This window comes from Lytechinus pictus, chromosome 11, assembly GCF_037042905.1.
Source record: "Lytechinus pictus isolate F3 Inbred chromosome 11, Lp3.0, whole genome shotgun sequence".
NCBI classification, from domain to species: Eukaryota; Metazoa; Echinodermata; class Echinoidea; order Temnopleuroida; family Toxopneustidae; genus Lytechinus; species Lytechinus pictus.
The window spans coordinates 14,183,616-14,244,563 of record NC_087255.1 but is presented as its reverse complement, the minus strand read 5'-3'; the positions used below and the strand labels follow the sequence as shown (position 1 = coordinate 14,244,563).

Below are 60,948 nucleotides of genomic sequence, written 5' to 3'. Positions count from 1 at the left end.
TAAGTTTTACATGGATTATCATGATTGGTATATGTTTCTTTAATAGCATACACTGAAACAAAACGTAGCAAACACTTTACGACCTTCTAAATATTATGAAAGATGTCTTGCAAATAATTCCATGTGTTAAACAAATGGGGAAAATGAAATTTCACCAAAATTTATAATTAACTGGATGTAAAGCAAAGTAAGTAAATTTTACATGGATTATTATGATCAATATAAATTTCTATTATAGTATATATGATAAAACAAAACATTAAAAAACTTTATGACCCTTATAATTATGAAAGATTTAATTAATAACTTAATTAATAATAATTAATGTTATGATCACAAATAATAACTTTATTATCAGCCTTTTACCAATATTCAACCACTGTTTTATCCCAATTTACAATATCTTTGCTCCTTAATATTGAAAAATAACCCTAATTAGAATTACATAGAAATCCTATGGTGAGTCTGAATAATTAGATGATATAATTAAACATGAAATTAATTCAGTAAATTCAATTTAATTTTTGGATGTATAGTAATATAAATTAGAACTCCAAAGTGTGAAGAAACTGTTCAACTTTTTCTTAATTAGAATCTAAAAAAACATACCGTAAGTAACGGTCTATTAACCGCACCTTTTTCTTGGCGGGATAGAAGCAAAGTCGGGGGTGCGGTTTATCCACGGTGACGGGTCTGAGCCAGCCCGTCGTAACCCCTCTGCCAGTTCACAACACATCGAGTGGCCGGGCGTAGCCGCCCAGGGCAATGTCGTTTAGAGGGGTATGAGCTGCGGGTAATGAGAAGCGATTAATATAACAAACGCACCCACCTTCATGACACTAATTTCGACTTTATTCTCGGTTCAAAGCAGCGAAGTTCCCTGGCTAAGTTCAAAGAGAAGCCAAGCATACTCGGTAATATTTTGTCACAGCTGAGCAAGCGCGAGAGTTGAGTTAGCTGAGCTAGCTTGCGTTGTATATATTGTGGTTATAGTGCGACTTAAGCTGGCGCTATTCATTTTAACCCTCGATCCCCTCGAAAGTCCCGTTTCGCGCCAGCTTATTTTTTCTTTCCCGTTTGCTTTTCATAAGATACCATGTACACCACGCAACGAGAGAGACGGCACGAAGCCGTCAAAACAACTGTAAAAAAATGCAAATTTCTTTGTTTCTTGAACCCTCCTGTAATCCCGTATCCAAAATTCATGCTAAGACATCGAATGCTAGACAAATTCTGAAAGTGATTGTGAGTTTGTGATGCAAGAAATGTGAATGTTTCTTCCTCCTACGGCTGGAAAGACACAGATCATTATTTGATAAGATGTACTGGTACCGTATCGTCGTTTGCAATGTACAAGAACGGCAGTGCTGTGTACTTGTGTGTGTATACTGTGACTCTGAGGTGAGTGAGTGTGTAAGTGGCCAATATTGTCGGGACCTTTCTTTCTTGCAAACATTTGTAGATGAATTGATCAAGAACAGCAGATTTCCGCATACCGGTAATCTCTTTGGATACTTTGAAATCTTTAACTTTTTTTTTTTTTTTTGTTTCTTCGTACCTCAAATATAATGTGAGGATTTTTTTTTTTTTTTTTTTTTTTAGTCCAAAGTTGGGGGTGCGGTTAATCCAAGGGTGCGGTTTATAGTCCGTTACTTACGGTATGCTAAATTGTGACGTACGGGACACTGCCTGTTGGACACCAGATAATTAACTTAACTAATTAATTTTCAAATCATTTTTTTTCTCAAATGTTTGAATTTAGCACAAGTCCCCACAGATATATTTTCAAATATATAATTTGCAGATCAAAAAATGTGATGTCCCGTACGTCATGCTAATTAATGATTTCTCGGAATCATGACCTTGGCATTCATTAACTTTACGTTTTCAGAAGAAAAAAAATATAGGGCAAAAAACTTCAGAATATAAGCTTTAAAATGACGTACAATATGTTAGATTTAGGCAAAGATTTTATTTTGGCTTCAGAGGGGACAATACCTTGGACCTGCCCTAGAACAGGCATAATCTTCATCGATGGATCATTTTTTCAAAGGAAACCTTGATTTAAAAAGATATTCTTACAGAGACATACTGATCGGTTTCTTCGTTTATAGTGGTTCTTGATGCGGAATATAAAGCATAATAATCACCTCTTGATTTCAGATGACGAGACAAACTATCACTTTCTCAGCAAGCTGGATACTCGCTATCTTTCCGAAGCGATATGTACATCCAGCTTGCCTCATAAGTGATAGTTTGCCCATCACCTTCACCAACGGTGATTATTTCCTTTACACTAATGCAGGAAATTTTATTTTTGTCTGTTACTACCTTGTTGCATCGTTCGGCAATTTACTGTATGTTATTTGAGTTAAATTTAGCTTTGTTTGTTTCATTTTGTTTCTGTTTCTGTTTTCTAAGCCATTTTGCTGACATTGGTGCCAGTAGTGCCTAATCCATATTCATTTGTTTATTTAATATGAGATATGAAGGCATTTAAGTGATATATGCTGGAGATCGAGCTGCCAAAATAAATTTGTGTTTTTATCCAGACTCTTTGGACTAGTACTGTGCACTTTTTGTCTTTTCTCCCTGTCCTGATGTAGGCTTTGGTTGCCAATCAAGCGGCTGAGAGATTGACAGAAAGGCTCCATATCCAAATGGGTGATTTCATCCCTGAAGTTCAACAAGTTAGGTATGGCTGATGAATCATTTGTCTAAATTAGAGGTTGAACATTAGGATGTCGATTGTGATTTTTTTTTCAGCTTGTACAGTGAGAATGATCATCCAATATACCGGTAACTAGCCTTTTTTGGCCAAGGGTGCTAAATTACACTTTGTTGCTATGGTTTTGTACTGCCGCTCATATAAATTAGCATACAGCATATTTTGATCAATTGACATGCTGCAAAGCCATAGCAACAAGCATGGATTTAGTACAATTTGCAAAAGCGCCCAATAATTACTGGACCTTTCTCAGAATACACGTACCTGCTGCATTTAGTGTGACACATAAAGTTTGTATACCTTAGTTCATAGTTTAGACCCTTTTTGAGCATTATGGCCATTGGGTTTGCATTTTTTGTGTAATTAGGGGGAAGTGTAAATGTACATGTAGAAGTCAAATTTGATAACCAAATCTATACTCTTTAATTATATTAAGCCTTTAAGACAAACAAACATGGTATTATTAATAATTATATCCCTCTTATGAATATTCATGAGTATTATAGATAAACGGTTGGTCAATTCGTGATCATGTGACAAAGTATAATTTCAATAGGAAAACACATCGCTGCAATTAGCTCCGTATAGTTTTCTTGTAGCTCCGTATATTTTTCGATATACTTTCATGGGCATAACTGCGCATGCTCATGCTCGATATTTTCTCTCAACTTTGAATTGCGCATGCTCCCTGACTTGACCCATATCATATACGTACCGGTATCGATCATCCGCAAAAAGTAAATAAAGTAAAATACAAGCTCTCGCCCAAATTACCGTGCCGACAATCTGAAAAACAGTGTGGAATTGGGTCTAGATTACAATGCAGAAAATATAATTCCGACGGCCATTCATACAGGATCCTTGAATATGGAATAAACATACCTAACAAGGTGAGTCAAGATCCGATATTAATTTTTTAACGTTAGAGCATACATTTTAACTGCGCGTACCGGTATTTATTTTGAGTGCCACTCTATGGTGCCACTGCGGCAACGCAGTGCAGCGGACCTCTCATTAAGTGCAGTCGGGTAGAAGCCGCGCGCAGCCTACCCATGAACTGTCTAGCAAATTTTATAGCTCAACAGCTAGAGTAGGACTAGGTCCAGCAACGTTAGATTTGTTCGAGATTGGTTAAAAATCAGCAAGGACTGGACGGATATAAAACAAATATATCAGGCGTTTCTTTCAAAAGCATAGTGGGAATTATTAATCCTCGGTTGGACTGGCAATGTAACTATTTTTCCCTTGGGGCTTCGCCCCTCGGGAAAAATAGTAATTGCCAATCCAACCTCGGATAAATAATTCCGACTATACTTTCTCAAAGCCTGATATATTTGTATACTAACATGTATCATGTCTTTTTTAATTGATTTCTAGCTTTTTTCCTGATTTTTTTTCAGTAACCGAGGCGGTGAAATTGATATGATGATGAGGGATCGGAAGAAGGATTAGATGATGACGGATCGGATGATGAAGGAGAGGGTGATGGTGATTGAGGGCGCTTTGTTCCTACAAGAGGTATCTCTTTCAGTCAGTAGTGCTATATCAGGCAATGGAAGTAATAGAAGGCAAGTGTGCATGATAACTTCCCACTGAGTTCCCAGTGAATACTTATTCCATTATTTTGCCAAGGGATAGGATGTTGAATGTGGCTCAATGGATACATAAGCCTCTAGACCTCGAACCACAAGGTCTGGGGTTCAAATCCCACTGCGGCACCTGTGTCCTTTTGGAAAGGTGCTTGTATTTATTTGAGTTGCCACTCTCCACCCAGGTGAAGAAAATGAGTACCTGGTAGGAAGGAATTCCTTGAATGCTTGAACCTCTGATCAGGGTAGCTGTACTTAGTCCGGGTAACAGTATACATTGCTTTAATATGGTATTATAGATGTTACATATATATAAAGTATTATCATTATTAATAATTACTGTCCAAATGAATTGTGTTTGTACACATGTATATTGCAGACTGATCTAAATACTACGCTCTCACCCTTTTGGTGTTTAATAGGTTCAAGTGCTTGAAATTACGCCAGTAAACAGGTGTTGCAATTCCTTATCATAGATATTAGGGGGTATTCTGATACTTAAAGGGATGGTCCGGGCTGAAAATATTTATATCTTAATACATAGAGTAGAATTCCCTGAGCAAATGCAGAAAATTTCATTAAAATCTGGATAACAAATAATAAAGTTATTGAAGTTTAAACTTTAGCAATATTTAGTGAAATCAGTCGTCAAGAATATTCATTAGGTGGGCTGATGATGTCACATGGTAAATCTTAATTATTTCTTGAAACATTTCATTAATTATTAATCATTTATCATTATTTTATTAATTATTTCTTGAAACCATATTGACACAAAAACAAATACGTTGTTTATTTCCTTGAAGCTGTAGAGAAATGAAATTCACTGTTGAACCATATGATTAAAAAGAAGTTAACATTTTTTTCCTTTGAATCTGAGACACTAGGGCCAAAACAAAATGTATACAATTTAGAAAAATATGTACTGCCTATCATTATTAACTCATTTTGCAGTATGTTCTGCCTAACCAACCCCCATCTTTCTTACACCGTTACATGTTTCTCCCCCTTCTCCTCTCCCTCTTCCCATTCCTCTTTCTCGCGTATTTAAAAATATATTAGAACCCCCCCAAAAAAAAAGAGAGAGAGAGAAGACGAAGTTTCTCCACCAAGAATGAATAGAAAAGGGGGAATAGGTGGAGTAAATGTGATATTATTTTCTTAACATATTGTCACAATCTATCACAAAATTAGCTTTTCTTGTAGCAAGAGGGTGAAGAATTTTGTTCGCTAGCTCGCTTCAATCGCTTTCATTTTTTGGGGGGAGGGGCAGAAATTTTGCTCTATATGCGATGCTTGGCCCCTCAAAATGTTTGGCTCATCATGCCATTGACATAGCCCATTTGGATATGACAAAATTGAAGACTGTTCAAGTTTACCAAATCTTTTCAGAATATTAAGACTTGAAACATTCTTGTTGGCTAAAGAAATAATACAAGGAAAATCCTAATGGAATAGAAATCAACCTTGGTATAAACCGTTCTTTAGAGTTAGCTATGTTTAAAGTATGAAAATTGTCGAAATTGCAGTCAGATCTGTCAGAATTATTCCTGTCATCAAAGCACTATAATCTTGATCCTAATCATTATTGCTGTCATTATTATCATTAATATTGTCATTATCATCATTAGTCATGATTACAACACATTACCAATAAATAACGTTATTTTTCATCACTGCTGTTTTCTTTATTACTTATGTGATGAGAATTCTTGATAATGATTCAATAATTACAATTGATGACACTGCTAGCACACTTACTGCTGCTGCTGTTCCTGGTGACTGGTAGTGTGTCATTGAATATACAGAACAATTAAAACATTTATAATTACTTGTATAAAAACAAATGAAAGTACAAAATACAAAATGCCTTGAAAATGCCTTGAAATTTCAAGGCTCAAAATCCTCAAGGCCTTCTCAAGGCCAAGGCTTTGAAAAAATAGGCCTTAAAGGTCAAGTCCACCTCAGAAAAATGTTGATTTGAATCAATAGAGAAAAATCAGACCAGCACAATGCTGAAAATTTCATCAAAATCGGATGTAAAATAAGAACATTATGACATTTCAAAGTTTTGCTTATTTTTCACAAAATAAATGTATGAACGAGCCAGTTACATCCAAATGAGAGAGTCGATGATGTCACTCACTCACTATTTCTTATGTTTTTTATTGTTTGAATTATACAATATTTCAATTTTTACGAATTTGATGATTAGGACCTCCTTGCCTGAAGCACAAAATGTTAAAATAATGGAATTCCACCTGTTCAGGGAGGAATGAAACTTTATTTCACATGACAATGACAAGAAAATAAAATATTTCATATAATAAAATACAAAATAAAAAGTGAGTGAGTGATGTCATCAGTTCCTCATTTGCATACCGACTGAGATGTGCATATAACTGTTTTGTGAAATGAAGCGAAACTTTAAAATGCCATAACTTTCTTATTTTACATCCGATTATTTTAAATCTGCTGGGTGGGACCCTCTTCGACTTGTATTTCGTTATTATTAGTAGAATTCTAATTATACTTCATTTCATTTGCATAATTTAGGAATTCTATTACATAACATCTCATACAAGTCTTCAGAGGGATAGCATGTTCAAAGTATGACACAGAAGTTGATGTTGAGAAACGATTGAGAAACAGATAAAAAGGACATAGTCAAAAATCAGGTTGAAATATCAGTTTAGTGAAAATACAAACCAGCCATAAGGCTTTAATTGTAAACGTGGACATCAAGGTATGACACATAAGAAAAACGTGAAAGAACCAACAAAATACTCCTGTTTGGGCAAAAAGGGTCCTACAACCATTAATTTTTTTTTTTTGACATGGCGTTCAAAACAATCATTGAAAAAAAACCATACTCTCCATTTGGGAGAAGAGAGTGTATGATATATATAACGAATATCAATATTTTTCTTTCTTTTCTTTTTCAAAAATTGACATTTTGTTTGATATATTACATAATGATGAGAAATAAACTAGATTTCAGTCCTATTTCAACTTATTTCCTGTCATGACATTACACAGAATCAACTGTTATCAACTCCTTTTATCCAGTGTCATCCATGAGACTTAGATGGGAGTGATATGTCTAATAATATTAAAAGTTAGGTCAGTCATTTGTATTGGTAGGAGCTCAGCATTGTATCAATTTTCAATATAGTCAAGTTTACTTTTGCAATCTCTTGCCTCTATGAGATAAAACTTGACATGACTTTCATCTGACATTGACTGGAATAATTGTTTTTTCTTTTCTTTGGTTCACAGCTTTACCATACAGCTGGGATGATGCTAACACCGCTGATGGAAGACAATAGTACATGTACCTAAAGTGAGTATAGAAGCAATGTTTGCAAGCACAATTCTGATCGCCTTCCATAATACCTGTTAGTTTGCAAAAACGATCTGAATCACATTAATAGCTGACCACCCAAGTGTGTCTATGTATTTAAAAAATGTTTACCAAATGATTCTGTTTATAGGAAATGTGCTAAATTACTGAGAAATGGGCAGGATGAGCAAGGTATTCCAGCCAGGTATCGGGTAGTCTGCAGGCACAGACCCTGATTGAAACTTTGATCAGCAAGTGTGTCTCAATGCAAAGACTAGCACATACAAAACTTAGTGTTTCATACACAAGGCATGAGTAGGCTGCACATCCAGACCCTTAACTCGAGTAAAGCGTATGAACAGCAGACTAGTACATGTATCTGGGAGGCATTTCATAAAGCTGTTCGTAATTTAAGAGCAACTTTAAGTACGCCTGCTGAACCTTTCTTACGCGCTAAACCATCGCCAATGAATTCCTAAATTATGTAAATGAAATGAAGTATAATTAGAAGTCTATTAATAATAAGGAAATACAAGTCGAAGAGGGATAGCATATTTCAGGTGCTAAGGCAGTGCTTCACACAAAAGAATTTTAAAGTAATTTGAAATTCAAATGAGCTAATTCCCCACAAGGCTATAAAAGAGCGAGGATAGGGAAGGCATTCATCTTTTCGAAGTTAATAAATTAGAGCAAGGTAAACAAAGAACATTGATTAAATGGTAATACACTTGATTCAACCAACCAACATGAACATTCATGAATTTGAAGGAACAAACAGTCATCCGGATTCATTAATTTTCTAACAATAATCATTTAGATGAGTTTCATTGAAACAATTATTCAGATCAGTTACTATCCAACAATTATCATTTGGATCAGTTTTATTCAAAAAGTAATAAACATTCACATCAGTTATATCCACAATAATCATTCAGATCTGCAGTTACATTCAAATAATCATTCATTCAGATCAAATATATTCAAACAATCATTCAGATCAGATAAAATAATCATTCAGATCAACATACAAACAAGAACAAGAGATTGTCAACTTCTGTGATTGGATATATGGGACGGGCATAGCACAAAATCTGCTGGGTGGGACCCTCTTTGACTTGTATTTCGTTATTATTAGTAGAATTCTAATTATACTTCATTTCATTTGCATAATTTAGGAATTCTATTACATAACATCTCATACAAGTCTTCAGAGGGATAGCATGTTCAAAGTATGACACAGAAGTTGACGTTGAGAAACGATTGAGAAACAGATAAAAAGGACATAGTCTAAAATCAGGTTGAAATATCAGTTTAGTGAAAATACAAACCAGCCATAAGGCTTAAATTGTAAACGTGGACATCAAGGTATGACACATAAGAAAAACGTGGAAGAACCAACAGAAAACTCCTTTTTGGGCAAAAAGGGTCCTATAACCATTAATTTTTTTTTTGACATGGCGTTCAAAACAATCATTGAAAAAACCATACTCTCCATTTTGGAGAAAAGAGTGTATGATATTTATAACGAATATCAATATTTTTCTTTCTTTTCTTTTTCAAAAATGGAAATTTTGTTTGATATATTACATAATGATGAGAAATAAACTAGATTTCAGTCCTATTTCAAATTATTTCCTGTCATGACATTACACAGAATCAACTGTTATCAACTCCTTTAATCCAGTGTCATCCATGAGACTTAGATGGGAGTGATACATGTATGTCTAATAATATTAAAAGTTAGGTTAGTCATTTGTATTGGTAGGAGCTCAGCATTGTATCAACTTTCATTATAGTCAAGTTTACTTTTGCAATCTCTTGCCTTTATGAGATAAATCTTGACATGACTTTCATCTGACATTGACTGGAATAATTGTTTTTTCTTTTCTTTGGTTCACAGCTTTACCATACGGCTGGGAGGATGCTAACACAGCTGAAAGAAGAAAGTAGTACCTAAAGTGAGTATAGAAGCAACGTTTGCAAGCGCAATTCTGATCGCCTTCCATAATACCTGTTAGTTTGCAAAAACGATCTGAATCACATTAATATCTGACCACCCAAGTGTTTCTATGTATTTAAAAAATGTTTACCAAATGATTCTGTTTATAGGAAATGTGCTAAATTACTGAGAAATGGGCAGGATGAGCAAGGTATTCCAGCCAGGTATCGGGTAGTCTGCAGGCACAGACCCTGATTAAAACTTTGATCAGCAAGTTTGTCTCAATGCAAAGACTAGCACATACAAAACTTGCTGTTTCATACACAAGGCATGAGTAGGCTGCACATCCAGACCCTTAACTCGAGTGAAGCGTATGCAGGGCAGACTAGTATCTGGGGGGCATTTCATAAAGCTGTTCGTAATTTAAGAGCAACTTTAAGTACGCCTGCTGAACTTTTCTTACGCGCTAAACCATCGCCAATGAATTCCTAAATTATGTAAATGAGATGAAGTATAATTAGAAGTCTATTAATAATAAGGAAATACAAGTCGAAGAGGGATAGCATATTTCAGGTGCGTAGGTAGTGCTTCACACAAAATAATTTAAAAGTAATTCAAAATTCAAATGAGCTAATTCCCCACAAGGCTATAAGAGTGAGGATAGAGAAGACATTTATCTTTTCGAAATAAATAAATTAGAGCAAGGTAAACAAAGAACATTAATTAAATGGTAATACACTTGATTCAACCAACCAACATGAACATTCATGAGTTTGAAGGAACAAACAGTCATCAGGATCCGTTAATTTTCTAACAATAATCATTCAGATCAGTTTCATTGAAACAATTATCATTCAGATCAGTTACTATCCAACAATTATCTTTCGGATCAGTTTCATTAAAAAAAATGATAAACATTCAGATCAAATATATTCTAACAATCATTCAGATCAACATACAAACAAGAACAAGAGATTGTCAACTTCTGTGATTGGATATGTCGGACTGGTATAGCGCAAAATCTGCTGGGTGGGACCCTCTTCGACTTGTATTTTGTTATTGTTAATAGAATTCTAATTATACTTAATTTCATTTGCATAATTTAGGAATTCTATTACATAACCTCTCATACAAGTCTTCAGAGGGATAGCATGTTCAAAGTATGACACAGAAGTTGACGTTGAGAAACGATTGAGAAACAGATAAAAAGGACATAGTCGAAAATCAGGTTGAAATATCAGTTTAGTGAAAATACAAACCAGCCATAAGGCTTTAATTGTAAACGTGGACATCAAGGTATGACACATAAGAAAAACGTGGAAGAGCCAACAAAAAACTCCTGTTTGGGCAAAAAGATTCCTACAACCATTAACATTTTTTTTTTTTTTGACATGGCGTTCAAAACAATCATTGAAAAAAACCATACTCTCCATTTGGGAGAAGAGAGTGTATGATATATATAACGAATATCAATATTTTTCTTTCTTTTCTTTTTCAAAAATTGAAATTTTGTTTGATATATTACATAATGATGAGAAATAAACTAGATTTCAGTCCTATTTCAACTTATTTCCTGTCATGACATTACACAGAATCAACTGTTATCAACTCCTTTAATCCAGTGTCATCCATGAGACTTAGATGGGAGTGATATGTCTAATAATATTAAAAGTTAGGTCAGTCATTTGTATTGGTAGGAGCTCAGCATTGTATCAATTTTCAATATAGTCAAGTTTACTTTTGCAATCTCTTGCCTCTATGAGATAAAACTTGACATGACTTTCTTCTGACATTGACTGGAATAATTGTTTTTTCTTTTCTCTGGTTCACAGCTTTACCATACGGCTGGGATGATGCTAACACCGCTGATGGAAGACAATAGTACATGTACCTAAAGTGAGTATAGAAGCAAAGTTTGTGAGCGCAATTCTGATCACCTTCCATGATGCCTGTTAGTTTGCAAAAACGATCTGAATCACATTAATATCTGACCACCCAAGTGTGTCTATGTATTAAAAAAATGTTTACCAAATGATTCTGTTTATAGGAAATGTGCTAAATTACTGAGAAATGGGCAGGATGAGCAAGGTATTCCAGCCAGGTATCGGGTAGTCTGCAGGCACAGACCCTGATTGAAACTTTGATCGGCAAGTGTGCCTCAATGCAAAGACTAGCACATACAAAACTTGCTGTTTCATACACAAGGCATGAGTAGGCTGCACATCCAGACCCTTAACTCGAGTGAAGCGTATGCACGGCAGACTAGTATCTGGGGGGCATTTCATAAAGCTGTTCGTAATTTAAGAGCAACTTTAAGTACGCCTGCTGCAATTTTTCTTACGCGCTAAACCATCGCCAATGAATTCCTAAATTAAGTAAATGAGATGAAGTATAATTAGAAGTCTATTAATGATAAGGAAATACAAGTCGAAGAGGGATAGCATATTTCAGGTGCTAAGGCAGTGCTTCACACAAAAGAATTTTAAAGTAATTTGAAATTCAAATGAGCTAATTCCCCTCAAGGCTATAAAAGAGTGAGGATAGGGAAGGCATTCATCTTTTCGAAGTTAATAAATTAGAGCAAGGTAAACAAAGAACATTGATTAAATGGTAATACACTTGATTCAACCAACCAACATGAACATTCATGAATTTGAAGGAACAAACAGTCATCCGGATTCATTAATTTTCTAACAATAATCATTTAGATGAGTTTCATTGAAACAATTATTCAGATCAGTTACTATCCAACAATTATCATTCTGATCAGTTTTATTAAAAAAATAATAAACATTCACATCAGTTATATCCACAATAATCATTCAGATCTGCAGTTACATTCAAATAATCATTCATTCAGATCAAATATATTCAAACAATCATTCAGATCAGATAAAATAATCATTCAGATCAACATACAAACAAGAACAAGAGATTGTCAACTTCTGTGATTGGATATATGGGACGGGCATAGCACAAAATCTGCTGGGTGGGACCCTCTTCGACTTGTATTTCATTGTTATTAGTAGAATTCTAATTATACTTCATTTCATTTGCATAATTTAGGAATTCTATTACATAACATCTCATACAAGTCTTCAGAGGGATAGCATGTTCAAAGTATGACACAGAAGTTGATGTTGAGAAACGATTGAGAAACAGATAAAAAGGACATAGTCAAAAATCAGGTTGAAATATCAGTTTAGTGAAAATACAAACCAGCCATAAGGCTTTAATTGTAAACGTGGACATCAAGGTATGACACATAAGAAAAACGTGAAAGAACCAACAAAAAACTCCTGTTTGGGCAAAAAGGGTCCTACAACCATTAATTTTTTTTTTTTGACATGGCGTTCAAAACAATCATTGAAAAAAAACCATACTCTCCATTTGGGAGAAGAGAGTGTATGATATATATAACGAATATCAATATTTTTCTTTCTTCTCTTTTTCAAAAATTGACATTTTGTTTGATATATTACATAATGATGAGAAATAAACTAGATTTCAGTCCTATTTCAACTTATTTCCTGTCATGACATTACACAGAATCAACTGTTATCAACTCCTTTTATCCAGTGTCATCCATGAGACTTAGATGGGAGTGATATGTCTAATAATATTAAAAGTTAGGTCAGTCATTTGTATTGGTAGGAGCTCAGCATTGTATCAATTTTCAATATAGTCAAGTTTACTTTTGCAATCTCTTGCCTCTATGAGATAAAACTTGACATGACTTTCATCTGACATTGACTGGAATAATTGTTTTTTCTTTTCTTTGGTTCACAGCTTTACCATACAGCTGGGATGATGCTAACACCGCTGATGGAAGACAATAGTACATGTACCTAAAGTGAGTATAGAAGCAACGTTTGCAAGCACAATTCTGATCGCCTTCCATAATACCTGTTAGTTTGCAAAAACGATCTGAATCACATTAATAGCTGACCACCCAAGTGTGTCTATGTATTTAAAAAATGTTTACCAAATGATTCTGTTTATAGGAAATGTGCTAAATTACTGAGAAATGGGCAGGATGAGCAAGGTATTCCAGCCAGGTATCGGGTAGTCTGCAGGCACAGACCCTGATTGAAACTTTGATCAGCAAGTGTGTCTCAATGCAAAGACTAGCACATACAAAACTTAGTGTTTCATACACAAGGCATGAGTAGGCTGCACATCCAGACCCTTAACTCGAGTAAAGCGTATGAACAGCAGACTAGTACATGTATCTGGGAGGCATTTCATAAAGCTGTTCGTAATTTAAGAGCAACTTTAAGTACGCCTGCTGAACCTTTCTTACGCGCTAAACCATCGCCAATGAATTTCTAAATTATGTAAATGAAATGAAGTATAATTAGAAGTCTATTAATATTAAGGAAATACAAGTCGAAGAGGGATAGCATATTTCAGGTGCTAAGGCAGTGCTTCACACAAAAGAATTTTAAAGTAATTTGAAATTCAAATGAGCTAATTCCCCACAAGGCTATAAAAGAGCGAGGATAGGGAAGGCATTCATCTTTTCGAAGTTAATAAATTAGAGCAAGGTAAACAAAGAACATTGATTAAATGGTAATACACTTGATTCAACCAACCAACATGAACATTCATGAATTTGAAGGAACAAACAGTCATCCGGATTCATTAATTTTCTAACAATAATCATTTAGATGAGTTTCATTGAAACAATTATTCAGATCAGTTACTATCCAACAATTATCATTTGGATCAGTTTTATTCAAAAAGTAATAAACATTCACATCAGTTATATCCACAATAATCATTCAGATCTGCAGTTACATTCAAATAATCATTCATTCAGATCAAATATATTCAAACAATCATTCAGATCAGATAAAATAATCATTCAGATCAACATACAAACAAGAACAAGAGATTGTCAACTTCTGTGATTGGATATATGGGACGGGCATAGCACAAAATCTGCTGGGTGGGACCCTCTTTGACTTGTATTTCGTTATTATTAGTAGAATTCTAATTATACTTCATTTCATTTGCATAATTTAGGAATTCTATTACATAACATCTCATACAAGTCTTCAGAGGGATAGCATGTTCAAAGTATGACACAGAAGTTGACGTTGAGAAACGATTGAGAAACAGATAAAAAGGACATAGTCTAAAATCAGGTTGAAATATCAGTTTAGTGAAAATACAAACCAGCCATAAGGCTTAAATTGTAAACGTGGACATCAAGGTATGACACATAAGAAAAACGTGGAAGAACCAACAGAAAACTCCTTTTTGGGCAAAAAGGGTCCTATAACCATTAATTTTTTTTTTGACATGGCGTTCAAAACAATCATTGAAAAAACCATACTCTCCATTTTGGAGAAAAGAGTGTATGATATTTATAACGAATATCAATATTTTTCTTTCTTTTCTTTTTCAAAAATGGAAATTTTGTTTGATATATTACATAATGATGAGAAATAAACTAGATTTCAGTCCTATTTCAAATTATTTCCTGTCATGACATTACACAGAATCAACTGTTATCAACTCCTTTAATCCAGTGTCATCCATGAGACTTAGATGGGAGTGATATGTCTAATAATATTAAAAGTTAGGTTAGTCATTTGTATTGGTAGGAGCTCAGCATTGTATCAACTTTCATTATAGTCAAGTTTACTTTTGCAATCTCTTGCCTTTATGAGATAAATCTTGACATGACTTTCATCTGACATTGACTGGAATAATTGTTTTTTCTTTTCTTTGGTTCACAGCTTTACCATACGGCTGGGAGGATGCTAACACAGCTGAAAGAAGAAAGTAGTACCTAAAGTGAGTATAGAAGCAACGTTTGCAAGCGCAATTCTGATCGCCTTCCATAATACCTGTTAGTTTGCAAAAACGATCTGAATCACATTAATATCTGACCACCCAAGTGTTTCTATGTATTTAAAAAATGTTTACCAAATGATTCTGTTTATAGGAAATGTGCTAAATTACTGAGAAATGGGCAGGATGAGCAAGGTATTCCAGCCAGGTATCGGGTAGTCTGCAGGCACAGACCCTGATTAAAACTTTGATCAGCAAGTTTGTCTCAATGCAAAGACTAGCACATACAAAACTTGCTGTTTCATACACAAGGCATGAGTAGGCTGCACATCCAGACCCTTAACTCGAGTGAAGCGTATGCAGGGCAGACTAGTATCTGGGGGGCATTTCATAAAGCTGTTCGTAATTTAAGAGCAACTTTAAGTACGCCTGCTGAACTTTTCTTACGCGCTAAACCATCGCCAATGAATTCCTAAATTATGTAAATGAGATGAAGTATAATTAGAAGTCTATTAATAATAAGGAAATACAAGTCGAAGAGGGATAGCATATTTCAGGTGCGTAGGTAGTGCTTCACACAAAATAATTTAAAAGTAATTCAAAATTCAAATGAGCTAATTCCCCACAAGGCTATAAGAGTGAGGATAGAGAAGACATTTATCTTTTCGAAATAAATAAATTAGAGCAAGGTAAACAAAGAACATTAATTAAATGGTAATACACTTGATTCAACCAACCAACATGAACATTCATGAGTTTGAAGGAACAAACAGTCATTAGGATCCGTTAATTTTCTAACAATAATCATTCAGATCAGTTTCATTGAAACAATTATCATTCAGATCAGTTACTATCCAACAATTATCTTTCGGATCAGTTTCATTAAAAAAAATGATAAACATTCAGATCAAATATATTCTAACAATCATTCAGATCAACATACAAACAAGAACAAGAGATTGTCAACTTCTGTGATTGGATATGTCGGACTGGTATAGCGCAAAATCTGCTGGGTGGGACCCTCTTCGACTTGTATTTTGTTATTGTTAATAGAATTCTAATTATACTTAATTTCATTTGCATAATTTAGGAATTCTATTACATAACCTCTCATACAAGTCTTCAGAGGGATAGCATGTTCAAAGTATGACACAGAAGTTGACGTTGAGAAACGATTGAGAAACAGATAAAAAGGACATAGTCGAAAATCAGGTTGAAATATCAGTTTAGTGAAAATACAAACCAGCCATAAGGCTTTAATTGTAAACGTGGACATCAAGGTATGACACATAAGAAAAACGTGGAAGAGCCAACAAAAAACTCCTGTTTGGGCAAAAAGATTCCTACAACCATTAACATTTTTTTTTTTTTTGACATGGCGTTCAAAACAATCATTGAAAAAAACCATACTCTCCATTTGGGAGAAGAGAGTGTATGATATATATAACGAATATCAATATTTTTCTTTCTTTTCTTTTTCAAAAATTGAAATTTTGTTTGATATATTACATAATGATGAGAAATAAACTAGATTTCAGTCCTATTTCAAATTATTTCCTGTCATGACATTACACAGAATCAACTGTTATCAACTCCTTTAATCCAGTGTCATCCATGAGACTTAGATGGGAGTGATATGTCTAATAATATTAAAAGTTAGGTCAGTCATTTGTATTGGTAGGAGCTCAGCATTGTATCAATTTTCAATATAGTCAAGTTTACTTTTGCAATCTCTTGCCTCTATGAGATAAAACTTGACATGACTTTCTTCTGACATTGACTGGAATAATTGTTTTTTCTTTTCTCTGGTTCACAGCTTTACCATACGGCTGGGATGATGCTAACTCCGCTGATGGAAGACAATAGTACATGTACCTAAAGTGAGTATAGAAGCAAAGTTTGTGAGCGCAATTCTGATCACCTTCCATGATGCCTGTTAGTTTGCAAAAACGATCTGAATCACATTAATATCTGACCACCCAAGTGTGTCTATGTATTAAAAAAATGTTTACCAAATGATTCTGTTTATAGGAAATGTGCTAAATTACTGAGAAATGGGCAGGATGAGCAAGGTATTCCAGCCAGGTATCGGGTAGTCTGCAGGCACAGACCCTGATTGAAACTTTGATCGGCAAGTGTGCCTCAATGCAAAGACTAGCACATACAAAACTTGCTGTTTCATACACAAGGCATGAGTAGGCTGCACATCCAGACCCTTAACTCGAGTGAAGCGTATGCACGGCAGACTAGTATCTGGGGGGCATTTCATAAAGCTGTTCGTAATTTAAGAGCAACTTTAAGTACGCCTGCTGCAATTTTTCTTACGCGCTAAACCATCGCCAATGAATTCCTAAATTAAGTAAATGAGATGAAGTATAATTAGAAGTCTATTAATGATAAGGAAATACAAGTCGAAGAGGGATAGCATATTTCAGGTGCTAAGGCAGTGCTTCACACAAAAGAATTTTAAAGTAATTTGAAATTCAAATGAGCTAATTCCCCTCAAGGCTATAAAAGAGTGAGGATAGGGAAGGCATTCATCTTTTCGAAGTTAATAAATTAGAGCAAGGTAAACAAAGAACATTGATTAAATGGTAATACACTTGATTCAACCAACCAACATGAACATTCATGAATTTGAAGGAACAAACAGTCATCCGGATTCATTAATTTTCTAACAATAATCATTTAGATGAGTTTCATTGAAACAATTATTCAGATCAGTTACTATCCAACAATTATCATTCTGATCAGTTTTATTAAAAAAATAATAATCATTCACATCAGTTATATCCACAATAATCATTCAGATCTGCAGTTACATTCAAATAATCATTCATTCAGATCAAATATATTCAAACAATCATTCAGATCAGATAAAATAATCATTCAGATCAACATACAAACAAGAACAAGAGATTGTCAACTTCTGTGATTGGATATATGGGACGGGCATAGCACAAAATCTGCTGGGTGGGACCCTCTTCGACTTGTATTTCATCGTTATTAGTAGAATTCTAATTATACTTCATTTCATTTGCATAATTTAGGAATTCTATTACATAACATCTCATACAAGTCTTCAGAGGGATAGCATGTTCAAAGTATGACACAGAAGTTGATGTTGAGAAACGATTGAGAAACAGATAAAAAGGACATAGTCAAAAATCAGGTTGAAATATCAGTTTAGTGAAAATACAAACCAGCCATAAGGCTTTAATTGTAAACGTGGACATCAAGGTATGACACATAAGAAAAACGTGAAAGAACCAACAAAAAACTCCTGTTTGGGCAAAAAGGGTCCTACAACCATTAATTTTTTTTTTTTGACATGGCGTTCAAAACAATCATTGAAAAAAAACCATACTCTCCATTTGGGAGAAGAGAGTGTATGATATATATAACGAATATCAATATTTTTCTTTCTTCTCTTTTTCAAAAATTGACATTTTGTTTGATATATTACATAATGATGAGAAATAAACTAGATTTCAGTCCTATTTCAACTTATTTCCTGTCATGACATTACACAGAATCAACTGTTATCAACTCCTTTTATCCAGTGTCATCCATGAGACTTAGATGGGAGTGATATGTCTAATAATATTAAAAGTTAGGTCAGTCATTTGTATTGGTAGGAGCTCAGCATTGTATCAATTTTCAATATAGTCAAGTTTACTTTTGCAATCTCTTGCCTCTATGAGATAAAACTTGACATGACTTTCATCTGACATTGACTGGAATAATTGTTTTTTCTTTTCTTTGGTTCACAGCTTTACCATACAGCTGGGATGATGCTAACACCGCTGATGGAAGACAATAGTACATGTACCTAAAGTGAGTATAGAAGCAACGTTTGCAAGCACAATTCTGATCGCCTTCCATAATACCTGTTAGTTTGCAAAAACGATCTGAATCACATTAATAGCTGACCACCCAAGTGTGTCTATGTATTTAAAAAATGTTTACCAAATGATTCTGTTCATAGGAAATGTGCTAAATTACTGAGAAATGGGCAGGATGAGCAAGGTATTCCAGCCAGGTATCGGGTAGTCTGCAGGCACAGACCCTGATTGAAACTTTGATCAGCAAGTGTGTCTCAATGCAAAGACTAGCACATACAAAACTTAGTGTTTCATACACAAGGCATGAGTAGGCTGCACATCCAGACCCTTAACTCGAGTAAAGCGTATGAACAGCAGACTAGTACATGTATCTGGGAGGCATTTCATAAAGCTGTTCGTAATTTAAGAGCAACTTTAAGTACGCCTGCTGAACCTTTCTTACGCGCTAAACCATCGCCAATGAATTTCTAAATTATGTAAATGAAATGAAGTATAATTAGAAGTCTATTAATATTAAGGAAATACAAGTCGAAGAGGGATAGCATATTTCAGGTGCTAAGGCAGTGCTTCACACAAAAGAATTTTAAAGTAATTTGAAATTCAAATGAGCTAATTCCCCACAAGGCTATAAAAGAGCGAGGATAGGGAAGGCATTCATCTTTTCGAAGTTAATAAATTAGAGCAAGGTAAACAAAGAACATTGATTAAATGGTAATACACTTGATTCAACCAACCAACATGAACATTCATGAATTTGAAGGAACAAACAGTCATCCGGATTCATTAATTTTCTAACAATAATCATTTAGATGAGTTTCATTGAAACAATTATTCAGATCAGTTACTATCCAACAATTATCATTTGGATCAGTTTTATTCAAAAAGTAATAAACATTCACATCAGTTATATCCACAATAATCATTCAGATCTGCAGTTACATTCAAATAATCATTCATTCAGATCAAATATATTCAAACAATCATTCAGATCAGATAAAATAATCATTCAGATCAACATACAAACAAGAACAAGAGATTGTCAACTTCTGTGATTGGATATATGGGACGGGCATAGCACAAAATCTGCTGGGTGGGACCCTCTTTGACTTGTATTTCGTTATTATTAGTAGAATTCTAATTATACTTCATTTCATTTGCATAATTTAGGAATTCTATTACATAACATCTCATACAAGTCTTCAGAGGGATAGCATGTTCAAAGTATGACACAGAAGTTGACGTTGAGAAACGATTGAGAAACAGATAAAAAGGACATAGTCTAAAATCAGGTTGAAATATCAGTTTAGTGAAAATACAAACCAGCCATAAGGCTTAAATTGTAAACGTGGACATCAAGGTATGACACATAAGAAAAACGTGGAAGAACCAACAGAAAACTCCTTTTTGGGCAAAAAGGGTCCTATAACCATTAATTTTTTTTTTGACATGGCGTTCAAAACAATCATTGAAAAAACCATACTCTCCATTTTGGAGAAAAGAGTGTATGATATTTATAACGAATATCAATATTTTTCTTTCTTTTCTTTTTCAAAAATTGACATTTTGTTTGATATATTACATAATGATGAGAAATAAACTAGATTTCAGTCCTATTTCAAATTATTTCCTGTCATGACATTACACAGAATCAACTGTTATCAACTCCTTTAATCCAGTGTCATCCATGAGACTTAGATGGGAGTGATATGTCTAATAATATTAAAAGTTAGGTTAGTCATTTGTATTGGTAGGAGCTCAGCATTGTATCAACTTTCATTATAGTCAAGTTTACTTTTGCAATCTCTTGCCTTTATGAGATAAATCTTGACATGACTTTCATCTGACATTGACTGGAATAATTGTTTTTTCTTTTCTTTGGTTCACAGCTTTACCATACGGCTGGGAGGATGCTAACACAGCTGAAAGAAGAAAGTAGTACCTAAAGTGAGTATAGAAGCAACGTTTGCAAGCGCAATTCTGATCGCCTTCCATAATACCTGTTAGTTTGCAAAAACGATCTGAATCACATTAATATCTGACCACCCAAGTGTTTCTATGTATTTAAAAAATGTTTACCAAATGATTCTGTTTATAGGAAATGTGCTAAATTACTGAGAAATAGGCAGGATGAGCAAGGTATTCCAGCCAGGTATCGGGTAGTCTGCAGGCACAGACCCTGATTGAAACTTTGATCAGCAAGTGTGTCTCAATGCAAAGACTAGCACATACAAAACTTGCTGTTTCATACACAAGGCATGAGTAGGCTGCACATCCAGACCCTTAACTCGAGTGAAGCGTATGAACAGCAGACTAGTACATGTATCTGGGGGGCATTTCATAAAGCTGTTCGTAATTTAAGAGCAACTTTAAGTACGCCTGCTGAACCTTTCTTACGCGCTCAACCATCGCCAATGAATTCCAAAATTATGTAAATGAAATGAAGTATAATTAGAAGTCTATTAATAATAAGGAAATACAAGTCGAAGAGGGATAGCATATTTCAGGTGCTAAGGCAGTGCTTCACACAAAAGAATTTCAAAGTAATTTGAAATTCAAATGAGCTAATTCCCCACAAGGCTATAAAAGAGCGAGGATAGGGAAGGCATTCATCTTTTCGAAGTTAATAAATTAGAGCAAGGTAAACAAAGAACATTGATTAAATGGTAATACACTTGATTCAACCAACCAAGTGTTTCTATGTATTTAAAAAATGTTTTCCAAATGATTCTGTTTTCATGACACTGTGTACTTCTTTAATTACGAGAGGCTCTTCTCAGATGGAAACATTTTGGAAAAATTGGTTTTTGATTGTTGGAAACATATACAGTACATGTATGTACAAGGATTATTTGTACACTGTACATCATAATTATTCATGCATGACCGATGACAATTTGTAACTAAGTGGAAAACAATCATGGCTATACACTTCCCTCTTATACTTTATTACATTTTATGATGGCCGAGTTAGGATTTTTTTGGTGCCTACATAATTCATCTTCTCATTTTGCATTGCTGTACTGTATGTAGTGTACAAATAATTATTGTAAACAATGCACGTGTGTAAGCGTCATGCTACTTGTATACTGCAATATGCACATCTGGAAATTAGATACCAATGTAATCAAGTAAATTTGCTAGATGTTTTTTTATTATATGTAGAACATGTATCGGTGAAAATCCCCAAATCAAATTTGCTTTAAAGGACAAGTTCACCCCAACAAAAAGTTGGTTTGAATATAAAGAAAAAATCCAACAAGCATCAAAATCGGGTGTAAAAAAAGAAAGTTATGACATTTTAAAGTTTCGCTTTATTTCACAAAACAGTTATATGCACATCTTGATCGGTATGCAAATGAGGAGACTAATGATGTCATCCACTCACTATTTCTTTCGTATTTTATTATATGAAATGTGAACTATTCTGATTTTCTCCTCAAAGTCAAGTGAGACAACAATTAATTCCTCTTGAACATGTGGAATTAGCATTGTTTAATACTATATGGTTCAGTCAAGTTGGTCATTATTGTCAAATCTGTAAAAAATGAAATATTGTATAGTTCAAACAATAAAAAAACAAAAGAAATAGTGAGTGAGTGACATCATCGACTGTCTCATTTGCAAGTCACTGACTTGTGCATATCACTGTTTTGTGAAAAATAAGTAAAACTTTAAAATGTCATAACTTTCTTATTTTACATCCGATTTTGATGAAATTTTCAGCGTTATGCTAGTTGGATTTTTCTCTATTTATTTAAATCAACAGTTTTGGACTTGACAATCAAGTGTTTGAGTGTAGTCTACCTGTAACTACATTTGTCCCTTTGCAAACTTTTGATGTTTTCTTATGTATATACGTTTGTCACCTTGCGATGAATGTTTTTGAAAATGAAATTTTGTTAGAAAACTTGAATAACATGTTGATATTTCACTTTGCACCCACAGGCATGTCACTCAGTGTACAACATGGACACACCCCCTTTCAGATGCTAACCATCTTCCAAGCATAAATGAGAGATACTGGTAGTCTCCCTGAGACAAGGACATAGATGGTACCAATCTTGAATCTTCATCTACATGGAATGTCTGGTGTGATCACTTGTTGGTATCTACATAGATGTGATGTATAATCCACCTGCATTGAAAGACCTATTGTTATATCCTTTGAAACATATAACAATGGAACCTTTTCATAAATTCTTCTTTTTCTTATCTAAGAGAGATAGATGACTTACCGGGGACTGGCACTTTGACACCAGACATTATAAACACTTATTTTGGTGTTCCACTAATTATCTACTTTATATGGGATATTTGCACCTTGAAAATCAAATTGAATGAACCAAGTGTCAGGTTAAAAAGACTTCATATACATTCGCTACTCTTTAACCAAGTTAGGAAATAATGTTTATTTCTAGGGGCACTTTTCCTGCATTGGGGGGCGATTGCTGAAGTTTGGGGCTAATCATTTATTTTCAAAGTCTACTTCAAGCAGTTTTGCTTTTCTCAATATATATTCCGCTCTATGTAGAAATAGATTTTCAAAACAATCTAAAAATTGTATGTGACACATCTTGGGGCAACTTTAGAAAAAATTGTTGCTCTAAAGCGTTCAAATTTTGGAATTTCAGGGGGCGATTTCCTACATTTTCATGAGCCCATCTTGTATATGTTTTTATGACTTGTGTGTAGCTCAAAGGGGCAGGTCCAAGCTATTATTTCTGAACAGTAATTTTCTGTTGAAAAAAATTATTCTTCCGTTTCTGAAAACCTTTTATTCTGCTTCAAACTCGGTCTAAAATGAAATTCTGCTTTGTCATAAAAGAAAATTTACACGGAACAAACGTGAACCATTTTGCAATGAATTCTCACAAAGAAAGTATAGAAACAAAACAGATTTTCTGTTTTGATTTACCAGTCAACAGAAAATTACTGTCCCTCACTTCTTGCTTTCATCCAAAAGTATCTGAATTATCTTTAACAGTTGTTTTTAAAATACATGTAGATGATTACTAAGAAGGTCATGGTTACTAGTAGTAAAAAATACTTTGTGCATAAGGTTGGGAATGATTTGCACACATTGTGAGGTTTATAAACAGTATGGTGTGGTAATTAGGACTAGTAGGTTTTTGTGGAGTTAACTCGGTTTGCATGAAGTCAGTAATTGTAATACTTTGTGTTGAATATTCTGCAAAAGTGGACCCAAAGGTTTTCCAGAGTTTTTCCCTAATGAGTTTTACCTCTGGTTTTTTTACCCTGGATCTACTTGTCGTAGAATTTAAAGGGGAACGCAAGTCCCAAACCATGGGGAAATCGAATCATAAGCAATTTGTGAAAGGCTTGTTTACACGCAATAATGATACTGTAATGCGAGTCTGTTGGATTAATGACATAAAAACTCAGAAAGCGTGAATTCAACCCAACCCAGGGTCGTTCATCCTTCGGCCCAGACTCTTGATTCCAAACCTCTTGTATCACGCATATGCAGGGTTTCCAACCCATCCAGGAAATCGGGAAATTATTTTACTTTTTTCCAGTCAGGGGAAAATCAGGGAATTCGATTTTGAAAATACCTCAAATCAGGGAAATATGCCTCAAACGAAGGAAAAATCAGGGACTTATGATCAGCCCAAAAGTCAAAAGCACAGTAGTCAGTCAGAATCTGTTATATTTTGTTACATATCAAAACAACATCCATCGAATGACTGGTTATGGTGGTACTAAGTAGGTTTACATGATTATTTTTATACTGAAAATACCTGTAATTCACTGCAACAACGTAGAAAACGCGCGAAACTTGGAATGGGTTTAAATAAATATCGGGATTTTTAAACTTCATCAGGGAAATTTGTTTTCTTGAAAAGCTGGGAACCTCGATGTGTGTTCAAAGTAAAAATTTAGTTTGCTTCTGGATGGCTTGGCTGGCTGGTCAGCCTTAAATCTTATCCTTCTTCCAGACCCTTCTAGACACACCGACACTAATAATACCCCTTTAGGCTTGTGTCAGATTCTACTTGTAATTGCTTTTTCCTATTTGGCCAGCCACCCCCAAACCAATAAGTTGCCACGGAAGGTTCTCTGTAGATACATGTAGTCAGTTTGATCCTCAAAATGCTCAAAATGAAAACAAAAATAGCTTATTTTAAAGGGTAATTCTTCATTCTATCAAAGATTGTAATTTGGAAAAGTTGAATAGAAAAAAAATTATATAAGAGTTACTTTAACACAAGGTTTGCAGACTGCTTGAAAGTTCCACATCTCATGCTTGAGTGAACTCCAAATTTTTTAATGTTGTTTTCTCTTCGTTTTTTGAAGCTCTCGCTTAGTTTTTCTGCGTTCAGTGAAGTTTTTGTGTATGTTATTGTTTATCAATTGTGAATAGTTACAATTCTTATCTCATTTGAAAACCCAGGATGTGCTTTTTCTAACTCAATAAAAATCTCAAAATTCATTTAGGGCATCTCATTGTTGGCTTTGGGGTGGCAGTTTGATTGACTTATAGCGTGAAATTTGAAATGCAGGGCAATATGTAATGCCACTCAGCATAGATTATTATCGTATCGAACCTAATTGAAGCTGAGCCGAGCAAGACTTGCTTCCCCATGGTTCATGACTTGCATTCTTCTTTAACACATCCCCCCAAAAATTCTGTGCACAATACCTTTATCATTGGCTACCCTGGGTGAAATATTACATTATTATTATCATCATTATATTAAGTTATTTTCCATGAATATTACCGTGACGATGTTAACTTTTGTCCAGTTTTGTAAATTATCACAAAAGAAGACTTTATGATATGAATTTTTTAATTTCAACTTCTAAATTAGAGAATAAGGCTATTTTAAATGCAGGAATAGCAAAGTTTGTTATTGGTTAGTTCAGTCCTTTTGTATTTCCAATTTAACAAAACATTGTATCATCTACATTCCCTACATAGATGATGAAATTTGATTTTTTCAAAGGATTCAATTATGTCATTAACATAATTAAAAACAACAACGATAAACACCCAAGTATACTTTATTGCAGGATAACACATGTTTTGGAAAGAATATCTTTGGAAAAAATATCAGATTAAAAACTAAATTGGTCTAAAGATTTGCGAGATGAAAAAGGTGACTCTGATCAAAAGTCACAGAGGTCATTTGGTACCCCAAAATACAGACATGCCAACCGTTTCCTTTTTAGAGTATATGTTCCTCTTTTTTGCTACGAATATGCCAATAATTTTCTTTTTATTTCCGATCATGTAGTATGTATCATACACAGCGTGACACTAGCGCCGGTTCAACGGTCCCAGACCGGCAAAAATCACTGTCGCGCCAGCAACTTTTTGCATGAAAAGATTAAGTAAATTCTTGCCTACGAGTACATTTTTTAAATGGTGAATTTTCAAGTTTTCAAGTCATTTCACATGTTTTTCCACCGATCTCACTACAGCAGGCTGGCGATTATTACGTTGAGACAGATATTTAGAAATACTTTTTTTTTTTTTTGTCAGAAAAATATATTTTTCCCCCTTCTAAGAATACATTTTTTGTTGTAATAATGGTTATAGCCAATTTTTATATAGCGCCTTCCAGAATGGCTCAAAGTGCTTTACAGCATATTATTACCTTGGTCATTGGATTCATTTCAATCCTGCACGAAAAGTGCACAATTTCCACTCCCTGGGGAGCATTCCTTGCATTCATTGCGGCCTCATTATGGCGCTGGCAAATTCAAATGTAGAAGGTTGGCAGGTCTGAAAATATCCTGTCTAAATGTAAAAATGAATAACCATTCGAAAATTCAACTTCAAACGTACCTCTTGCATATGAGTGACAAAGATCATGAATCCATCTATTTCATTACAAATTTTCAGGAGTCGATTTAAGATATGGTGCTAGTGATGTGATTTTTCTTTTTGTTTAGATATATCTAGAGTATATAGTCCTGGTGTTAGATTTTTGAAAAGTTTATGAATCTAGCAAAATAATTATTGGAACTGTTTCACGAATAGATAAATCTGACTGAAAGTCATGCCCAAGTGTTAATGTTTATAATGTGCAGTCTCATCGATTCAGACACAGTAAAGTGTGTCTTCTAAGGGAGATCCAATCAATATGATGATCCATCATTTTCCACATGCAAATGAAAATTTAGAGTGATTTTTTTGGTCACACTCAAATGTTTTGTGAAACACTTCTTTGATTTGTCTCTTATGTCACATGTATGATAGCTTGGACCTGCCCTATAATGTTTGCTTGTCTGTACTATATACTTGCTTTTTATTCATGTTTCTTTTTATTTTTTGTTGAAAAAACCCCAGAATGTAAGACCAGCAGCCCGGAAGATTCATTTAAGTTGCAGGACCAAAGCATTTGACCTCAATTGATGGTGGTAGGCCCTGAATCTTACAAACATGGCTTCCTGTCTGGTTTGAGCTGGGATCTTCCTGCCAGAATCACACAAATAGCGACATCACTACTGAGAGATCTATTTTTCAGTGTGCAGAAAAGGACACTGTTGTGCATGGTATACCACAATGTAAGTGCTTTAATAATGATTTCAAGGATATTTTGTGTAGCCTAGAGTATGCAAGACAATGCAATCGGTTTCCCAGTAATTTCTATACCAAGGGCAATAACCTTTGTGAAATATTGAGCAGCAATTTTCCCCATATCAGGATTTTCTCTCTCTCTTCTTGTAACGACTGTAATCCCTTCTCTTTTACCTCTACCGTTATATCTTCCCATCCCTGTATCCTTTTGTTGGGTATATGTCAATCCATTGATGATAGTCTCTCTTTATATGCCTCCCTGTACTATCTGGTGTAGCTGCTGCTCCAACTGAATCTTTGTTTCACATTGTTGCAACATGATATTTGCCATGACTGATTTAATGTGCTAAAAGCTAGATAAACAATTTTTATAAAAAAATTATATGAAATGAAAACTTTGATCTTATTTTTTTATAATCTGATAGAGCAATGTGAATTATTTTGCAATATATTTATATTCCTTTTCTGTATGTGTTATTTCTGGTTCAGACTTATGTGAATTGATATTTCAAACTTTATCGCGGTCATTTCACCATGTACCTACATGAACCTCATGTTGTGCTAGTGTGTGTCCTTCATGTATTCACTGAATGTGAAGAGATAATGTGGACTGCACGAATGTTAAGATATGTGATGATCAAGTTGGATTTTCAAAATAGGTTTGTCTGCCCAAATCTAAGCTCGGGTATACATTTTTCACCCATTTTTTAGGAGGGTAATGCACTTCAATGGTTTTTCCACAATGTGTAAATAAAAAATGTCTCCTTCAATCAGAGCAATATATGTAAGTCTGGAATTCTGTTTTAGAAGTGCAATGTCAAATTTTGATTTCTAGAGCCTTGCCAGTGTAGTGTTTCAAGTTGACCCATATTGAAATTAAAAAATATTGATGGAGTTTAGCCAATATGGCTTTGGAGCTTGGTGGCATTGATCAAGATCAATCAAAAACTGGTTTGCACTCCAACTTGACACAGCTAACCATTTGTTCTGCACAAAGAGAAGAGAGAGGAACTGGCAACGTATGTTTGAAGAGAGTGCTGCTGACTTCCAGAAATTTGTTTAACCCTAATTCTCCCGGGGGGGGGGAGACAATTTTCGCGATATATCTGCTGCGCGAAATTTTTTGACCTCGCCGCTCACTGACTTTTTACTTTCAAGTCTCGCGCAAATTTTGAGACCAAATTTGTGACGCCCGGTTACGACATTACGCAACATTATATAAGTGCATGTCAGACCCAAAATTGCTCAAAAACGTGATTTCATGTACAAATCCAATGCAAATTGTGTATTTAGCCAAAATTCATAAATGTATCATTATTTCTACTTTTACTGATTAAACTTAATTAATTTTGCCTTGTTTATGATCAGAATTAAGTCTGGAACGATTTCCATTGAAAAAACAATAAAAAACAAAAAGTTAAAAAACAAAGAAATACATAAGAAATTCATAAAACAATAAAATACATAAGAAATTGATTTCCAAACCGAAGTTTTTTTTAATTGCGATTATTAAGAATGCTTCAAAGAATATTTTTACCAAAAATTAGCATTCTAGGAGCTTTATTTAGTGAATTAGAGCAAAAAGTATGATTTATGCATAAATTAGCATAATTAATTCATATAAAATAAAATCTCATTATTTTGGAAAATTTTACCATACAGCCTTGTAGATTACATCACACACTACCAGCGTGCAAATTTTTGCGTCGCTTGCGCGATCGGCGGCCGAGATCTTAATGACAAGAATCAAAATACCCCGGGAGATTTAGGGTTAAGTTGCATGTGGCATCTTTATATTTGGTGTTTGGAATCTGGTTGTTGCAATAATCTTCAATTACTGTCTGACCACAAGGAATGGTGTTCCTTTCAGCTGGCGCATGATATCCAGAGCTCTTTAAAACCTCATGCAAGTCGCACACTTCTTGGACTTGCAAATGCTGATATCTTGTGAGAGTGTTGGCCTTTTTGAGGTGGCATTAGATGAATTCTGAGTGGATCTAGTTCCAGTTTGTCATTTGTGTCTTTTCCAGCCATTTGATATTTTCCTGTGTTTATTGGATTCCCCCGGATTTATTTGACTCTGATGAAATGAAGGCAATGTGAAGTCTTGGTATTTTAGAGTCAGAGTCAGTAAAGACCATTTTTTGCTCTTCATGCATGCTGATATTGTCACCAAAAGGGAAGCTACATTCATCTAATACATTTTTTGGCTAAGTCTGTGACTCTACTTATTAAACCACAATGCACTTGTTTGAATTCTATTAAGGAAGATTCTTGAAGTCTTTGTCAGCATTCATTTTCTGTGTCCAGAAGGAAACACTCTTTAGAAAGAATTTCGAATAGATTTCCCGTGTAGAGGAAACTTCATCACATTCAGGTATTCAAAAATTTAATCCCTTAAAGTGAGGGGAAGTTACTGTGTTTAACCCTATATAGCCCAGGCTATTTGAAATTGCACAGCCAGGGGGGGGGGGGGGGGGCTTTTTAGCCCTCCCCCAGCACGAAATAAAAAGTTTGCTCTAATTAAGTAAATAAAGCCCCTAAAATGCTATTTTTTAAATTTAGACTCTTTATAGAAATCTGATCAAATATACCTTCATAAACTTTAGTTTCAACGTCACATTTATTTTCTTATGTATCTCTCTTTTTTTATTGTTATTTAATGGAAATTATCAGGTACTTTATTTTGACCATATACAAGATAAAATTGATTGATTTTACTCAGTAAAAGGAAAATAATGATACATTTATGAATTTTGGCTAAAAACACTATTTGCATGGATTTATACACAAATTTACATTTGTGGCAATTTTGGGTCTGCATACAGTTTACAAAATGTTGCATAATTTCGGAACCACATACCCAGGGGTCGCAATTTTGGTCTCAAAAGTTGTGCGAGACTTGAGAAGGTAAAAAGTCAATGAGCGAAGCGGTCAAAGAAATTTGCACAGCAGCTGAAATAGCCCCCCCCCCCCCCCCGTCTTATTAGGGTTGAACCAGAATTTTAAATATTTTTCTCAGTATTTTGCTTTAGGTCGAACTTATTCGATAACATCTTTTGGCTACATATTAGGCTTAACTCTTAGTCAGCCACATACCAGACTTAATCCTGGCTTGCATATAGTTTACAAATGTGATACACACAGTAACAGATGATAGCATACATTTTACAGATTTTTCACAAAAAAAATGTCAGGGGGGCTAAAAAAAGACCCCTTCCCATGGGCTAGATAGGGTTAAGGACAGTTATGCATGTACCTGCCTACCATTACCAGTTTTGGAGAAGGGCCGCCACTCTCAATGATTTAATTTGCTTATCCTTTGATCTTGTGCCATCTAAAACTCTTTCATGGAAACGTGCAAGTCTTTCACTTTCTTTGCAAAGATCATATACAACGCCCAATTTCAAACCATCATAGAATTATTTCCCTCGTCTTTGCTTGTGGTTCCTCTGGTCATGTCAGAGAAGTTTCTCAGCCAGGTCCTGAACCTTGACATGAAGTGATGCTAGGCTGTTCATTCATCCATCTTCCAGTCTTTGGGTAGAGCAGTAATTGGTAGATTTTCCAACAGTGTCCTTTTGGCTAAAGAAATCTAGTGTAGTTGGGTGCTGTCTGTCAGATTTGACATTGCACGTTTTGGTAGGTTGTTCCAACACTCCACGACCCTTTGGCTAAAGTGGTTTCTTCCATCCAGTCTGGAACAACTTTAGGCAATTTTATTGAGTGCTGTCTTTGAGAGTTGTCATTTGTTATTGATGATCATTCGGCTGAAGGAATGGTTTCTTATATCCATGGAAAGATTTTTTTTGAAATTTTATTGGATGCTTTCTCTGAAATTTGACATGTCACTTCACTACTAGGGTTCATGCACTGTATTGTAATGATTGATGGGGGATTATAAACCATTGTGGGATATGAAGTGTGCTCCCTCAGGACAAGCCTATGTTGAGGTCCTAACTTATTAGATCTATCTTTCATTGTCGGTGCCTCGCCTGATCACTCAGAGTTCATGGAGGCATGAGGGATACAGTATGCAAGCAAACATTTGGTTCATGTATGATGGTGAATGAATAAATTAGCTCGACAGGGGGAAAAAATAAATATTTTCTCCTTTTGGTTTCTATTTTGCTCAAAATGCAGTTCATTGAAATTCATAGAAATGCAATTGCGTCATGTACCGAAAAAGAGTATATTTATTTGCAATATATTTCTAGGATATTCCATTTGCTCTTATGAAAAGAAAAGCCCCCCCCCCCCTCAAAAAATAAAAAAGCCAATGAACATTTTTTTAATGTGATGATATAAATTGAATCATAATAAAAATATGAAAATGATATTATTACTCAAAAATATTAAATTGAAAATTGGAACACAGGTGTCAGTCATGGATAGTTAATGTTGAAAGGATGTGAAATGATTGACAATGGGCAGATACAGGGAGCTTTTCATGACAAGTTCTGTTCGCGATTATCACTAATTTGCTCTAAGCCAATCAGATGGAAGGATTCCTTGGTGAAAAACACCCACAACAATTTTCATGGAATGCTTTCCTGGATGGATAGTACAGGGAGGTATACAAAGAGAGCACAATCAGTGGATTAACTGCTATTTGTGTTGAAAGGGAGGGGGCAGATTATTAAAGGATATGAGGTTTTAGTTTTGTTCAAGGGTGATTAAAAAGACTTATGGCAAGGTAGAGGAATGGGGGGTAAATAAAGATGGGGGGATTAACAGAAATTTATTTTCGAGGCAAAAATTTAGATACAAGTCCCCCTCCCCCTTCCAAAAAAGAGTAACTGTTGCCCCATCAATGCATTGTTATGCATACTGTTGGCTACACAACATATCATTGATAGAGCACTTTCATTGTGGCAAGTTGTATACCATGCACAACAGTATCAAGTGAACTTCTCTGTACACTGAAAAATGGGTCTCTTGGTAGTGACATCACTAATTGTGTGATTTTTGACAAGGAGACCCAGCTCAGGCTACTGGCCATTATGTGAGGGTCAGGGTTTGCCTCATTGAAGCAAGAGGTCAGCTGCTACGGTATCCTGTATACTTGAGTGAATCTTCTTGGCTGCTGGTCCTTTTTTTTTTAAATATATTTTCTCTGAAAAAAATTAAATTCATATATCCTTGAAAAATTGCTTGTCACTTGTGCTTATTTGTGCCAATAGAGTGTTTGTACACAAGAACGGACTTGCCTGCCCCCCTTTTTTTTTCATTCACCCCCCCCCCACTTTTGTTATTTTTTGAGGGGGTAGGGGTGCCATATCCCCAAGGGCCCATTTGCATAAAATTACTGTTATTTTGCCATCCAATGGTAACTAATATGTTAACATTGGATGACAAAAGGACTGTAATTTAATTTTAATGCAACAGGGCCCTTGGGGGTATGGCACCCCTACCCCCTCGAAAAATAATGAATAATGCACATCATGTAGGGTATTAGAAATAGTTACACACACTGGGTAATTTTTGAGAGGACGCAACATGCCGGGGGCATTTAAACCATTTCAAAGGTAACTGTAGTGTGTGTAATTATTCTAATGCCCAAGCAAAATGTGTATTATTTGTTTTATAAGATAGAGATATGGATCCTTATTTGATAAACCATCATTCCAACACCATGGCCGGTCAAGAGTGTTTTGTCCTCGCGCATAGAAAAATAGTAATATTTTGTGATATGCAGTTTATTAGAGACCATTATCATTAGTAGCACCAGTCATTAGTAAAATTTTCCTGTTGGCTAAAATATTTGACTGGTCATTTGATAGATTTCAGCCAATAATCTGATCAGGATCCATATCACCATTTTGTATTATCTTTTATGCAACTGGGCCCTGTATTCTGAAAATCGCGTCATCTGTACAACTCTGTGAGTGCGTCATTGGCTCTAAGTTTTTCTTTCCTTCTAAGTTGGTCATTATGTATAACATTTCTATACCTTTTCCTTAAAATAGGTAATCACAATGTACTTCCCTTTTTTCATATTGATTAAAGGCAAATATTTAAAGGTCAAGTCCACCCCACAAAATTGTTGATTTGAATCGATAGAGAAAAATCAAACAAACATAACGCTGCAAATTTCATCGAAATCGGATGTAAAATAAGAAAGTTATGACATTTTTAAGTTTCGCTTATTTTCACAAAACAGTTCAATGCACAACTCAGCGATATGCAAATGAGAGAGTCGATGATGTCCATCACTCACTATTTCTTTTGTTTTTTATTGTTTGAATAATACAATATCTCAAATTTTACAGATTTGAAAATAAGGACCAACTTAACTTAACCATAAACTGTTGAAATAATGGTAATTACACATGTTCAGGGAGAAAATAAACTTTGATTCACTTGACAAGGAGGAGAAAATTATAATATTTCATATTTCAGATAATAAAATACAAAAGAAATAGTGAGTGGGTGACGTCATCAGTCTGCCAATTTGCACACCGACCAGGATGTGCATATAACTGTTTTGTGAAATTAAGCAAAACTTTAAAATGTCATAACTTTCTTATTTTACACCCGATTTTGATGAAACTTTCAGCGTTTTGCTTGTTGAATTTTTCTCCTTTTTTTCAAATCAACTTTTTGTTGGGGTGGACTTGTCCTTTAAAGCAGCCATTTCAAAACTAGTTATGGTACTTAATACAGAAAAGGTAATGCAACGATAACGCGATTTTCAGAATACCGTCCAGGTTTAAGTTTGTACAATATGCAGAAGGTAAACTAAAATTAGAAGGCCTATGTCTTATTGTACTCTTCCAGTTTTTTCAAAGAAATTCAAGACTGACATTTTCTGAGTGCAATTTCCATCACTTTCCAATATTTATGAATCAAGGCTCATATGAAATTTTAATTTAGGCATTAATGGTGTGATTTGTCACTGAACATTTGGTAATTACTATCAATAGAAAGCAGGGGGTTTCATTTGTGTTTTCAATGACCATCACAATTTAGATAACCTTTTGCACTGTATAAGCCTAATTAATATTCATGCCGGCAGATATTTTCAAATGGTAATTTTGTGGGTAATCAATTTGCAATAGTAAAATTGGTGAAATGCAAATTCACAATATTTTCAGCTTATAGATTAATTTCAAGAATGTCATTTCGACACTTGAAAAATATTTTCTTCATATTTTAGAAGAATAAACTTTACAGAGTGAAAATATTTTTATTGTATACATTTTCATATATTCTAAATTTACTTGAACAGTATTTTCCAACAATGTGCTCTATATTTTGTACACATTCAATTTATATCCATGAATAATCATCAATGCATTAAAGAAATGTATTACATGAATCTATGGAATTTACAAAGAAAGTACAAATGACTTCACTTTGGCTGTGCTAAAATGTTATACTTGTTCATTGGACAAATTTGAGTAAATGTTTCTAACATCATTCCATCAGAAGATTATTTGGATCTTAGCTTATTTGAAAGTTTGTTCAATTCTTTTGCTCAAGCCGAGTGGTTTTTAAATCAGGTTAAATAATGTGAAGATGCATTTCACCAAGTTCACTCTTTTCTCAAAGGCTTTTTTTAAACATTGTGTGGATAAAGGGGCTTTCACAATTAGTCATTGAACCATTTACGAGAATTAAAATCGTTTGCGAAGTATACTATAATCAAATGGTCGCAGAACCAAGTGTGCAAGTCCCTTCAGAGGCAGATCATCATCTTCCTTGCTAATGTGCAAAGGAGATCAGCAGAAAGAGGGAGATAGAAATGAGAGAAGGGAAGAGAGGCAAAAGAGGGGGAGGGAGAGAGACAACAGAAGAGGGAGGGGGAATCGAGGAACAAGCTTTATATGGAAACGTTACGAGAATAATAAAGACAAGGAGCCAAAAGGAGATGCAACCAGAGGCAGCGACTTCATGGGGGGGGGGGGGGTGACACTCTCCCATGGTATGCTGAACAAAATTTGAAAATCAAAGAGTTAGCATCCCCCTGTCCCATTTGATCACTTCCTATGGTTGTGACACAACTCATTTAATGATACACAGTAAAAGAAATAGCATATTGTTTAAGCCTGTCACTCTAACAAAAAGTTGTTTAATTTTTTTGTAATTGTTTAGACTTTTTAAACAGCTTGTTTAAATAGTTTGACAGTAGTTGTTAGAGTGACAGGCTTAAACCACATGCTTAAAATTTTAAACAGTGTTTTTACAGTGTAAAGCGTGTAGGCAGACTAAAAATAGTTCTAAAATGCAGCCAAAATATCATCTAGACAACAATGGAAATCAAACAATGAAATATTTTTACTTTCTTAATTCTATGCATATTTTCTGAGTAGAACTTATGTCTGACGACCTTATAGTTAGTATTAGTTGATAATTACGAGACCGGAGGAACAAGTAATGAAGGCAACTTTATTGGACGAATTCATTATGAGCAGATTCCAGGAAAATGTCCATAAATTTATGTCCGTAACAAAGCGATCAAATTAAAATGTTTGCATTATCACAGAGTCTTATTTTGTATCTGAATTTGCATCCGAGAAGGGGGGAGAGGGTAAATGGCCTACACAATTTTCTACACTTCTGCCCCTGATTTGTGAACAAATAATTGTGTAAAAACTGCAAGGCGACTGAAGATGATTAGTGCCTACATAAAATAATGTTAAAAAGGAAACACAAAAAAACCCACAAAACTATCAGTCCAAGAAAGCAATCATTGCCCATTCTTAACATAAACCACTATCAGAAAAGAAATAAAACATCACAATCTATGTTCATCCATACAGTATATGAATGGATAGATATAATAATGAAATACGATGGATGGATGAATGGATGGAACGATGGATGGATGGATATATAAATGAATTAATGAACGAATAAAAGGATGGATGAATGGATAGATGAATGAATGAATAAGTATCATAATCATTCATTAACTGATTCATCATCCATTTCATTTTTATGACCAAATTAATCATGATAAACAAACTAAGAAAAAAGAAGGAAAATCACAACAAAGTCTTGGACAATTATATAAAAAAAAATAGAACTTTCAGAGGTATAACAATTCTTAAAAGTTTTCATAATTAATGGAAGGCCCCTGGAATTCTCGCCTGCATTACGCAATTCCATATAGCAATAGTGTTGACTTTGTGACAAGGATATATCCGGCCCGTGGAAATATATATATTTTCAAATACCTTAATCTTGGCCTTTGGTTAAGTTTTTTAAATTGATTCCGGTTTACTGAACTCCAAATTACCTTGATCTACTGACCTGATGCTACACTATCTATTTGCTTATACTTGATAATTATACTTAATTTTTATGGAGTGGAGACTTAATCTTTCAAAATGATCTTGAAAAATCTAAATCTAACAAGGCTTGGTAACGATTTTTTTTATAATATTCATAGCAAACATGGTCAAAGTTCATTGACCCTGCTGACGTTAGGCTTTGACAATTTGACCTGAAGGCTGAAGCTCATGCCAAATGACTGATGACACTTTATCATCCATATATCGAAGTTTCATGAAACATGTCCGTGTATTTTTTAAGTCATGAAGACAGTTAAAAAATTATCCTTTTTCAATGTTGTCAGCAAGCCGTCAGAAAAGTGGCGCCTTGCTTTTACTATACAGGCGAGACTCTAGATAATGGGGCATACATGTACATTTTGATTTGCGCCAAAGTAAAGGCATGACTGCAATGAATGAATACTGGTACATGTAGCCGTAGGTGTTTCATAAAGCTGTTCGTAAGTAAAAGAGCGACATTAAAAACGATTGGTGATCCTTTCTTTTGGTAAATGGTATAATTCATTGGCGTTGGTTTAGCGGGTAAGAAAGGATCACCAGTCGTGATTTAAGTTGCTTAACCTACGAACAGCTTTATGAAATGGCCCCCTGGGCTGTGTCTGACAAAGAGTTACGATCGATCCAATCAACCAAATCTTTGGAAAGCCAGCAACGTCATGATCTAAAATACATGTTTATTCAAAATATTCTAGATATGATGTATATTCAAACATTCATAGTTTTCTTGAAAATTCATTTTGCTTCTCTTTGTTTTCAAAGGACATTGTGCAAATTTCCTAAAGAAAAAAATATATTGATGGATTCCCATATTCTTGGTTGATCGGATCAATCGTAACTCTTTATAAGACGGGTCCCAGATGTCAATAATGTCATAATCCTACAAGGGTTGCATTAAAATCCATTTCAATTTTTTTCAATAATTTACATTATAAATTGCTTCTAAACCACTTTAAGTATGAATGCTCCAGTTAATTTCATTAAAAGTAGACTTGCAAATATGTTTCCTGACTCATCATTACTACATCGATCATTGGCATCTGGGGTTCATTTGTTGCAGTCATGCCTTACTTTGGCGCAAATAGAAAATTAACATCAATGCAAATAATACCTACTGATTATCCAAACGTGAAGACATACCACGTAAATGTGATAGCAAATTATTTTGGAGAAAATATTCTTTCCAGACATATATAACGATCATGCGTTCATGACATATTGACAGGCAGTGACTGTATACGTAGGTATAAAACTGAAAATGTAGCCATTGCTTTTGCTTGATTCCGTATACAAATCAATGAGCAACAAATGCTTTTGCTAGTAAGCTCAAGCAATTGCTAACTGCCTGGTAGCATTTGCTTGACGATCAAGCTATGGCTAAGAAGCATGTGCATAAAGCGAACATTTTGCTTGTGCATTTTAAGACGTACAGCATCGGGTGATGAACCTTTAAAGCATCAAACCCCGTATCGCAAAGGTAGATTCGTCGATCTATGTCCATTATCATCCACATCGTTCTCATGGTAAAACTGGATCCTCTCAAGAAGTAAATCAAATCTGGCGGTCAAAAATGTCGTCAGATCTCACCTCACCGAAATAACACTCATGCGGATGCTTTCCAAGCAACATTCTCCTATCCACCTGACCCGCCATCACCTCCTGATAAAAACCTGTTCCGTTCTTCAATGTCAAGGCCGCATGGATGGTGATGTGTAAGCTATAAGGCCTATTTACAACTTCCAGTCAATAGCTCTGATGCGTATACGGCAGTCAATGATCGTATTCAATGAGGTATAATTCATTGTCGACATCAGGTCAATTCTTGCGCTGATGGAAAAAATAAAAACAGAAAACATTAGTAGACATACATGTTTTATTTGTCTTATATGTCTTCAAACATGCCCAACGACGGGCAAAGTAACAGAACTTTCAAAGCCCGTTCCATAAAGAGTAACATGATGTATGGCAGATTATCCATTTTGAAGAACATGTTTATTTAACACTATTCAACTTAATGCTCAAATGGAATTTTCAGGAAACCAGCTTAATGAACTTAAGCTCGATATTACAATTAGTAGTGATTAGCTATTGGTTAAGTAATGTTAAAAAGTGCCAAAATATTGAGAACAGGCTAGAAAAAATGTTTCTATTATTAGTCTCGCATTGTAAATTTTGGATCAACCTTAGATGTGGACTTATACGTTCGGACCCTAGATCAACATTGAATAATCTTCAAAAAGTTTCCAAAAATATGCTATATCACCTAGCATCAAAATTTAATGGTAACCTTTTATTATGTTAACTTTTTTTCTATAATGCAACTACCATGGTAACAGGGCTCGCAATATCAGCAGCCAATCACACTAGTCTTTGAATGGTAATTACGATATTGGCAAATAAACCATGGTTGCTTTACTGATTATGAAACAGGACTCCATTATATCATCATCCTCATCCTCCTCATCTTCATCCTCATCATAAACTTTATATTATCATCACCATCATTATCATCATCATCATTATGATCATCATGATCATCACTATCATCAACATCATCCTAATCATCCTCACCATCACCATCTTCATCATCATACTCATCACCATCATCATCGTCATCATCACCATCATCCTCATCATCCTCTTCATCATCATCATCATCATCATCATCATCGTTATTATCATTATCATCATATCAATTTTTACATAACTTCCTTACCTAATGGATGACGCCTCGATGTCGAGGATGATGAGATCGTCTCGTGTGACTGTGTCCTCTAACGAATATTATAAAGACCAATCTTGGATAGGTAAAGACGTCTCCAGAACTGTACAGCAGATCTCCACAGCTACAGCTTGGTTGTACTTGGAACTACTGCTTCAGATTTTTCTTTGAAAAAAAAGAGAACACTATTAGTCAGGCAGCATATGTCACGATTTACCGGCTACATCGACAAATTGGCTAAGTCTAATTTTCACTTTTTCACTGGCGTAAATTCGGTCCGAGCAGTTGGGGGATAATAGCAATTGACCTGAAAATTCACAATTTTAGAGACACCCCACACCAAGAGCTATGTATACGGGGTATATAACCGTGTACATAATACTACCATCTTTCAGTTACAGACCTATAACAATTTTTTTTTTCGATGGCTGTATTGCAATGGATTTTGTGTGATATAAAGTAATTTTTTTTAAACCCACCATGGGCATTTATTATATACATAATTGAACATTCAAAATCACATCACATGTTTACATATTTCTTTTTCAAACAAATATTCCAAATTGAATTCTCGACAATCTTTTCCTGATTTGCTTCTTATAAGTATACATTTATAAATGCACCAAAAAGCAATTGTAAGAAATGAATCTAGTCCGGTTTCTTTGTGGGCTTTAAGTAAATGCAATTCTGTTATTTGAAGGTCGACATTGTATTCAAACTTTATAGCTACTGTTGTCAAATAAGAAAAGAATCTCTTATTTAGTTTACACTCAATGAAAGCATGTACAATATCTTTATCCACATAACAATGCGGGCATCTCCCATCTGTTATAGCATTCCATTTAAACAAATTCTTTCTTATATAACCTTAAAATTGAATTCTTTCAGTTTATTTTCTTTACAGTGACACAAGTTTCTTTTGAAATTTTTTGTCCAATCTAATGGTGACCCAATTATCTGTTCCCAATACAAACAGCATCTGTTAGTGCTCGATGAATCTAAGGATAATAGTCTATAGAATTGTTTACTTGAAATATCATGAATATTTTTTATTTGATTTTTTGCTCCTACATCTATTTTGGGAAACTCTAATGAAGGTTTATTATTGTGGTTGGTACAAGGTGTTGTATTATCATTTATCCAAATTTTAGGGATAGCTTGACGCAATAAAGTGTAGTCAAATATCAGTCTTTGCTTACTCTTCTGCGATTTAAGGGAATGAATTTCCATTGTAGGTAAGAAATTTCCATTCCTGAGAGTATCTTTCAAAAATACTATCCCAGATTTATACCATCCTTCAAAAAATAGGGTGATGTTGCGAAAGGTTACACTTTTATTGTGCCACAAAATTTTGTATTGTAGACCATGTACTTTAGGGTGATATTTTAAACAAACATTATTCTTTATCTTTAACCAGGCCTGTAATATTTCAATGTAAAAGACTGGAAGATGGTGCTTGCATATATGTTTTATATTCCAAGCATCAAAGTCTGAATTAAGGAGAAGTTTCAAACCACCTAAAATATTAAACCAATAAAGGCTGAATTTACACCACATTCCTTTACTTGACGCAAGAGTGCGCCCCAGCCATCTTAGTCGAAAACTTAATTTTGGGGTATATAGATCAATCATTTTGACCCCTCCGTTGTCCAGTTTGTTGGTCATTACAGTTCTTTTCACCTTTTCAATCTTTGTTTGCCAAATAAAAGCATGTATTAGAGAATTCAGTCTTTTTAACATTTTCTCAGGAATAATATCAACCATGAGAATATTTACTAACTGACTTAAACCTAGAGTTTTGACGATGGTTACTCTTCCAAAAATAGTAAGCTTTCTTTTTCTCCAATTATCTAATAATCTTTGCAATTTCGTTAGTTTATTTTCCCAGTTCATTTTCCTTGCTTTTTCTATATCAGGTGAGATGTATTTTGTAGGAATATCTGTCCATGATAAACCAATAACATTGAGTGACCATTAGGAGTTACTTCTCCCCACCCACATGGTTACTGTTTTAGTTTTAAGTTTTGGACCTGCTACATTCCCAAATAACTCAAGTTCTTCATTTATCAATTCTAGTGATCTTTTATCTAACACAAAGAACAGGGTATCGTCAGCATATTGTAGTACTTTAACCTCACAATTATCTTCTGGTTTCAAAACAGGTATGTATTCATTATTTATTATTTTGTTAGACATAAATTCTGCTGCGAGGACAAAAAGTAATGCTGAAAATGGGCAACCTTGTCTGATTCCCCTTTGTATTGAAAAGGACTCTGATATCCAGCCATTTACTAATACAGAGCTTTGAATATCTGTGTACAATATTTTTATCCATGTCTGGAAATTCTTTCCAAAATTCATTTTTCCAGACACGAGAACACAAAATTGATATCTATTACATCAAAAGCTTTAGAAAAGTCTGCCATCATTATAGCACCATCTAAGTGTTTTCTTTTCATAAATCCAATGACATCAATTGTAAGACGTATATTGAAGGCAGACAGGCGATGTTTTATATAACCAGTTTGTTCTTCGTTAACGATCTGTCCAATAACCGATTGCAATCTTGCTGCCATTATTTTATAATCGCAATTTAAAAGCGAGATTGGCCTCCAGTTTTCTAGATTTCTATGGTCTTCTTTCTTATAAATCATTGTAATAAGACCAGCTTACTGACTTTCAGACATTTCTCCACCTGTGAAGCATTCATTAAGAGTGCTCAATAAAATATCTTTGAGGTCGTCCCAAAAGGTTTGGTAGAACTCTATGGGAATACCATCCAGACCAGGTAGGTATAGAGTAATTAATTACAGTTAATATCGATATGCAAGCGAGCAAAGAGAGTAAGCAAATTTTCTGTAGTTGGAAGACAAGATGATGTCCAAACATCCCTTTCAAGAGGTGAGTAATTATTACATCACGGGCAGTGTATATGTAGGTATATACTGAATATACTGCAATTGCTACTTTTTATGTACATGTATCTGACCAACAAATGCAGCAATTGCTTTTGCAAGGCTTTTGCTTGGCTTTTGCTTCATTCCTTATACACAATAATGAGCGGAAAATGTTTTTGCTGGTTAGCTCAAGCAATTGCTAACTGCCTGGTAGTATTTGCTTGACGATTAACCCTAAATAGACTGGGCTATTTCAACGCCTAATTCAGCCTAATTCAGCCTAATTCAGCCCCCCTTATGATCTCGGCCGTCGATCACGCGATCGGGACGAAAATTGGCACGCGTGTTACCCATGGAATTATCTACAAAACTGTAATATCAAATTCTGCGAAAAATCTCATTGCTCATTAATTATGCTAATTTATGCGTAAAATCATAAGTTTGCTCTAATTAATAAAATAATGCCTCTAAAATACTAATTTTTGTTTCACATGCTCTAGATAGGCATCTGTTCAAATTCATTTTTCAAAATTTTCAACATCACATTTATTTTCTTATGTATTCTATTGTTTTCTAAATTTCTTATGTATTTCTTTGTTTTTTATTGTTTTTTCAATGGAAATCGTCAGGGACTTTATTTTGACCATAAAAAAGATAAAATTAATTGATTTTAAGAAGTAAAAATAAAAATAATGATACATTTATAAATTTTGGCTAAAAACACCATTTGCATTGGATTTGTACACAAATTCACGTTTTTGAGTAAGTTTGGGTCTGCATGCACTTACGAAATGTTGTGTAATTTGGGAACCGCGTACCTTGGGGTCACAATTTTGGTCTCAAAAGTTGCGCGAGACTTGAAAGTAAAAAGTCAGCGAATGACGCAGTCAAAAAAATTCGCGCGGCGGATTTATCGCTAAAAATGTTGAGGGAGGGCTGAATCAGCCCCCCCCCCCAGTCTTTTTAGGGTTACATGTAAGCTATTGCTAAGAAGCGTATGCATAAAGCGAACATTTTGCTTGTGCATTTTAAGACGTACAGCATCGGGTGATGATTTTTTAAACCATCTAACCCTGTATCGCAAATGTAGATTCGTCGATCGATGTCCATTATCATCCACATCGTTCTCATGGTAAAACTGGATCCTCTCAAAAAGAATATTAAATCTGGCAGTCAACAATGTCGTCAGATCTCACCTCACCGAAATAACACTCATGCCGATGCTTTCCAAGCAACATTCTCCTATCCACCTGACCAGCCATCACCTCCTGGTGAAACTCTGTTCCATTCTCTGCTGTCAAGACCGCATGGATGGTGATGTGTAAGCCGGGGCCTTTACAACTTCCATCCAGTCGTTGGCTCTGAGGCATTAGACAGCCAACGATCGTATTCAGCGAGGTATAATTATTTGTCAACATCAGGTCAATTCTTGCGCTGATGGAAACAAAAGAAAACATTATTTGACATACATGTTTTATTTGTCTTATATGTCATCATAAATCCTTAACAACGGGCAGAGTAACAGAGCTTTCAGAGCCCGTTCCATAAAGAGTAACATGATGTATGGCAGATTATCAATTTTGAAGAACATGTTCATTTAAACCTATTCAACTTAATGCTCAAAGGGAATTTTCAGGAAACCAGCTTAATGAACTTAAGCTCAATATTACAATTAGTAGTGATAAGCTATTTGTTAAGTAATGCTGAAAAGCACCAAAACATTTATTGAGAACAGGCTAGAAAAAGTGCTTCTATTAGTCTTGCATTATAAGCATTACAGCTTCAGTGTAATCACCGCAAACTTTGATCAAGCTCCCTCTCGTGAAAACAATGCCAGCAAAATCAACCATTCTGTAGTCTTGCTTGTTTGGACCCTTGATCAACATTAAATAATCTTCAAAAAGTTTCCAAAAATATACTGTATCACCTAGCATCAAATTAAATGGTAACCTTTCATTATATGTTAACTTTTTTACTATAATGCAACCAGTGGCGTACCTAAGATTTTCTACAGGGGGGGGGGGGGGGGGGCAAAACCGTCCGCTAAAAAAATTGACAAGCAAAAAAAAAAAACAAGTGGAATGCCTCTGGCCGTCTCACCTGCATCACGCAATTCAATATAGCAGCAGTGCTGATTTTGAAAACTACTACCTGTATAACTCGCACAAGATGTTGAGTGATACTTGGTTACTCTTATTTCCACATTTTATGAACTAGACCAATACACTTATAGAGATATGATGGCAATTCAACAAATACCCCCAACGTGGCCAAAGTTCTTTGACCTTACATGACCTTTGACTTTGATCATGTGACCTGAAACTCGCACAGGATGTTCAGTAATACTTGATTACTATTATGTCCAAGTTTCATGAATCAGACCCATAAACTTTCAAAGTTATGATGGTAATTCAACAGATACCCCCAATTCGGCCAAAGTTCATTGACCCTAAATGACCTTTGACCTTGGTCATGTGACGTGAAACTCAGGCAGGATGTTCAGTAATACTTGATTAACCTTATGGCCAAGTTTCATGAACTAGGTCCATATACTTTCTAAGTTATGCTGTCATTTCAAAAACTTAACCTCAGGTTAAGATTTGGTGTTGACGCCGCCGCCGCCGCCGGAAAAGCGGCGCCTATAGTCTCACTCTGCTATGCAGGTGAGACAAAAAAGGGCTTCAATCACAAATAAAGGATTTCGTACCAGAAAAAAATTGACAAGCAAAAAACAAAAAAAATAAAGGTCTTCAAACTCGTCAGGGGGGGCAGGTATATGTCTTTTGCATGGGTTGTGGCTCGTCAGGGGGGGCAGAGTGCCCCCCTGCCCCCCCCCCCCCCCGTAGGTATGCTAGTGAATGCAACTACCATGGTAACAGGGCTACATGTAGCCATATCAGCAGCCTATCACACTAAAGTCTGCAATGGTAGTTACAATACTGGCAAATAAACCATGGTTGCTTGACTGATAATGAAACGGGACTCTATTCTATCATCATCCACATCCTCCTCCTCATCCTCATCATCTTCATCATAAACTTTAAATTATCATCACTATCATTATCATTTTCATCATCATCATCAATATCATCGTCATCATCAACACTACCACCACCATCAACATCATCGTCATCACCACCACCACTATCATCATCATCATTATTGATATCAATTCCTTACCTGATGGATGACGCCTCGATGTAGAGGAAGGTGAGATCGTCTACTGTGTATCCTCTGATGAATATATAAAGACCAATCTTGGATAGGTATGGACATCTACAGGTATAACAGATCTCTACAGCTATACAGCCTGGTTGTACTTGGAACTACAGCCGCTTCACAGATTCCCTTGACGAAAAAGAGAACATAATTTATTGCTTCGGCCTTTTCGCTAGCCCGATAAATATGGGTTGCAAAAGCTACCAGTAGATTTACACAATTCATTAGGAGTACATTTTCGATTGCACTTTAAAATACGTTCTTTATATAAACGAGAGGGGAAGAAGTAAACACACTCTCTTGTGAAAGAAAAAAGTAAGTGATCAAAATGCACTTAAACTCTGTCAATGAATGCTAAATAGTATTGTTTCCTTCACCGACCTGTGCACTGTAAAAAAAACGTTTATAATTTAATAAGCAAGTCGTTTAAACCCGTCACCCAAACAACCATTATCTAATCTTACAAAAAAATTTGTCTATACCCTTTAAACAACTTCCTCAAAAGTTTAAACATTGTGTTGAAAGTTTGAACAACTTGATTAGTAGTTTAAACAACAGAATTTGTTAAAGTGACGGGCTTAAATTTTTTAAACAGTGTTTTTACAATGTTCATAATTAATCAAGCGAGCTAGGTTAATAGTTAGTAACTTTAATTTGGTGAAGTTCAGCAAAATGCAACATGGGGGGAGGGGGCACGAAAATGTGAATGTGGTGTTTTTCATCAATTACATGTACATCAGACAGTTACACGACCCCGACATCTCTTTTAGATATCCATTTTCTACCTTCCTCTTTTTATCGTTTTTTCCTTTTTCATAAATTGATAAATACATAGACATAGAAAGTCATCAAAGAGGCTGGTCGCCCTTGCGTTGTTGATTCTGCAATGTAGATTTTTGTGAATTATTTTCCCTCCTGCTAAAAGTTTATGTATTGATTTATGTCACGATTTATGTCATATAGCATAAATCATGACACAAACAGTACACAAATATTGACATAAATCCGTTGCATAAAGTTTATGTCTTAAATCACGACATAAAATCATGACATAAATCCATTTGAATGACATAAATTTATGTCGTGATTAAAATCAAGACATAAACGGCGGCTTTCCGCAATAAGTGACTTAATGGTATTTTTACGATTATTTTTTATAATTATGCCCTTTGTAATTTGATGATATTTTGAGTTTTATTTGGAGTTTCGAAATAATTTTTGTATCATTGGATAGCATATGATGTATTCTAGCAATATAAAAAAAAATAATAATCATAAATATTTCCCTTATTTTTATAAGCAAAACTAGGCCTTTGCATAATAGTTAATGTGCTTGCTTAATTGAGGATTATACGTTTTCCTTAGAATATTTTAATTTATTTCAACGTTGCATATTTTTCAAGCACCACCCCTCCCTCCCAAAATAATGATAACTTTGACTTTCAGTCTAGAATCGCCCCTTATGTGCTAAATTCAGATGAGTAAACAAGTACATGTATGGTACTCACGGAATCGGGTGATCTTAAGTCCGGTGTTGGCGTTGGTGTTGGAATTTCGATTTTTCCCCTAGCTCCAAAATCTATTTGTGTGTTAGAAATCATGTTGCCATGGTAACGGCATATTATATGACAAAAAATGGTAAGAAACTTTCCGTTTAAATTACTTCATCGATTTTCAACCAATTCTTATGAAACTTGGTTCACACATTAAGTTAGAGGTAAAGGTGTGACAGACACATATTTTGTGTGTATTGGAAATTGTGTTGCCATGGTTACAACATATTATAGGCCCCAAATTAAGTAAAAATCTATCGGGTTCCAACTACTTGATTAGTTTTCAACCAATCCTCATGAAATTTGGCTCACACATTGGTCTCAAGGTAAAGATGTACACTTTTATGGGAGCCTTAAATGGGCAATTTGGTGATAAAAGTAAACACTATGGCCCGTATTCTGAAGTCGGGTTTAACTTAAACTCAGGTTTAAAGTTGTGGTTTAAGTATGGGAAGCCAAAAGTATCAAAATTTTCATTAAGTTGTATGTTCCTTATGTTTACTGTGCTCTTTCCTGATTTATCGATGGTGAAGACAATTATCTAATTATACTTCCTATGTACACAATTATGAATGATTTGAAAGCCGAATGAGCTAAAGTATGATATCTCTACTGTTAGTGATTATGTAACAATTGGCTGTCCATACTTAAACCACAACTTTAAACCTGAGTTTAAGTTAAACCCGACTTCAGAATACGGGCCTATCTATACATGTATATGACATAAGTGTGCATATTTGGGGGAGGATACAAATCAGCGGACGAGAGAAGAACCGCTGAACTACGAATGATTGTTAAATGTAGGATCTTTGAGGGTGATGGTATGAACAGAGATCTTGGATTCCTAAGCGAATATTCATTCTTTCGTTAGTTTTGAAAAAATACTTTGACAAGTGCCATGATGTTTGGTATCGTATCACACAGGAATTTATCTTATTACTCAAATATACCTATTCGTAAATCGTACTAAATACTTTTCGGGGGAGAATCATTTTCTCCTAACCAATTTGATCTTCGTTCTATCATCTCATCGCTTAATTTTCTTATTGTTACGTAAAGAGTAATGTTATTGCGCAATATTTTCTTTCTTTACTTTTTTCTTTACTGTTACGTAACAATTTGATAATTACAAACAAGCGTTACTATATTTGTTTCTGTGAAGGGCGCGCATCCTCAGCCAGTCATCATAGCAACATCTGTCTGAGGATGCGCTCTCTGATTGATACCACACATTGTTAAACTCCTGAAGAAGACGGAGGACCGTCGAAAATTCGAGTAAACAATAAAAAACTTTATTGGCAATGAAAGCATTATCTTCAGCATTATTTTATATATATGATATATATTGCTGAACATCAAAATGCCTAAACAGATACCTATTCATGAGCATAAATGTTTAATGTTTCATTTGTGAACTGATGAGCGTAATTTCTTTTCATGTGTTTGCATACTGTAACTTAAGATTGGAAGAAATCATGTAACTGGTAAACACTTTACTAAAATGAATATTAATATGTGGGACTAGAGTGAAATTTCATGGTATCTTTGGAAGAGTTTTAAAAGGTGAAGAAATAAAATATTGTCATTGGTTTTAACATATTTTGTCAATATCTTACAACTAATTAACATATACGAAAATCAAGTTTAAAAATCATTTGTCCGGGGGTCAAACTCAAGGTCAAAGGTCACGACTTTATAAATCGCTCCAATAATTCAATTCAATTCAATTCAATTTTTTTATTTTCCACTTTCAATTTCATATTTACAATTATGATACATTTGACAAAGTAATAAATAATCACATTCGAAGTACATACAAAAATTGATAATATTATAAAATTACAATAGACAATTATGAAATCGAAATATAAATAATTGAAAGGGAGGGAGGGCCAACTGAAAAGCAGAGCTTGTACAATGTAGGCCCCCCTAATGTTGTAATTACGTGTTTATAGCAACTGAATTGCTCTTTTGTAAAAAAAAAAAAAAAAAAAGAAAAAAAAAAAAAAACATAACAATATTTACATTATGTAATATATATACAAATAAATCATATGCATCATACTTCTTTTTTTTTTTAATATGAATCATTCATAGTGTATACAAATTATTAAAGGTTTCCTACAATAGCACTGAAGGCTTAATTTGTAATTGATAATTAAATATTTAATAATAATTCAGGAGAAATGATTTAAGTCGTTTTTTTTAACATTTGTATAGAATTGCTTTGTTTTATATCAATTGTAAAAGAAATCCATAGTTTAGGACCCATAAAAATAAACGTTTTTTGAGCAAATGATGTTCTGTTCAGTGGTAAATGAAAAGAGTTTGTTTGGCGAGTGAAGTGACTATGAATCGAACTATTTTTAAAAAACATATCAATTAGAGGCAAAGGTAGTTGTTTAGTATTTAAGCTTGAACATAAACTGTCCAAGTTTAAAAGTGTACAGTTCTTTAATTTTCAGAATTTTATTTTTCAAGAATAGATTATTTGTATGTGCCCGGAAATCTGCATTATTTATTACATTATTTATTATTTATTATTATTTTTTTTTTAATTGAAGTAACCTAGACGACTTGAATTTTTTTTTTTTTTTTTGGTTATTATTATTATTTTTTTTTAATTGAAGTAACCTAGACGACTTCAATTATTATTTTTTTTTTCCGGTTATTATTATTATTATTTTTTTCCGGAAGTATTTTCTAATTCGTGCAATGGACAGAATACTTCATTCGGTGAAAGATAAAATGATATCAATCCATTCGACTCGGCTACAGCTTGTTGAATGGATCATTTCATCTTTCACCTCACGAAGTATTCTGTCCATTGCACTCAAAAATACATTATTTGATGCATGTTTTGGATTCCTCTCTAAATTTCCTAATAAATGGTACCAGTTTCATGAAAATTGGTCAACACGTTACGACGCATTGGCTATTGAAAGTTGAAGGTCACGCCCATTTTTGTCAAACAAGGAGAAAAGGGCGGGCCGTAGCGCGAGAACCGACGGACCAATTGGACTTATTTTTTTTGTTTTGTATGTGGGCCATGGTGAATTTTGTGTATACCAAATTACAACGAATTCTGAGACGGTCGGGTGCAACCACTGGGTGAATCCTGATGGAATGACCCGTAACAATCAACAGACCAAACTCGCACTGCATGAGCATGTGGTCAATTCCATTGTGACTTATGGGACATTTGATACTTTTTTCTACATAACTGAAGTGCATATCTGAAATAGTAGCTGCACAAACATGGATTTACTTTATTAAACTGTAAGAATAATACTGAAACTTACTATATACAAAAATATATGCTTTCAGCATGGTTGCATAGGGTGCTATATCTTCAGAAATGTCATCGTGACTTATGGGACGTCGATGGACCACACAAATTTAGCTCTTTTGTTCAAAGTGCCATATCTATCTCAGTTTTATGACAATGTTTTTAGATTTGGGCTTGAAGATTAACCAGTGATACTAACAGTACTTGAATTGGACTTGATTCATTTAATTTGTTTCAGTAGCTGTGTGCAGTTGTGTGTGACTTATGGGACAAGTGAATGTGACTGATGGGACCCTATCTCATTTCATGGAATTTACATTTCCTCTCAATTACTTTTTAAGTTTAACTTAATTTCAGCATGAAGAAATATTCCCTAATAAGATGACACCTTTAATAATTCATGCCATTGTGTCAGAAATAAATTCAACAAAGGGAAAAATTATCTTTTCATGCACTTCATGTATATAAAGGGAACATTAACCAAAAAAAAATCTTCCTAACTTGTCAGCAAGCTTTAAGAACTGTAGTCAAATAGGTAAAAAATAATCAATAAACAATTACAATCATAAATATTTAGCAAACAGATGAAAAATGAAAAATTAGAATAAGAATGTATACACTTTCCATTGTGACTGATGGGACATATTTGTTACAGATGGGACAAAATAAATGTTGCTCTTCTCTATCTGTATGGTAACAGTATGGTAAGAAAATGACCTTTTCAGTGTACCGGTATTACATGTAAGCAAATTAAGACATTAATGCTGCCATGAAGTACATTTATATCAATTACAATATTCTTGTTAATATATTCTCTTTCGTGTCGAATGCTGATATTTTTCATTAGTTGTTGATGTTTATGATAAAACAGATAGATATCAGTGCACATGCAAATTTTTGACAAAAAAACATGACAATTTTGGCATAAATTCTTTAAAAAAAAATATTAACTGGACTGTCTAGAAAATGGTTGCAACCGATTTCTACTATCTAAACTACATGTATACTTGTATAGTAAAAAGTGCATTCATTTACATGGAAGATTTTACCATTGTCTGTGTAAAAAGTATGAAAATAGTTGATTTTCATGAGAAATCCAAGATGGCCGCCAAACATTGCCAATTTGGAACCCCATGGGACACGATTTGGCAAAGGGAACATCAAGATTCATTAACTATACACTTCAGGCAATACAAAAAAATTAGTTAAAAATATATCATGGGGTTGCACCCTATCACAAATTCTCTTTTGCCAGCTGCTTGGGTTGATACATGTATGTCATCTCTTTCATAGAAATTTAGAATGCCTGTAAGGACATCATCATTTATAGAGTACCAAAGCGATGATGTCAGTTGCCATGGTGTCATGGCGGCCTGGTTCTTAACGAAATAACCCGGGGGCCGTTTCATAAAGCTGTTTGTAAGTTAGGAGCAACTTTAAGAATAACTGGTGATCCTTTCTTACATGCTAAAACATTGCCAATTTATGATGACATTTACCACAAGGATCACCGGTCGTTCTTAAAGTCGCTCTTAAGTTATGAATAGCTTTATGAACCAGTGCCCTGTTACGACACTTAAAATGATGGTAACAACCAGGGACAACACACATCACCATTTTTGCAAATACAAATGTGTATAGACGATCGTGCAGCTGCGACTCAGTTTAGAACCGGCCGATTCGATGTCATGACATCGTGACGTCACACTTCGGTGCTCTATAAATGCCCATGTTCCTTTCTATTGGCAGGCAGCAGGAATGATTCTGAGAAAACCTGATTGCAAGCTTCTGAACAACTTTTTGGCATTTACAGGGGCTGGTAGGGAGCGCTGTATGTGCCCTTTTAACAGGTCTGCTCATGGTAGCCTTATGCATCTGAGGACTGGTGATCTTATTTTGACAGGATCCAGAGGGTCGCTCAACTACAAAATTTGTGACTGATGGGACATTGCAATAGGTTTACTTTCCATGGGACTATACATGTATATCAAGTTCACATCATATGTAGCATAGTGAATGCATACCGGTACTCAAAGGACAAGAAAACCAAGAGAGTGATCTGCACCTAAAAAAAATAGGGTGAAATAGGGTAAAAGCTAAGGTGAAACAAACCAATTCACCTATACTCAGCTTTGCATAGTGTTCATATTCAGTTTTCTCTTTTTTTCTGGGCTGCAGACATTGCAAGTTTTTTTTTCCCCCATTGCCTATGATATTCTGACTGTTTTTTCTTACAGTCAGCATACTGTCCTTCAGCTTTTAAGCATGCTTGTCTCTTGCTTTGCTCTCATGCACAGCTTTTGGGTGGCATGGTTTACGAACTGTAAATGTGACTTATGGGACTAAATTGTATGTCCCCCCAGTAGAGCTATTTCAAGTCCAATGCAGATGCAGCTTGATTTGTCGGTGCAAGCATGTACTGTAGTAGATAAAAAAGTCCAATGCTTGTCTGCTGGAGTCTATTGCAGCATATGAGGGAAACTTAATGCTCAAAACTGTGACTTATGGGACATCAAACATACACACATTGATATGTATTTTGTGCCTCACCAATTCACTGCAGCATGTAAAACAATACAGCTTTTATGGGAAATTAATGCTTGGAGGTCACATGGACAGTGGAATTTTTCATCAACACCCTTTGCATGCCAGGAGCCAGGGATGGGTGAAAGTTGTACACTTTCTAAGAATTCTTAGTACCAAAGTGCAACAGAGTGCACATTGTGTATTTTATGAATGAATGAGGGTATAGCAAATATAAGTGTGCTTTTGTAAACCTTAAACTATATACTTATGTTCAAACAGTATAAACAAAATTGCTCAGAAAAGAAATTTCAAAAACTGGAAAAATGCAACATTTGGCTGAAATTGACCATGTTTTGCATCGAAATTCATAAATTTCATATGAAAAAAAAATAATTTTTAGGTGTCATATAAACCAAATAATGAATTTAATAATTCGTGCAATGGACAGAATACTTCATTCGGTGAAAGATAAAATGATGATCCATTCGACTCGGCTACAGCTTGTTGAATGGATCATTTCATCTTTCACCTCACGAGGTATTCTGTCCATTGCACTAAAAAACATTCATCATTTGTATACTAGGCCTAACGTTAGATCTATTATTAGAATTTTCCAGGAAGGGCAGTGCCAGGGGTGCTCTTAAAAAACCTATGGCCTAGCCCTAGGCTAAAAATCAATGAAACTGTGCAGCAATAAAATGTCGTGAAGATAAAACTGTTTTCTGTCGGTGTTAATTCCAAGAATTATTTGTGTTTATCCGACGCTGGAACCTTAAAATCAATGTCCAATGTCGTGAAGATTATTCAACAACACTGTTTCTGTCGGTGTTGATTCCATGCATTAAGCCATTATTTGTCTGTGTTAGACGCCGGAACTTCCGGCTAGCGAATATTTTTCCCGTACATGGGAATGCTATGTTGCATGAATTATTCATAAGTTGAGCTAAAAACTGAAGTGCGCTGGTGCATGGACTACACGATATTTCTATAGCTTCATCAATATGTACATGAATGAATGGACGAGCACACTCTTGTACATTAAAATGAACGGACTCCATCCCAATTGCCCCGCTTTCTCAAGTTTCGATTTCTCTCTCTTCCCCTCTCTTTGTCTTAGCACACCACTCTCTCTGTTTCTTTCTGACTCGCGTTATATTTATGAAACATGAATGAACGCCTCGCGCATAATGTCCTCGCCACCCCTCCATCTAATCTCTGTTTCTTTCTCTATGATGGCTAAGTTCTTTGCTCGCCCCCCCCCCTAGCATACAATCTCCCCCCCCCCCTACCCAGTCTCTCTTGCAACATCTCAGTTTCTTAATGAAACATAAATGGGAAAAATACGGACCCGCATAATGTCCCCACTCCCCCCCCCCCCTCTCACTCTTATTTCTCTCAACCTCTCCCTTTCTATCCCATCTCGCATTTACCCTCCATCCAACCTCGCTCCCCGCTCAAATTTGTCGATCTAAATATCCACACAGCTGAAGTTTTCCTCGACTGTCAAAATTCCTCACTCTCTGAATATTATTTTCCATCGCTATATTGATTTACACAATCACGTTGTTCGATGTATTTCATAATAAAATGGTTCTTGTCCTAATCTAAGCCTAAACAATTTATAAAAACTTACATGCAGTTTAAGTCATGTAATCTTCCAGGTTGAACCCCTTTTTATTCACTTTGGTTTTTACAAGACGTAGTTGATCAATTCCCATACATTCGTAATTCCGAAGCTTCGTAATTCCGAAGGTTCGGTTATTCCGAAGGTTCGTATTTCCGAAGGTTGTAATTCCGAAGGTTCGTAATTCCGAAGGATCGTTATTCCGAAAACGTAATAAGGTTCGTCAATCCGAAAACGAAATAAGGTTCGTAATTCCGAAGGTTCGTCAATCCGAAAACGAAATAAGGTTCGTAATTCCGAAGGTTCGTCAATCCGAAAACGAAATAAGGTTCGTAATTCCGAAGGTTCGTTAATCTGAAAAGGAAATAAGGTTCGTAATTCCGAAGGTTCGTTAATCCGAAAACGAAATAAGGTTCGTTAATCCGAAAACGAAATAAGGTTCGTTAATCCGAAAATTAAATAAGGCTCGTATTTCCGAAAATGAAAATTATTCATTTTGGTAACAAACACGGTGTTGTCATTACAAGATAACACGATATTATGCAATGATAGTAATAAGGATCGATGATACATGCGTGTGTTGTGGCCAAAAGCATGTATTTCATTAAGAATAGGCGCCCGGATCAAGCATAGGCTAATTTCGATTTTATCTGAGCAATTGCTGCCTTTAGCAAATGGTTTAAGGATGCAGGGGATTAAGTTTGTTGGTCGCGTGCGAGTAACCTCCAGTTAATAGGATTTGTATTGGAGGGGATGTCATTTTTAATAACAGCTTCTGCTGGTAATAAAAATAAAAATAATACTAATAATGATCCTTGTGAGATTTGAAAGCGCGAATCGCAAGCTCAAACTAGTAGACATTTCATGTAACAAAACTTGAACTTAAACATTCTGAGCATTTTTTGTAATCGTGAGAAAGATGTGTATCTTACTAAAGAATTAACGCGAGCGCGAAGCGCGAGCTGTAATTTGTTTATATACTGACCTGGGGCCCGTTGCATAAAACTTTTTACCTGAGAAAACTCAGATTGTTTTTACCAGAGTTTTTGCCCTGTGCTAAAGTCAATGGCGGAAATCAGACTAACCTTAGTTTTCAGTTTTTACCAGAGTTTTCTCAGGTAAAAAGTTTTATGCAACAGGCTTTAGAAAGTAACCTTTTAAGGACTGCATTTAGTGACTCATGAATAGTATATCTCACGAACTAAATAATGAGAGCGCGAACCGCAAGCTTAAAATGTGTGATATTCCAACCTGAGAACTGGACATTTTATACATTTTTTTTGTAACCAGGAATAGAATGAGTTCCTCAATAAACAATACTTGATGCGAGCGAGAAACGTGAGCCAAATTTTTCCAATTTTCCAACCTGAAAACTGGACATTCTAAGCATTCTTGTAAAAAAAATAATTGATGCAAGTGCTAATAAGCGCGAGCCCAAAAGGGTATTCCATTTTGAAAAAGGTCACTTTTTTTCCGACGGGATTTTTCTGGGGCAAGTATCCACCCCCCCCCCCCTGTCCCCGGTTCCGCCACCCCTAAGTGAAGCGAGCAAGATTTTGGAGCATGGGCGATTTAGCTCTAGCAACTTAAACTCCTTTTGTAATCATGAATAGGGTGAGCATCTAAACAAAACAATTAATGCAAATGCATATAGGCAGATAGGCAGAGTGGCCGACTGACAAGAAAAGTGGATATTTCAAAGATTATTACTTGGAGTTCAGGAATGGGATATAAATCTCTCTAATCAAATGATGGGAGCTCGTAGCGCAAGCTTAACATTTTTTCCATATTCAGTAGTCTTGTAATCATGAAAACAATGCGTAATCGCGTATCTCGCTGAAAGCTACAAAAATCGAATCGTGAGCACAATAATCTGTTTAAATTAACTAGAAAATGGCCATCATGAAATTAAAAAAAAAAAAAAAAAAAGAAGCTCGCTCCTCATCAGTTTTTTATTTGGTATAAGGTATTTGTCCAGTTCTTGGTAACAAAACATGCATAGAATGTCCACTTTTAAGGTTGGAATATCACACATTTTTGGTTCACGTTTTGCGCTCGCACTAATTATTGCTCATTAAGGTAGTCATTCTGATCCTGGTGAAATAAAATTCCTAGAATGTCCAGTTTCATGGATAGAATATCACAAATTTTCAGCTCGAGCTTCGCGCTTGCATTAATCGACTGGTGAGATATGTAGGCCTAGCACATATCCCATTCATGAGTCACCAAATGCAAAAGGTTCCTCTCCTGGTCAGTATATGAAAAATTTCAGCTCGCGCTTCGCGCTCGCGTTTGATTCTTTAGTTAAATTCACATCCTTTTTTCATGATTACGAAATAAAATCGGAACGTTTACTTTTTATGTGGGGCGTTTTGGCCCAGTGGATAAGTCTTCTGACTTTAAGGCAGAGGGTCGTAGGTTCGAATCCAAGTCATGGAATTATTACCATCAGCAAGAAATTTATTCACACTGTGCTGCGCTCAACCCAGGTGAGGTGAATGGGTACCCGGTAGAAATTTGTTAATGCCTTCCTTTGGGCGCCTAGGCAGCCCAGCTAAAGCCGGGATAATAATAATAGCTGGGATAACAGTTTTCAGAACTGAAGTGGCTTCCCTGGATATCCATACCATTATTATCATTATTATCATTTTAGGCCTACATGAAATTTCCAAAAGTTTGGGCACGTGATCCGCTTGCAACATCTCACAAGGATGCCCTTTTAACAGTAATTGACCAAAAAGGTGAATTTTACATTTTCAGATTTGATTTTTTCCCCCAAACCGCTTGCTCGCTACGCTCACAGATATGAAACGTAAATATATAACTTATCAATCAGAGATCACTTAAAAAATTTTGCTCAACTAAATTACTACAAAACACACAACCTCTTTACACACATGATAATCTTATGGCGAAAATATCCGTTTGCACCAAAATGCCCCTATTGGCCCGTTTTTTGGCTATGCCCCCCCCCCCAAAAAAAGGAAAATACGTTCGGCCGCCACTGGTTTAAAAACATGCATCGATCGTCTTCATGGCTAACTGCAAAAAGTTCTTAAAATGTCCCCTTTACATCAGGTCAGAGCTTATATTTAACATTTCTGTTCGCGCTTCTTGCTAGCAGTTATTATCTAGTTACATAGGCATCTCGTTTTGAAGATCACAAACATATTGCCCATCATATTAAAAATAAATATAGCTCGCGCTCGCATTATTTAAAAAGGGTTTATCATGTTATTACACATTTACTTTATTTTATAAGTATAAAGCTAATTATTGACTGTTAGGACTACCCTTTCAAAGAAACAAACAAAAATCAACTTTAAGCTGCCGATCGAAAAAAATATGGCTGAAAAAAAAAATTGCCCCCCCCCCCCTATTTGACAAAAGTTGGATCCGCTGGGAGGGAGGCAGGGGGCACTTGCACCCCAAAAATGAAATAAAAAACAGGGAAACGCATATTTTTCCAAAATGGGAAAGTTCCTTTTTCAAAAATAAATATGCCGTTTTTCATGTTTTTCAAAATAAAATACTCTTTTTAAAGTATACAAGTTAAGTTTTCAGGCTGGAATATTGCAAAATTTCAGCTTGCGCTTCGCACTCTCAATCATTCGATTGGAGAAATATGTATCCTAAAGAGGTCACTAAATGCTTTCTTTAACAGGTTTCTTTTCTGGTCAGTATGTTTAAGCTCGCGTTTTGCGCTCGTGTTAATTCTTTAGTTAGATGCACATCTTTTTAATGACAGCAGAAATCTGCTCGGATTTTTAAAAACTCATTTTCATTTCTTATTGAAATACCCTTAAGTTCTAGCTTGTGATTTACGCTCGCAACACCTCGCAATAATGCCATTTTAAAGGGGAATCCAGCCTTGGCCATAAAATGTTGTGTTGGGAAGGAGAAAAATAAATTAAACAGAATGGTGAAAGTTTGAAAGAAATCGGACAAGCAATAAGAAAGTTATAGCTGCTTTAAAATTGAGATCACTATTACTATGTAGATTTCAAATTGGCAACTGAGTGAGTAAATTATGACAAGGGGCAAGGACAACTTTCCCATAGGCCATGTACTTTATTATCAGGGATTTGTGGTTTTCTCCTAAGTACCCATTCCCCTGGGGCAGTAATCTAAATATAACCCAGGTAGTATATTGTTTTATGTCCTCATGAAAGAAAAATATAATTTGAAATAAAACTTTTGGGAAAAATGACATTTTAGCCAAAATATGTATTGGAGTACATGGAAGAGTAGTCCTTGCCTTACATCACTATGACATCCCATATGCGGCCAATTTGAAGTCTCCATGGGTATAGTGATTACCAATATTTACAACTTTAAAAATTCATAACTTTCTTGTTGTTTGTCCAATATTGTTCAAACTTTCACATATCAACTTGTCTGATTTTTCTTTTCCCTATAAAAACAAGTTTTTATTTGGGTTGGATTCCCCTTTAATTAAGAATAATTGACCCCTAAACGAGTTTTACAACTTCACCTTAATTTTTTTTTACCAAGCCGCTCGCTCATTATACTCTCTCCCGAAAAATAAAGCCTAAATATACATTTTGCCATAATAAGAAGTCACTTCAAAAAAGTTTTTCTCTACTTTTATCACTATCAAACACACAATGACTTCAAGCAGATGATAATCTTAAGGTGAAAATATCATCAAAGTGCCCATTTTGACGTATGAGTTTCATTTTTTGGCTTTACCCCCCGAACGAAAATTTGTTCGGCCGCCCTTGCCTTCCCATCCTCATAACAATTGAACGGCAACAGTGTCCCCCGCCCCCCCCCTTGCGCGCGTTTCCGTTTTACACCCTGGCGAAGGCATTTTCCGGAAAAATAGCCACAAAGCGACTAGTGAAGAGTCTACGTCTACGTTTGTTTACATAATCAGCTGGGCGCGCGATCCAAAAGTCCACACCGAAGATATCCGCAGAACATACGTGCAAATGCAGCAGAGCTTATAGACCAAAAGCTTCAGTCTCTGTATTTTGGTTGTTCCGCTGAACTATATACGTTGGCTTCATGATTTTTTTTTTTACTTTATCGCATATGATCGTTTATATGAATGAAAACGAATAATAGCTAAAATATTGAAAAATAAAACACATAATTACTTTTTTTCATATTATATCTATCCTTATATCTATCATATCTGTCTATCCACTATCTATGTTATAAATCAATCTATGGAACTACATGATATATCTATCTGTTAATTTGTCTATCTACTCTGTCTCTCTCATTCTCTATCTACCTATCTATCTGTCTATCTATCTATCCATCTATCTCTCAAATTCTCTATCTATCCATCTGTCTCTCTTTATTTCTCTCTATCCATCTATTAATCTACTCGTGCAATATCAACACTGCTTCGACTTCCTTCGGGAGTCTATTTCCTCAGCTCTACTTTTCCCTTTTTGTGCTCGATTCGATTCAATTACTACTTTATTTACTTGTTACCATTGTTAAATGTCTTGTATTGCATAATGCCTCCTATTCTCTTTCAAATTCCACCTCTTGCTTTCCCTTCTCTTTGTCTTATCCCAATTTCTTTCCCTTCTCTCACCTCTTTCCTCTTCTCTCTCCTCTTTCTTCTTAATCTTTCATTCCGCTTTTTCTTCTTTGGTGACACTTTGTAGTACTTTTGGCCTTTTGTATTTATTTATTATACATTTCTTTTTCATCTGTATGAATTTGTATTGTATTTGATATTTATTTATAATGTTTACTTTATATTTTGTTATGATTCTATTTGTATGTAAACATTCACTTATTTCAGTCTTTGACTGCTTGTGATTGTATTTTGATAGTTTTTATTGCAATAAAATCCAATATATATATATATATATATATTTCAGTCTTTGACTGCTTGTGATTGTATTTTGATAGTTTTTATTACAATAAAATCCAATATATATATATATATATATATATATATATATATATCTCAAATTCTCTATCCATCTGTCTGTCTTTTTCTCTCTCTGTTTCTCTCTATCCGTCTATCTATCTATCTATCTAT

At 34.9% G+C, this 60,948-nt stretch overlaps 1 long non-coding RNA gene across 3 annotated transcripts; it reads left to right on the top strand.

Annotated features, from left to right (window-relative positions):
- The first annotated feature begins 563 nt into the window (after positions 1–563).
- LOC135156007 (uncharacterized) lies at positions 564–32,889 on the top strand. Of its 3 annotated transcripts, XR_010295137.1 has the most exons (12): positions 564–1,401; positions 2,607–2,695; positions 4,129–4,296; positions 7,597–7,660; positions 9,561–9,618; positions 11,432–11,495; positions 13,389–13,452; positions 15,347–15,404; positions 17,218–17,281; positions 19,175–19,238; positions 21,133–21,190; positions 23,192–32,889. It is a non-coding gene; the product is annotated as an uncharacterized LOC135156007 (long non-coding RNA). The 3 variants fall into 3 exon arrangements; XR_010295136.1 differs by lacking the exon at positions 7,597–7,660 and having other exon boundaries at positions 570–1,401; XR_010295138.1 differs by lacking the exons at positions 7,597–7,660; positions 21,133–21,190 and having other exon boundaries at positions 570–1,401.
- Positions 32,890–60,948: the final 28,059 nt, after the last annotated feature.